Here is a 72,089-nt window from a genome sequence, read left to right as displayed (position 1 = left end):
TTTTTGTTGCACAAAATATTGTCACCATGACTTTCTGCAATTGGTGTGAGTCTATCACCACTCATACTTTCCTCCTTTGCAAGTCTTAAACCTCAGTTCTTCATGTCAAGCCTTGAAAAATAAGAGAAAGCCCTTAAAAGTCTCTAAAAATTTGGTTCTGCACTTTCTCTTAGCATTACCTACGGTCCTGCACCTACTGGTCATGCCCCCTGCGTACCTGACCGCTTTGTCTCTGTGTAATGGGTACGGACCCCTGTAAAGTAAAAAAGGTGCAAGTACATTCTTAAAAACTCACTTTGAGTCATTTCTGGAAGCCTCTAGAAGGAATCTTGAGGTGGCAAGTTCGCTCCTTTAAGGTTCACGAATCCCATACCTTAAGGCGCTAACCCCTTGATGTGAGGAGCTTATCCCTTTGAAGGAGAACTCTATCCCTTCATAGGTGGACCTGTAACCTCCTTCCTTTGCACTATAAAATGAAGCATTGGGCTGGTTACTGAGGAGGTTGAAAGCTGAATATTTTTGAGGTGAAATGTTGTTGGAATTTATTTTTCCTAATTGAGCTTGAGGGGAGAGATTACATATATTTTTGATCTCATTGGGAAGAGTGTGAGGCTTGTCAAAGTAGAGGAGATTCCTGTTTGGACCCTGGGAGGAGCTTGTACAACATCAAGGCACCAAAGGTTGTAAAATTCTTCTATTTTCAAAGTTAATACAATCAAGTTTATTTTTCTCAATAAGCTGTGTTTTATGGTTTATTTCATGGATTCGTTGATCACCATGATGAATATGATTTATTATATTAGCTATGCAGGTGTTATTTGATGTGCGCTTGTTTGTGATTGCAGGTTCTCAAAAGGAAACTCGTTCGGACGGTCGAAGCATGGCTGCCACAAACTAGCATTGGACTTAAGGTAGGGTCTAAAACACCTCTTAGTTTTTTATTAATAAATCGCAATATATTTAGAGAAAGGTAGATTTGCTTGTCCTGCTTGTCGCTAGATATCTATTGATACTAGGGAGATCAGTCTTGTCTGCAAGAACGATTTATCCGGCCGACAAATTGGCGACCCCACTGGGGACTGGAATTTGGTTTTTGCTTTTCCTTTTTCTTTGACTTGAGAAACTTTTTCTTGTTTCTGGTTTTTGCTTGATGTGTGTGGGATTGGGTAGTTTTTAGGATCTGGAATATATTTTGTTTTTTTTCGAAATTTTGAAGAGGACTACACTTTCTTTTACAAGACAGTGCGGACATCCCCGCACTGTTCCTTTAGTGCACAGAGTGGTACCGCATCTGGTTCTACTGGAAGCCTGCGGACCCTGTCAAAATTTTTGAAAAACCTAAATTGTTTTCGTCCAGTTAAGTTTAGTTTTTTATTTTTAGCTTTTAGTGTCTACCTAGATCTACATGTGTTCTGTCAAAAATTTCTTGTAAGTAAGTTCCATTGGCATTTTGGTTTTAGGTGATTTTCTAGAAGTTTTGCGTGCCTGGATTGATTTTCGCTTGGTCTTTGTAGTGACTCAGAGATTAGAAGCCTAAGAAACCTTAGATTACCCTGGTCTTTTTGGTCTTCTTGATGAGTCTGACTGATTTGTGAAATCTGCCCTTGCTGAGAAATAGATCTTGTTTTCTCTTTGCAAAGCTTTGAACGAACTTGCTTGTAAGTTTTGAATTTCATTTTTATAAAAGAAAACATAGCTGGGTGTTTTTTGATTAATTTGCTTTTTTGAATGAATTAATCCTTAGTTTATTGAATAACTACGTAAAACGTCCTCAAAATATTTGAAGCTTTTGTTTCCATTAGGTTTTTAGAAATTTTTAGATCTCAAGCATAGTTTTTTATAGTTTTGAGTGTTTTCTAGAAATTGTAGAATCTCTTTTGAAAGAAATTGTTTTCTGTAGTTTTTGAGTGTTGAAAAAGAAAGGGATTTTTTGTGAGCATAATTAGTAGTCTCGTTTTGAGTTTATTGAAAAAGACAAAAAATATTTTCTTTTCATTTATATGTTGAAGGAAAGATTTGTTTTTCAAAGAATTGCATTCTCAACTCTTTCTTTTAGCTAGAAATTCATTGAAGAAAAAGAATTGTTTATCATCTTAGGTGCATTTTTAGTGTTTTTGGAGTCGAGTCTTCACACCATAAAGTTTCATCTCCATTCCTATTGACTTAAGAAACAACCCATAAAAATAACGCTTAAATTAAAATTGATCTAGCAATCTTTTTATTTCTAGGGCTCTTATCACCAATATAGCTTAGGCTAGTATCTTGGAGTAGGGAGTAATTAACTCTCCAAGATAGTTAAAAAAAACAAGTAGCCATATCTTGCAGTAGGAAAAATTCCAATTGTTGCATGTATGCTCTGGGAAGCTCCTCTTAAAGGAGTCAAGAACGAGATCATATCTGAACCAGTGAGGTAATCAATCCTTCCTCATTGGGAATGATAGCACATAAACACGTATTAAAAACGGTAAACCTCAGATTGACCATTGTCGAGGAGCCTGGGGTCACTTGTTGGTAAACCTTGGATTATGTCAAGGAGACTTCAAGGGGATTGAGCTTTGTTACTTCGCCCTTGCGTGTGTATCGGATCATAGACTGTTCCCCAGGTATATTTGTTTCTGTTGGTAACCTTAGTGGCCATAATCTATAGGATTCTTTCCTAAGGTGACGGTGGAGGGAAGATCCCACTGTACCTGGAGCAGACGTCGACTAGACTCACTTGGACTCTCTGGGGGGTTCTCTTCACTCGAGATGGTTTTGTGAAGAAACTTGTGCCAGTCTGTTTCATTAAGCAGGTTGTCGGGGTAACTGTTCCAATCGCCCTTTCTGTATTGAATTCTACGACGTTGGATTTCATCACCAACTAGTGTTTTTGGTATGGAAAGTTACTGTTTGTGTGTGGTTTGAACTCTTAGATTTTTTAGGCATGTGATTCAATTATTTGGTTCTTTAGAGACTTTAGGTGGTTTTATTGAGATTTTCTTTGTTTGCGTGTGAAGTAATTAAAATATTTAATCGTGGCTAAATTACCGAGACAATCCTGTAGACTTCGAGGGCAACCTCCCGAGTATACACCAAGCCAGCTTGAAGGGCTACGAGCTCTTGTAAAACCTAGTGACAGTAGAGTTGGGTCACCGGAAGATAGAGAATCTTCTTTAATTGTTCATCCTAATTATCAAGTTCAAGCAACAGAGTATATTTCTGAACCAATTTCATTTTCCGAAGTTACTGGTAGTATTTCTTCTACTAGTGAATTAGTTGAAGAACCTGAAATTTCTGAGCCTGAAACTGAACCTGCTGCTACTCCATCCTCAGAATTTGCTTCTCCAGCTTCTAGTGGTCCTAGTTCACCCAGGGTAGGAAGGATAATTACCCAAAATATTCCTTCTGGACTCATTTCTATTGAAGAACTTGTTAGTCCAGAAGAAGATATAACTCTCCCTAAAAATCAACCAACTTTAGAACTTAGGGAGCGTGAATCAATTTTCTACAGTCCACCTAGGAGGGATGCTTAGTACGTCTCATTGACCAACTTTTTAGAAAATCTGGGTCTTAGTTTTTCACCACCTCGAATTCCTTTACATCCAACGCCTAGAGGTTATTATACTCCTTTGAATATGTCGAGACAGTCATCCATGTTTTCCCAATCACCGGAAACATTTTTATATGGCAGTCCTTCTATTCCTTCTAGGTATCAGTCACTCACTGGTACTTTTTCAGGAGCATCTCCTCAACCCATTGAACATGGGATATCAACTGGTAATAACGGAACTCAACCATTGAGCGTAGAAGAAATTATTATGACGTCTGGTACTATTCCAACTCTGCAACCTCAAGGTAGTCAGTTATCGCCTGGGGGGCAACCTTAGGGTACTCAATTACAGCCTGGGGGGCAACCTCAAGGTAATTAGTTACCGCCTGGGGGGCAACCTCAAGGACAGTACATACCTTCGGGACAGTACATACCTCAAGGTCAACCCCAGACTCAGTACATACCTCAAGGTCAACCCCAGTATCAATATATACCTCAAGGTCAACCCCAGTTTCAGTACGTGCCTCAAGGTTATCAACCTCAAGGTCAGTACTCAACCCAAGGTTTCCAACCACCTTCTGGTCAATCATTTGTACAAGGAGCTGGAAATGTACCTTTTAATTATCACCCCTATGCTCAACCCGGTTATGGTCCTGAATATGCTCAACCTTCTATGGGTCCATACCCCGGAATGAACATGGTGTGGGATCCATCTCAATCTCAACAGATTTTGCAACCTAATGTGCAGTTGTCATCTCAATTTGGACAACATTTGGTTTCTAGTTCAACCCAGCAACCTGTCCAGCCTACTGTTCAGACTTCTGCACCTAGTGTAGCTCATCAGTCTGGGCCTAGTTCGCCTCAAACTACGCCTCAAACGACTGTTGCAACTACTGCAGCTTCTATTCAATCTACCCCACCTACTTCTGTAGTATAGATAGCTCCGGTTTCTACTGTTCCTGCACCAACTCCTCAAGCATCTTTACCTCAGTCGGGACCTACAATTCAGACTTCGGTTCAGATGCTTGTAGGGAAACCTGGTCCAAGTACGGTTGTCACAAGTCAACCGCAATTCACTTATCAACCGTACCAGGGACAGTACCAATTCGGTCTTGCTGTGTAAAGCCCAGTTTACCAGTATCAACCATACCCTGGATATACTTATCAGCAACCTCAACAACCCCAGTTTGGTCTGGTTAATCCTGGTTTTTTGGGAGGATACAATATTCCAAATGCAATTCCAATTCCAAGTTATCCTGGATATCCTCCTCCTGGGGCTGGTCTTATGACCCAAGGTTTTCGTGACCCTAACCATCAGTTACCATTTATTGCAACTTTGGACTTGCCTGATTTGTCGCGCCTTACGAATGATCCGATTAATTATCTTCCGTTTTGGCCGCCAATGCCGAATAAGTTGCCTAGTGATATCCCAAAGTTTGAAGGTAAATAAGGAGAGGATCTGTCAAACCATGTGATGTCTTATCACCTCTAGTGTGCATCTAATTCCATTATTGATGATTCAATTCGCTTATGTCTTTTTCAACGCACTCTGATTGGTCTTGCAGCCAAGTGGTACATTGAGTTACCGCGAGCCTCTTTTTATAATTTTAGTCAGTTAGCCACTTCATTCTTAACTCATTTTTAGTTTCCTGTCAGATATGAAAATGGCACAAAATTATTAACTTCATTAAAAAAGTCAACGTCCACATATAGTTCAGATCATATTCACGAATGGCGACGTAGACGACGTTTAGTGAAAATTTTTATTCCGGATCAAATTTTAGCAGAATGGTTCGTTAAATCATTATTACCTAAAATCACTAAGGATGTAGCTAAGGCAGGAGTTGTTACTGAAGAGCAAGTAATTGCTCAAGCTCAGTACCTTGACCTCGTTTATATGCAGTCAGGTACTTTACACGAAAAAATCCCCGACCTTCCGAAACAAAATCAAATAACTGCAGCTCCTTCAGGGTCTCATGCCGCTGATGGTATGATTGGTTCAGTTAGCACCAAAAGCAAGAAGAAATCTTCAAAGAATTCTTCTCCTATTATAACTTTACCAGATTCCCCGACAGGAGACTCTTCCGCTGAAATTCCTGCCGATATTCATGTCGTAGAATCATCTACGGCCAAATCAAAATCCGGTGGTAAAAAGAAAGGGAAGAAGAAAAATAAACAAAACTCAAAAGAGAAATCAGATAAAACTGAATCTACTGACGAGAAATGTAAACCTCGCTATCCTTGTCTCATTTGTGATGAGGAGCATTTTACAAGAGATTGCCCACATCGAGCTAAGGTTGCGAAAATCGTCAAAGGTTCTCAAACGCCTATTGTCTTGAAGGATCCTTTTCCTAGTCAAGATAGTAAGATGATTGGTTCTTCCTCTAATGCCTCAGAAGAACCCATAATGATGATGTCTCATGTCAGGATTGCGATGCGATCGCAAGATTATGGTACTAAAAGTCCTATTTGTGGTAAGGAAGTAGAATCTTCTAATTCAAACCCATAAACTTCAACTCCTTCTGGTTCTGATCCACTACAGATCGAGAAACCTAACCCAGACTTAGTAATCAAACCGCCTGCTAAAGGTATACTTCGGAAGTCAACTTTCAATCCGCATGCAAGAGCTGCTCAGAATTATAACATTGTTGAAGACTTAGCTATTTCCTCTCCAGCAATGTCGGCTTTGGAAGTGCTGCAATCATGCCCAGCACAGCGTAAATTACTTTTTTCGGCTATAGGAGCTGTTGATATTCAGGATTCAAACTTATAATCTTCGATTTAGAGAATAGTACACCTCACCTACCTCGTCAAATGGCTTTCCAGATTCCAGTGTTAGTCAAAAATAGACCTTACTTTAGGATTGTAATTGAGGAGGGAGCTTCTACGTGTATTATGTCGATCCAGTGTTGGAGATCGCTTGGTTTTCCTACACTCAATCAATCCCCAACGATTCTAAAGGCTTTTGATGGCCGTGGGTTCCATCCTTTTGGCATTCTACAGGATTTACCTATAGGGGTTGAAGGCAAAACTGTTAATCTAGATGTGGAAGTGGTTGATGCCCCTCTAGATTACAACCTTCTTTTGGGTCACAGCTGGTCTTACGCTATGACTGCTGTTGTTTCATCGGTCTTTCGGCTTATCAAGTTTCCTCATAATGGAAAGATCGTAACCATAGACTAGCTGACTTATTTTTCATCCGACCCAACCTCTTCTGAAAGTATCCAACATGTCGGTAAAACAACTATCCCTTACAAGGATGTTGGGGTAGGATTGGTTAAAGATTCTGGTTTACTAGGAACTTTTTCCTTTCCTCCTCCTAACGTATCGCCTTCTACTGCAACTATTCATATGATTTCATCAAACACTATTGATTTTGATGATCCTTGGATCGTACCTTCCGAGTCTGAGGTGGATTCATTTGGTGATGCGATGCCTTTGAGTCCCTATGAAATTTCATATCAGGCTATACAGTCATTTTCTAACCCTTGTTCAACCAAAATTGATCTAATGAATGTGGTCCATGGAGAATCACTTTCAATATCAACCTCAGATTCAACAACTTTTTCCGAGCTTGTTCATACTGATGAGCAGATTCGTGAACTTTTGTCTGTTGATGATTTACCATGGGAAGATCTTCATCATCGATCTTTGTTTTTACCTGAGCTTGATCATTTTGAAAATGATTTTTCATCTATTTTTACTACTGATTATGTCAAAGAACCACAGAATCCATTGCAACATCCTGATTCTGAGTTAAATTTGGGAAATATTTCTCGAACGGTTCCTATTGACATTTCAGTTAAACCTGGAATTATTGAAAACATTCATATAGGTGCTTCTTGTACGGACAATGAACTCCAAACTTATAAAGCCCTATTTCAATAATTCCATGACGTGTTTGCCTGGTCATATGAAGAAATGCCAGGAATCGATCCAACAATTGTTGTTCATGAAATTAAAACTTACCCGAATGCTAAACCTGTTCGGAAATGTTTGCGTCAGATACATCCGTGAAAAGCTGCTTCTATTAAAGCAGAAGTTGAGAAATTACTTCGAGCAGGTTTCATTTATCCAATTCCCTTAACGGATTGGGTATCAAATATTTTTCCTGTTAACAAAAAGCAAGGAACGATAAGAATATGTATCGATTATAGGGATATTAATCGAGCTTGTCCTAAAGACAATTATCCAACCCCCTATATCGATCAAATCATTGATGATTGTGCCGGCAGTGAAATTTTCTCCTTTATGGATGGTTTTTCCGGTTACAATCAAATCAATATACTCCCTGCTGGTCAACCAAAAATGGCTTTCATTTGTCCATGGGGGAAATTTTCTTATTGCAAATTACCTTTTGGATTGAAGAACGCTGGAGCAACTTTTCAAAGAGCTATGTCTTACACGTTTCATGACATCAAGCACATTGTACAGCCTTATCTCGATGATTTACCTGCCCATTCATTACGTAAAGTCGATCATCTCACTCATTTTCGAGCAATCTTTATGAGATGTAGGCATTATCAAATTAGGCTGAATCCACACAAATGTGTTTTCTATATAGAAACGGGTCGTTTACTAGGATTTGTTGTTTCAAAAGCTGGCATTCGTGTCGATCCCTTGAAGGTTGAAGCTATTGTCAAATTGCCTCCTCCTTCGACTCTTCGCCAACTCCAAAGTTTGCAAGGGAAAGCAAACTTTTTACGTCGTTTCATTCCTAATTACGCCGAGATAACAAAGGTTTTTACCAGGTTGTTGAAACAGAATACTCCATTCTTTTGGGATGAGATAGCTGACAAATCTTTTGATGCACTTAAACACGCGTTGACCCATGCACGTTATTGCATCCTCCCAACTACAACCAGGATTACTTCTTGTACCTCGCCGATTCTCATTCCACAATTGGGATGGTTTTAGTTCAGGAAGTAGTGAACATGTGATCTACTATCTTAGTCAAACTTGAATCCGACTGAGCTTAAATATTCGCATGTGGAGAAATTGGCCTTGGCAGATGTTCAAGCTGTCCAAAGATTTCGTCATTACATCTTACTACGCAAAACTACAGTAATTTCTGACTGTAACCCTATGATCTATATTCTGACCAAACAATTACTAGGGGGCAAGTATTCCAAATGGATAGTTATCCTGCAGGAATTTGACTTGGAATTTGAAAAATCCAAGGCAAATAAATCTTTGGTTTTTGCGGAATTGATGTGTGATTTCTCGCGTGCTGATACTGAAACTGTGGCGAAAGAGCCCATTGCGGACAAATTCTTGTTTCTTATCAGTACTCTTGATCCATGGTATGGAGATATCATTGTTTATCTCCAAACCCAATCTTTTCGGCCTGAAATTTCACAATCTCAGTGACGGAAAACACGTTTCCAATCCCAACAATACAAAATCCTTGGAGATACACTCTATCGTCGTGGGGTAGATTCTGTTTTCCAACGTTGTTTAACTCATGAAGAAGCTGAAAAAGTCCTAAATGACTATCACTCTGGAGCATGTGGCGATCATATGTCTGGGTATGCCACAGCCCAAAAGATATTGTGAGCTGGTTATTTCTGACCGTCTTTATTTAAAGATTGTATCTATGCGGTCCGAAAATGCCACAATTGTCAAATTTTTGATCGTAAGATGCATGCTCCACCTGCTCCTCTCCTCCCTATAATTGCCGTTGGTCCTTTTGCAAAGTGGGGTATTGACTTTATTACATGTAACCCTCACTCGGCCGGGGGCCATGCGTATATCATCCTTGCGGTAGATTATTTTACTAAGTGGGCCGAGGCGATGCCTACATTTTCGGCAGACGGCAAAACTACTGCAATTTTCATTTTCAATCATATAATTACTAGATTCGGTGTTCCTCAAGCAATTATTATCGATCATGGGAGTCATTTTCAAAACATCATGATGACTGAACTAACAGATCAACTTGGCCTGCGTCACGATAGTTCTACTCCATATTACCCACAGGCTAATGGTTTGGTTGAAGCTATCAACAAAGTTCTAGTCATTATGATCCGACGAATCATTGGCATTCATAGGTCGAATTGGCATAACATGTTATTTTCAGCACTTTGGGCGTATCAAACCTTAGTAAAAACATCAACTGGTTTCACTCCTTTTCAACTGGTTTACGGTTTGGAAGCTGTGTTACCCATTGAATGTGAAATTCCGTCATTGCAAATAGCCATAAAATTACTCTCAGCCACTTCTGAAGAGGAGAAACATTTCTTGTACTTAGCTCAGCTAGATGAGAATCGATGTGATGTTGCATTAGCAATCGAAACTCATGCCAAACGAATTAAAGCTCAGTACGATCGAAATGTTACACCTCGTAATTTTTTGGAAGGACACCTAGTCTTACTATATGATCAAGCAAACGATAAGCTAGGGGCTGGAAAATTTATACCTATGTGGCATGGTCCTTATGTTGTTAAGCGAAAGCTGGCAAAAGGGGCCTATGAATTGGTATATTTTGACCGTGTCTCTTTGGGTAAACCCAGAGATGGTCTTTATCTGAAGAGATATTATGCTTAAATCTAGGTGTGGAGATTTTAGTTAGATTAGTTTATTTCTATCTGGTGTGTTTTAGATTAAAAAAGTGTGCCTAGTTTAGAGAGTGTTTTTATCATTATTCCTGCTTATCTTGATTTTACTCTTGATATTGTAGATGTCGACATCTCTTCAAACATACATTGGTTTCGTTGATGGTGCTTGTCGTAATACACAGAACATTTCTTCCATAGCTTGGGTTATCTATTCACCCTCTGAGGAGTTGGTATCTATGCATGGGGTAAGCCTCGGTCAAACAACGAACAACATTGCAGAGTATAGTGCAGTGATTGAGTTATTATCTGAATCCATCTCATTCAGGATTCAGAGTTTGATTGTTAGGTTAGATTCTGAACTCATTGTATTGCAGCTTAATAGAGTTTATGCCATTAGAAATCCAGTGTTATTAAGATTATTTTTGAGAGTTTGTCTCTTGGAACGTGAATTTTACTATATTGAATATCAGCATATTCCAAGATATTTAAATACATTAGCAGATGCAATTGCTTCTCGAATGTTAAATAGACATTTGAAATAATCGAATAGTAAATTTAAAAACATTCCATAACATGTTATACAAAATAGCCAGTAATAGTGATACACCATAGCATAGAAGTGTGTCAAATATACATCGTCTTCGATCATAGGTTGAAAAACAACTTATGATCGGAAAAAATGATAGTAAAAAAAGCAAAAATGTCGTATGAGTCTACAAAGGCAATCATCTTATCACTGGTGATGATCATGATAAGAAACCACTGCTCGGGCCACCCTACAAAGGAACCTCCTGAAAGGTCCTCGGACTCCAATCACATAGCGTTGTAACCTAAGTGGAATATCATCTATGCTAGTCTCTGGAATATCTGTTGTCAAATGCTCTAGATGATTTTCCAATTCGGTCAGGGTCTCTGTAGATTCGTCCCGTGAGGCCGGTACTGCTGTAGCTGGGTGTCTCCTCTCATAAGGCCAGAGAGTGGCTGGTCGCCGTGGACCCAATTCTTCATTTGCAACTTGTATTACCAGTTTTGGACGATTTAAAAAAAAAAAATTAGTTAAAACTTAGAAAATGTTGAGAATGATTTTACCTGAATCATCCCACTGCTCTCCTGGTGGAAGAGTCATGTCTGGGTCACCATGATAATCCATCCCAGCATATGGAAAATCCTGAATCACGAAAAGTTGGTTCTCCAACCAACGAAAATACTCAGGCGGAAATCGAACAACCTCTGAACCCTCCTCAGGATGACGGGCCATAACTGCAACCCAACGCATTAGCTTAGGTTCTCGGGGAAGTCCAACTCCAATGGAAAGCTGCTGTGGGACCAACATCGGAACCCTCTCTAGACCAAAGCTCACAACTAGGAAACCATATCCAAAGTTTTTTAGTTGTTTGTTCTTTGCTCTAGTTAGTTGGCCTTTTACATTCGCCAACACAGCTTCGCACCAGTTGAAGATGGTGCCTCGATAACAGTCTACTGCCATTCGCATTTGGGATCCGATAGCTACATGCAGTGCTGCGCTTCCGCAGAGTCTGGTGATAGTAAATGCAATCACTTTAAGTTCAGGATGGGAGATAGTTTTGATATCGATCCCTTTGTCCTTTGTTTGGTCATTACAAAACTCTAGTCGGAGACTATCGACAGACTGGCCACCTAGCCTAGTCCCAAATAGAGATAATCGTTCACCTCTCTTGGGCAAACCAGTCAGGAAATAAATGTCCTCTAGCTTGATTTCGAGCTAGTGGCCACCAATAATGAAACACTGGTCCTGTATATTCCACCTGTCTACCAGCCATTGCAAAAAGTCTACTTGGGCCCTCATGCCAGGTATGGCCCAGAATTTAAATAGCTCGCATGCTCTCAATGCATCCAATGAGGGTTGATGATTTATTGCGGCAAGGTCCACATCTTCGTGCTCCCGTTCCTGCCAAATGAGCATTTTGTATATCCTACATTGCAAAAACGGCGGATTAGAACATTTTAGTTCAAAAAATTTTGGGCGGAAATGGAAAAATTACAGTTTTAAAACCTATTTCGCGGGGTCTGCACCCGCCAGTTAGGGATAGTGCGTAGGTCCACACTCTTCCTAAGCAACAGGTGCGGGACTCTGGCTCTTTCCTTTGTAGAAAAAAGTCGGGGTCCGCAGGTTTCGCATGTTGCGCCTGCGGACCCCCGCGAGCGGTTTTTTAAACTAATTTTTCCCTAAAAAATCAAAATGGAAGCCTAAAAATGAAATGCAAATGGTTAAAATGCAAGATTAAAGGGATTTGGATTACCTGGAGCTAATGGTTTTTGATTCCAACGGATGGATTTTCTGCAATCTTCACAGGAAGTTTCTTACCCAAAAGCTCTCTCTTCTCACTCTGAAGTCAAACGGTAAAAATGAATTTACAAAAGCCCTTTTTATAAGCTTTTTTGAATAAATGAATTTTTAATTTGTTTATTTTTCACTTTAAAAAGGTAAATTTTTGATGCATTTTTATTTATTTTAAACAGGTATGAGTAATGTTTGAGTTTTTGTGCAGAATATTGGATTTTTCAGGGAAAATTGATCATTTTCAACAAAAAACATTGGAGTCCTCTTTAAGCTCTTTTCTGACTCATAAAATATGAAAAGATTATCGATTTTTTCTTTTTAAGCTCATTAAAACAGAATTAAAAGGACAGTCCACTTACAGCTCTTTTCTAACCCTATAAACATGAAAAGATTGCCGGGATTTTGTCGTTTCAAGTTCGATATTGGTTATAAAACGATGTGTCATTGATCGCTTTTTTACTTTTTCGGATCAGAGACACTAATTATGAAAAGTACTCCTTGATCGTAATGGTCAAGCGGTTCTCTCAAGTATTATTTTATACTTTTTCAGGCTTGGGAGAAACAAATTTACGAAAAAGGACAACCATGGAGTTTTCTTAAGTTTTTCTTCTGACTCCATAAAATTGAAAAACGCCGAGTTTCTCCTATACTAGACTCGTTAAAATTTAACAGTAAAGGACCTATTCAATTTTAAACAGGAACGAACCACTCCTTCTTAGGGTTCGAATTTTAAACTAAGTTGGACTCATCCGAAGGATGAGCTTATAACCAAGAAAATGTTATCCTCCTCAAGCTTGTCAAAAATAAAGAGGTACTTGCCAGAAATGGTGGGGGAAAAGAGAGAAAAATGAATCTGTTTGTTATACTTTGTGTTTTAGAAAGAATTTAACCACTCTTGAACACGACACTTTTTGTTCACCTGGGTTGGGAAATCCTTTGCCTAACAGTTAATCAAACCATATTGAAAGTCTTTAGCTGGTTTCTGGCTATTAGCTTTGGGTCAATTGTCACCAAACCATTTGCAATGTCGTTATGTGTTCAAGAGGTCAGTTCAAATAAACCATTCATTTGCAAAATATCTGTCATTCATTTTGACCATCCCTGAGTTAGTCCTTGCTACTATATTTCTTCAAAACTTGATCTATGATTTTGTGTTGTGGGCTTGCCTACGACGGATCAATTTCTATCGACTTCAGCTCATTATCTAGAAAGATGATCTAGAAATCGTCAGTACCTTGGAATCTACATGCCTCAATGGCAGGTTTCTCACCTTCGACGATAGGTTGCATCATTGACCTTCGATCAAAGGATTCTATGACATGTTCGACATCAGCTCATCTATTCACATTTCATAGATTGTACTGAGTACTTTGAGAGCCATTGACATTACTGGTGGTTTCTCTCACACTTGTTAAGAGTTCACATCATTGACTGGTAATTAAGTGGTTTCTACCATGTTCGACTTCGACACATTCATTCACATGGATAGAATCGTACTAGTTCGGGAAGCAGAAATCAAGATCCTGGATCTAGTTTCCACCATCTAGGCTACGAGGAATTTTGTTATTCATTATACAGTGGACTATTCATAAATAGATGGCTGCACCCATACTGTGTCTACATATGTCTATACTTGTGATGTATCACAAAATCATTCCTATATCAGAGCAGTTTAATTAGATTTCTAGTCAGTTTTGATCTGAGTCTGGGAATGCCTACCTCAGCGATGATATGTTCACATATATATATTTTGTATTGAATGTTTTTACAGGTTCCAACTAGGGTATCCACAGGATGATCCTTGAAATGATAAAGTACTTCACTCTTCTTAGATGACAAATGCTATCCTCATCTATTACAGACTTCGCACTTTAGGGGGCAATCTGTTGCACAAAATATTGTCACCATGACATTCTGCAATCGGTGTGAGTCTATCACCACTCATACTTTCCTCCTTTGCAAGTCTTAAACCTCAGTTCTTCATTTCAAGCCTTGAAAAATAGGAGAAAGCCCTTAAAAGTCTCTAAAACTCTGGTTCCGCACTTTCTCTTACCATTACCTATGGTCCTGCACCTACTGGTCATGTCCCCTACGTACCTGACTACTCTGTCTCTATGTAATGGGTGCGGACCCCTGTAAAAGTAAAAAAGGCGCAAGTACATTCTTAAAAACTCACTTTGAGTCATTTCTGGAAGCTTCTAGAAGGAATCTTGAGGTGGCAAGTTCGCTCCTTTAAGGTTCATGCATCCCATACCTTAAGGAGCTAACCCCTTGATGTGAGGAGCTTATCCCTTTGAAGTAGGACTCTATCCCTTCATAGGTGGACCTGTAACCTCCTTCCTTTTCACTATAAAATGAAGCATTGGGTTGGTTACTGAGGAGGTTGAAAGCTGAATATTTTTGAGGTGAAATGTTGTTGGAATTTAGTCTTCCTAATTGAGCTTGAGGGCATAGATTACATACCTTTTTGATCTCACTGGGAAGAGTGTGAGGCTTGTCAAAGTAGAGGAGATTCCTGTTTGGACCTTGGGAGGAGCTTGTACAACATCAAAGCACCAAAGGTTGTAAAATTCTTCTATTTTCAAAGTTAATACAATCAAGTTTATTTTTCTCAATAAGCTGTGTTTTATGGTTTATTTCATGGATTCCTTGATCACCATGATGAATATGATTTATTATATTAGCCATGCAGGTGTTATATGATGTGTGATTATTTTTGATTGCAGGTTCTCAAAAGGAAACTCGTTCGGATGGTCGAAGCGTGGCTGCCACAAACTAGCGTTGGACTTAAGGTAGGGTCTAAAACACCTCTTAGTTTTTTCTTAATAAATCGCAATATATTTAGAGAAAGGTAGATTTACTTGTCCTGCTTGTCCGTAGATATCTGTTGATACTAGGGAGATCGGTCTTGTCCGCAAGAATGATTTATCCAGCCGACACTTTGCCATTGAATCCTTTTGTTTGAGATTTATCAATTGGCTAAAGAAGGTGCTACTCTTTGTATCCTCATAATGTGCTATCATTTCTTCTGTGAAAATTGACCAAGTGACAAGTGCTTTACGAGAACAAAGCCCTTTATACCATAAAAATTGATTTGGTTCTAAATATAAAGATGCAATATGTACCTTTTGTAACAGTTGAACCTCATGTAGATCAAAATATTTCTCCATCTGTAGTATCCAATTTACCGGATCCTTGCCATCAAACTTCCTCATCTCGTTTTTTCTTGATTTTAGGATCTCGATCTTGAAATGACTATAACTCTGTAATTTTGGATATTTAAGTTCTGAAACTTCAGCTTGTAATATCCCTCTAAGTCCTATTTCTACCACTACAAGTCTGAGCGCAATTGGATTCTCGAAGAAATATTTATTTCCAATCTCTCGTGATGACCTAATTATAATCAATTTCAGTAGAGTGAAATTGTACGATGTGACACATGTCACTTTTTCAACCTTAGGTTCTGAAAATTATACCCAAACAAAATAAAGTCTGTCCTCTTTCTGTGACTTCTTACGAAATTTCAATCTGATGCTCAGAGAGAAAGTTATGATGATTTTCCCAAGGTCACCTGTTTAGGATGTAATTCAGGAGTCTGCTAAAACCCTAACTTCCTCAAATAATATATCTGAAAATATAGAGATCCAAGATTTTAAATTTAGATCTGAGGTTCAAATCGATTTATTTCAAATGGGTTTTTTTTTTTAGCTTCTTAAACTTCGTAGCGAAAACGTTATAGCGAAAATTCCACGATGACTTGTTTTAGATGAAATTCGGGAGGTTGCAAAAACCCTAACTTCCTCAGATCATATCTCCAAAAATATAGAGAGAAATGATCTAAAATTCGAACACGAGGTTCAAAGAGATTGCATATAAAATGGGTTTTTGTTTTAGCTTCGGAAACATCATAGAAAAAAAGTTATAGCTAAAATTCCACGATGACCTGTTTGGAGCAGCGAAACCCTAGAATCCAAAGCTCTGATACCAAATGTTGTGGAACCAACTCACAAAAAGATAGAAAAGATAGATCAATGCCTTAGAAATAAGCCTCTTCAAGGGGGAAACCTCCTTTACATTACACAAATGAACAACTCTTCGATGATACAAATGACAAGACCTCCTTTCTATATATAGGATTCTAAGGGGTCATAATATAATCACAGCCAACATAACAATAATAATGTAAGGGCACAATAATAACAATAGTGGACTTCTATGGGGCACAATAATAAAAATATGGGGACTACATGGGAACAATAATATAATAAGGGCGTTGTACTAATAACAATAAGGGGTTACACTAGTAGTATAGGGACCTAACATGATAACAAATTCCAGGTTTCCACAAATTCATCCATTATTTTTGGATTATCAAACTAAATTCTTTCCTTATATGGAAGAAGGAGACAATTTAGAAATTTCTACACCTTCACTTTTTCTTCATGGATATAATGGAAATACCTCAACATGTTTGTAAATTTGGCCACAAAATCATCCAATCCAATTTGGTCCAACTTCATATCATTAAATTCTTTTTCCTTGTCGTTATAATATCTTTTAGTTATGTATTTTTCCTTAAAATATCTTTTGGACTTCTTCCCAACTTATTGTTTTTTCTTCTATATTGTAAACTATTTTCGCTTCTTCCCATGATAGTGAAGCTTTTCCATGCAATTGGTAGAATGCTAGTGTAGCTGTCAGGTTGCTAGAATATTCATATAGTTGGAAATATTTGGTCATGTTTAGTAGTCAGGATTCTGCTACCTCTTCTTTTCACCATCAAATGTAGGTGGTCTATTCTTTTTGAACTCTTCTTGGAGTTTTGTTTTCTTTTTATTCCTTTGTTTATTCACTTTTGGATATGTTTTATGTACATGTTCCTCACTTTCAGGTTTTTCATTCTCACTTTAAGATTTATCATTCTCACCTTCAACATTACCATTTGCATTTTTCTACTCTAAGGGTTCTTCTCGACCCTCCTCTACCTTTGTATCTAGAGGTCTATGATTTGAATTTTTAGTCAAATCCTTAATGAGCTTCTCTTGCTCTACACTTTCCTTCAACAAATGCTCATTACTGGCCCTAATGCTGGCCAACTCTTGTTTCATGTCCTTTACCATTTCCAACAATTGGGTTGTTGGAGGTGAAGTTTCATCTCCTAACTACACCTAAATATGCTCTCCTTCACCAAGATATTGTTGGAAATACTGAGAGGGGGGGTGAATTAGTATTTCTTTTTTTCAGCTATTATTTTACCAGTTGAAACATTTATATTCAAAACACAAGATGAACAACAAGTATCAATGCTTTTATTAATATAATCTTTGCAATAAAATAGATACAATATATAAGCGGTTACAATCAATTTCCAAGCACCAACTTGGACTTTTGTGAGGCTCCAACCTCTGGAGCTCCAACTTTGTTTCGCCAAGGCAATAATCTTGGACTTAGGAGCACCAATCCCCAAGGACTTCAATCCTTTCCAGTTCCTGAGACACCAGTACCAAAGACACCTATCCTTCCTACTTCTGAGGCATCAACCCCAAGGACTCCAATCCTTCTTACTTCTGAGGCACCAGCCCCAAGGACTCCAATCCTTCTTTCTTTTGAGGTACCAGCCCCAAGGGTTTTGACCCAATCTTGTCAAGGCACGTTTGATAGTAATGTTCTTCTCTCAAAACTCTTCATTACTGAGTTCTATCTATTTACAGCTTCACTATAGTCTCCATGCTACAACATCAATGACAGCCAGTCTTCTCATGGAGTCTTTACAATTCTTCATATTGTCCACACAGAGTCTCCAATAGATGACCTCTGATAATGTCTCCACATAGCCTTAGTGAGTCTACTCATAGCTACACTAAGCTCTGCATAAGAACCAACTTTCTGTTCAAGCATCTGTTCTTACTGTCACAGTAAATGCTTCAGTATAACTGCTTCTCTGCTGACTACTTCTCCCTTCAAACAATGTTAGATAAAACTCTATTCATTACATCACAGAATTATTCTTCAGGCTGCATTGTATACCTGATTAATTCTTTCACAGGGTAACACGATTAGCTGAGAAGCTCACCCTTCAAATGCCTTCTGTCCTGTTGGTCCTTTGGCCCTTTTCTGTTTTGCTGGACGCTACTGCTGCCTCTGTTTCTTCCAACTGTTTCAACAATGTTCAACACTGCTTGTTCTCTATTTTTGTATCTTCATGATTCCTCTGACAATCGGTTTCCTCTTTCCGCTGCCTCTTCAACTTCCTTAACACTCGCTTCAACTTTCCTCTGCGCTGGCTTATCCTCTTCGGTGCTTTGGTTTCCTCTGCGCTGGCTTGTCCTCTTCAGCGCTTTGGTTTCCTCTGCGTTGGCTTGTCCTCTTCGTGCTCACCAACACTCCTGGGACACGTTGATTCAACAATGAGGACTGAATAATACACAGAGAGAACATGTTCCATGTAAAAAACTATAACATCGCTCCTTTTTTCACTAATCATAGACATTCACAGGACTTTACAGTTTAAAGGAGAGACTATACCAATCAGGGTAGACCCACATGCCACATCACAATCGCAATCGCAATCGGCTCTGTTCAGGCCTCCTGAACTATCGGAACCGTTATCATAAGCCTTTTGGCCTGAAAAACCCGGGCAACGCAAATACTGAAATACATAGGAAAATTTGAAAATCTGACCGAAACTCTAAAGGGCGGACTTCAAATTTATTACGCCCGCATTTATAACTTTATCATATCTACTACATATATCGCAATTGGTAGTCATAGCTTCCCGATGACCGATTCACCTACGGATGCGATATTATATTAAGCCAACTAGTAATGTTGCATCAGGTCCGCAACATTCATCGCAATCGACGCTTGCAGGAGGACAGCCCTTTGGGTATTGCGATATGCGATTATTGATACGGTGGATGCGATATGATATTAAATCATATTTCAATGTTTCAGCGGGTCTGCATGTATCGTAGTTTATATATATATATATATATATATATATATATCTATATCTATATCTATATATATCTATATCTATATCTATATCTATATATATATATATATATATATATATATATATATATATATATATATATATATATATATATATATATATATATATATATACAGATATCTATATATATATATATATATATATATATATATATATATATATATATTGCAAATTTTTATGTTTTACTGCGCCAAGGCTTAGAGCCTGAAAATATGAAATACACTAAAAACATGCTTCGGAACACTTTTGGCAGACTTCATTGTTTATGCACCCGAACTTATATGTTCCATCAGGTCCGCATATATATGTCGCTATTGGGGGTTTCGGGTAGTGGCACATAACTGAACCGCCGATTATCATATTGCTGATATATCTATATACCCCACCTCCGATAGTGTAGATGCCTATATATATGTGTTTGTGCCTATTTTAACTCTTACGCCTCTTCTTTAGCTTTGCTCCTTTAACTCTTCTGCATATATATGTATGTATTCCTCTCTTCTTTGGATCTTGGGCATATATTCCCCAATAGTGTATTCCTTGGCATACTTTTCCATACTTTGCTCCGATAGTGTATTTGCATGAATATACACTATATTACTCCTGATAGCTCCCGATAGGGTAAATGCATCCATATATGCTCTTTGATAGCTCTGTTTTGCTCTTTGCTCCTCCGATAGCTCTGTTTGCTCCTCTATTATGTTAACTCCTCTTTTTATGACTTCTTCCTCTCAATTCTTCTTGGGCATGTATTACATGTAATGCTGCTCCAATGTCTTCCTTTGGCTTTGCAATATGCAATGCTTCTCTGATATGGCTCCTCTTGCTCCAATGTCTTCCTTTGGCGTTGCAACGTCTTTCAATGACCTCCTCTTGATACCTTCATACCTTGATGGCTTCTGCCTTCCCCGATATGCCTCTCTTGTTCTGATATTCTGCAATACTCTTAAGCATAAGCGATAGCTTTGATATGCCTCCTTTTTTAATTCCTCCGTTAACAAACTCTTGCCCATGACTTGGCTATCCTGATGGCCTTGCTCCTATCTCTTCATGGATATGCTCTGCTTCCCCTTAGCTTCATATCATCATCCGGTATCTAGAATATTGCCATATTGACATCAATGACAACCTAGGTCAACAATCTCCCCCTTTGTAATTGATGGCAATACTCTTCTTCTCTCCCCCTTTGACATCAATGGCAAAGGAGTGCTCTGGGACTCCCCCTATCAAACTGCTTCTTTTCTTCATGAATGGTATATTTTCATGGGTCTGTGACTCCCCCTGTCATAGTGCTCTTCTTTTTACTCAAGATAGGAGGATTGATGATTTATCATCAATTAGCACATTATTCCCTCTTCATGTCTCAGAAGTACTTATCATGGCTTCAACAATGCTTAAAGATGTTGTACTTTAAAGCTTTCAATCAGATTGCAAATAGCCATACACCAAGTGTCCAAGTCCAGGTTTTTATGCTTCAATCCATGTTGTTATCTCCATAGTTAGAATTGAGAGGCCTTCATAGTCCAAATCAAGAGAAAAATTCCACTGAAATTTTCTTTCTTGCCATCTTTCTTCAGATCCGAGTTCCTTTGTGTTTCTGTGCTTCTCCTTAAGTCACTGCCATCCAGTATTCAGCATCATTGCATTTGGATGAAATGGTGAGAGTTTGTGCCTCGCCATTGTTGTATTTTCTAAGTGACCAGTATCAGCTTAAGTTATATTTGATTGCATGACACTCTCCTTTCTGTGAGTGTTAGGTAGCAGAGGTCCCGCGTAACAGTTTTGGGGCTGAGAGCCTCTAAGTAGGATAAAAATATTGTAAAACTCCAAAAAATGCGAAGTGAAAAATGTAAACGGTCGAGTCAAAGGGTTGTCCGCCCAAGAAATAATATAAAATAATAGGAAGTAAGTTGGTCTGTGGACCATAGGAAGATATAAATAGAGCGAAGCTCTATGGGTAGAAGGTAGCTTTGAGGTATGTAATCTTGGATCTGTTATGTAATGGGTTGTTGAGAAGAAATTTTGAAGTGTCTGTAAGTCCGAGTCGAGGGTGTTGGGTAGTATATAGAGGCTCTGCAGTTGTGTGCGTAGAGGCCTGGATGTATTAGTGAAGAAAGTGAATAAAGATAAGTTGCTTCTGAAATTCTGTGTTAAATCTGAACTGTCAGGGATCTGGTTAATGTATATTTAATATAACTATTTGATCTAGGCGCATATGCTCATGTTATGAATTTATGTGAATCTGTATCTATCTAAGAGCGCGAATTGGTTAGTTCTGTTAAATGTTTGCTTAAAGACCATGAAAGTAGGGTGAATCTATAAACAACGCATTAATAAGTATCAAGGAGTATTCTTGGATTGGATCTGCGCGAAGCAGAGTGGTGGAAGGCCACAGAACAGTGTGAAAAACCTCCAGACCACATCAAGACATCCCAAGGGTGCGGAAACCTAGTTCCAGCACCCTCCCCTGCTACCTCAGGTGAGACCTCAGTCCGCGCTCCGTGGGCTGTTGCCGAAAGGGCCGGTAGCTGCGGGATTTGTTTGGCTAAACAATTCTTCCGAACCTGGGTCAGGCCCATATAAGCCAACAAAAGGTTCCGTTGTCGGGACCAGGATCTACCTAAGGGGTGTTTGATGTGGAATGCAGGGATTCAATAGAGAAATAATTGAAGGATCGAAGGGACTAGGAGTAGTAGCAGTTCAAAGTACATTGACAAGGTTGACAATGACGAGTGTGATCTAGCTATCGGTATTCAAAGGAGCAGGAAGCAAAGATCCAGAACAATTTTGGTTCGTGTTAACATCAATATGGAATGCACATACAATTGCGGATGAGAATATAAAAAAGACTACCTTAGTTAGCGCACTGCAGGACCAAGCGCTGACATGGTATATAAAGTACTCAAGCGCTAACCTGAATGTGGGGACAATGGATATCTAGACCGAACTAAAGAAAGAGTTTAGTTGGCCGAAGTCAGAAACACATTCAGTCATTGGGTTCAAAGAGATAGCAATGCTCCCGGGTGAAACCCCGTGGGATCTAGATTAGAGGTTAAAAAGAACAATTCGCGAGGCTAACATGACATTAACGAATGCGCAACACTGCGCGTGGTTTATGGCATCATTGACACCACACCTGAGGACAGCGCTATCACAACAAAAGATCTCAACCCAAGTTGAAGCATTAGAAACCACGATGAGATTGCATGAAACCCCAATACAGGATCCGAGGTTGGGAGTTCAACAAATCCACGCACAGATATAAAACCTGTTTTTAGAGATGCAACAGTTAAAACAAGAACAGGCACCTCGCCCAGGAGCTCGGGAGGAAGTATGGTGTATAAAGTGTCGGAACCAGGGTCATGATAAAGATCATTATCCGGTTTTCGCAAACTATATGGTAGCGGGGGGGCCAACGCCATTGCGACTAGAGGCATAGGCAGGGCTGAGCATAGCGCCCACACTCTAGTGTTCGATATGTTAGCAAGGAGGAAAGAATGCCACGAAAAATTGTCATCTATTACAGAACATGAGACAACTGCCCCCCCCCCACCCCCCCTAGCGGCTATTTTGCAACTTTTGCAAATCGGTGGGCCACGAAGAACGAGACTACTGTAGTTATCAACTATTGATAGACCTGTCACCTGCCTATAGAATGTAGACTGAAGTGCGAGGTTAGGATCCGGTTGTGACGATAACGCGCGGTGGGTTCCACGGACGTGGATGAGGACGGAGTGGAATGGGGCCAGGAAGGGGTCACAGGCAGCTAATTTGTTATAACTGTGGAGGACCAGGACATTACGTGCGGGATTGTACCAACCCAACTAGAATATCATGCACATACTGTGAGCAATTCAATCATGAGCTAATAGATTGCCCCACATTGATAGCACAAATTCGTGAAAAAAGGGCACCGCAACCTACGACGACTCAGAACGTGTAGATGATGAGGTCCGAACCCCGCGACGAAGACCCCCAGGTAAACATGGTACTAAGAAGTGGCATGGCCACAAGAGAGGATAAAAGGAATTTAAGTAAGGAAGACGCAAGGGTTGGCAAGGAGACATATCTGGAAGCTAGGGAGAGCTTCGCGGAGGTCTCTACTCTAGGTAGCAGGGATCAACCTAAGCTGGATAGGGATCCCTTGATGATAACTACCTTTTTAGAGACATGTATAAAATTGCTTTGTGACAATAGGGCAGTTAAAGGATTACAAGAATGGATAAATAGATGTACAGGATGGAGTGAACCTCACATAGTTTGATAGTTGGAAAGACATGCGTCGCGGACTGGGAGGGAAATGCGACTAACAGCACAGATTGGTGATTATGAGATGGAGCAGGCCATTCTGGATCTAGGCTCAGATGCCAACGTACTACCTAAAAAGTTGGGAGTGCATGGGTAAACCTACACTACAATGGTCCCCTATCCAACTGCGGATGGCAAACCAGCAGAAGGTCCTACCCATGGGAAGGCTGCAAAGAATCATGGTAGATATTGACGGTGCAAGTACTTGGATGGACTTTGAAGTGATTGAAATCATGGATGAAAGTACACCTTATCCTGCATTGTTAGGAATACACTACGCCACCGACATGAATGGGGTTATTAATTTAAAGAAGCAAACAATGATATTTGAAACAAAGTCGCTCCGCGTAGTCATTCCGTTAGATCTGGCTGAAGAACTGCGCTATATTGAACCTGTGTGCAACAAAGAGAGCGATGACGAATCAGACGGTATCTACAGAATGGTTGCACAAAGGCAAGAATGGGTCAAGACAACAGAGGATAGAAGAATAACATGGGGCTATGCAGAGTCTTGCATCACCGATTCAGATGAAGAAGACGAGCGGTGGCGTAGTAGGTTGAACGAAGTGACTACGCTACACTGCAATATGGTGACTAAATCTCTGTATTGCGTAAAGGCCCAGGATCGTGAATTACCGACATATGATGGGCTGAAAATAATAGATGAATTCCTGACCAAATTTGAAATTGCAGTACCAGAGCACCAACGGTTTGATGCGTTGAGATGGGCATTGCGCACGATGCATGCGCGATGGTGGGGCACACATGAAGGGATTTTCGAATATTGGCGCAGTTGCAGGCGCATGATGAAGATCAGATTTGGGAAGCCAGAACTACACATAACGGAGAAATACAATGGACGCGATGACCTGCACATGCACCTTACCAGATGGATCAAAGCCTACGGAGAGGAACCTCAACCAAAATGGGTGCACTTATTTTATCATACCTTGGACATCATTCCCAGAAACTAGTATACTGAAGTAGAGCTCCGGCATGACACAAGCGATTGGGATATCTTACGCGAATGGTTTTTGTCAACATTCCTCTTTGAATATCAATGGATGGATCCCATGGACAACGTGTTACAGTTGGTAAAAGCCACCATTTTCAAGATGCCACTGGAACCAAAAGAAACTGTGTAGCCCGACTAGTCGCGACAGCTGAGCTAGGCTCTTGAATGCTGTAATGTCCAGATAGAAGAGGATGAGGACAATCCATGAAATTTTAATATTTCAGAATCAGAGGGGTGCGGTGAGGTGCGCAGACCCGAAATCGAAGATTCAGATATCACAGCGCCATTGAAAATGAGACAAGTCAATATCAGAATAGAAGAGGAGCCGAAGTATGCAATGCTTGGGGACTATTGGGATGACACCACAGTGGAGAAGGTCGTCGAATTGCTTTGTGAATATCAAGATTTATTCCCAACAAAAATCACAGAGCTAAAAGGGATCCTAGGAGACCTGGGAATGATGAAGATAACGTTGAAGCCAGACGCGAAACTAGTTAAGCAGTGACCCTACCGATTGAACCCAAAATATAAAGCAAAGGTCCACGAAGAACTGGACAAGATGCTAGCAGTAGGAATCATTGAACCAGTCGAGGAGTCTGACTGGGTAAGTCTGATGGTTGTGCAGGAGAAGAAACAGAAGGGTGAGATTCACATCTGCGTGGATCTCAGGAAGCTCAATGATGCCTGCGTTAACGATCCGTTTCCAACTCCATTTACAGATGAGGTACTAGAAAATGTGGGGGGGCAGGAAGCCTACTCCTTCACGGATGGGTTCTTAGGATACCACCAGATCAAGATCACACCAGAGGATAGGAGTAAAACAATGTTTGCCACCGAATGGGGTTGCTTTCAGTACACAGTGATGCCCTTTGGACTGAAGAACATGCCAATGATATTTTCACGAATAGTGGTAGCGACATTCAAGGAATTTATACACAAGTTCTTAGAGGTCTATCTTGATGACTAGACCATGTTCGGACTGGTTAAGAAACATGTAGCAAGCTTACGGTTAATGTTGGATACTTACCGTCGACACCAGATTGCGCTAAACCTAAAGAAGTGTACTTTCCTTGTCCCATTCGGGAACCTACTGGGCCATGTGGTCTATAAGCAAGGCTTGATGGTGGATCCAGCAAAGATCGTTGTCATACTCAATCTGCAAGTGCCACGAAGTGTCAAACAACTACGCGCCACACTGGGACACACGGGCTACTATCGGAAGTTCATCAAAAGCTACACCCAGATCATGGCTCCAATGGAATAGTTGCTGAAGAAGGATGCTACTTATTGCTGGAATGAGGAATGCAACAAAAGTCTGGAGACGCTTAAGGAAAATATGGCATCTGCCCCTATCTTGGTCTTTCTGAAATGGGACATCGAATTTCATGTGCATGTCGACGTGTCATGTATCGCATTGGGGGCAGTACTTACTCAACCAGGAGCGGAGGGAATTGACCATCCAATTGCATTCGCAAGTCACCGGTTATCAAAAGTTGAGAAGAATTACTCCACTACCGAGCGAGAGGGATTAGCAATGGTATACGCGCTTCAAAAATTCTACCACTATCTGCTCGGAGGCCACTTTAAGATGTATACCGATCACTCTGCGTTAAAATACCTAGTGAATAAGCCTGTGTTGGGGGGGCGCATTTGTAGATGGTTGTTGTTATTCCAGGAATATGACTTTGAGGTCATTGTAAAGCTAGGACGTCTAAACGCAGGCCCCGATCACCTGTCCTGAATTGAGACTGGCGAAGAGCCCACAAATTTAGAGGACGGACTCCCGGATGCACAACTATATGCGGTGCGCGTCACGGATGGCCATTTTGAGGATATAATCCATTTCTTAACTATAGGAACCACACTGTAGGGATATTCTATTCAGCAGAAGAAGGAATTGGTGATACGCGCAGCAGACTTCACCGTGATTGCAGGACACCTCTACAAAATGGGCAACGACGAAATATTACGTAGGTATGTCTCGGAGTTCGAGCGAGGACAGATCCTGGCCAAAGCACATGGGGGGGTTGCTAGCGGACATTATGTGGGTCGCGCCACAGCCCAAAAGATCCTTTGTGTAGGATTATGGTGGCCCACTCTGCATCAAGATTCGAAAGCATACTGTCAAGCCTACGAGATATGTCAACAGACAGGGAAACCATTGCGGAGAGATGAAATGCCGCTCCAGCCACAGATGATGCTACAGCCATTTGAAAAGTGGGCTATCGACTTCGTCAGACCTATTGAGATGCAAGGGAAGATGGGCGTGCGCTACATCGTCATCGTGACAGAATATTTGACTCGATGGGCAGAGGCATATCCGCTTAAGGACTGCATGGCTACGACAACTGTGAAGTTTTTGTTCGAGAATGTACTAACAAGGTTGGATGTCCCAAAATTCTCATGAGCCATTGGGGAACATATTTTTGAATGAAATGATCAGCATACTCACTGAGGAATTCCAGATATATCACCAATAGAGTACGCCATACCACCCGCAAGCAAATGGGACCGTTGAGGCATTCAAAAAAATTCTTGGAGACTGCGTTAACCAAGGTCTGTAATGCACAATGAAATGACTGGGACTTGTGCATCCCTGCTGTGCTATGGGCATACCGAACCACGTGCAAAACGTTGATGGGCCAGACACCTTTTCGGTTAGTCTATGGAAAGGAGGCCATTATGCCTATGGAATATATTGTGCCTAGTTTGTGGATCGCGGCCATAAAAGGTATGGCAGATCATGAGGCTTTGGAGGAACGGCTCGCGCAGCTCAAGGAACTGGAGGAGGAACGGTTTTTGGTTGGATTCCATCAGCAAGTACAAAAACAATGAGAGAAAGCATCGCATGATCGCCATATCAAGGTGCGCATCTTCAAGGAAAATGATTTGGTATTACTATATGACAACAAGTTTGAAAAATTCCCTAGTAGACTCCGAATGCATTGGTTGGGACCCTATTTCGTCAAGGAATTTACCGATGGGGGCGCGGTTCATCTTGCCAAACTCAATGGAGACCCCTTCCTGGGAAGAGTGAATGGCAGTTGCCTGAAGCTCTACACAGGTGGGCCAACCACCTGACTAACCGCTTGAGGGATAGTCTCACTGCTCCAACCAGTTGAAAGAGAGCGTAGGACGATAAAGCAGTCTAGAGGAAAGAGGCGCAATTGCCAGGATACACGTAAATTTGGCCAATCACAAAGGTCGCAGTTGCGCAGAAAGGAGTGCGTGGATGCGTTGCTAAGAAAAGAGGTGACCGTTACTGTCACTATTCATGACAAGATGTCTGCATTATGGCAAAAGGGAGAAGGCAGCGGGAAATTAAGAGAAGGGGTACGAGCCAAATATGGAACGAGCTGCCACAGATTTAACATGAGGACACTAGAACAGGTGGGAGCTAGTGAATTTGAAATTCGAACTGCTTATAAATCATAGAGGGGCATCCACCGGGCGACCTACACTTCTGGAAAACACAAGCTGGTTACCAAGATGGAACTTTTCATTATCTCTGCAAAAGGAGTAAGCCTGAGGGTGGTGATTTGGCCGATGGAAAGGTAGGGCTCTCTGAGGAACATGGTGTTGACAACTGCGGGTGCCACATAGAGTTCAACATCAACAATAGGGGATGTACCGGAAAATGGGAGACACGAAGCAGAATTGGTCTGGATGCCACCACCTCGACCAGGGGAAGGCTGATGTAATACAATAGAAATGCGAAAGGATGGAAAGATGGCGACCACTGGTAGCAATGCAGTTAATATCTCGCCCCTGATAAACCCTGAGGATTGGGATCGCGTGGACAACAGGGAAGGTCTTGCAAAATTGCAACAGAAGCTGCAGTAGACAATACAAAGAGCCGATACGAAGGTCGGAAGGGGCTGTAGTGGTACAAGGAGGTCCCATATGTGACTCCCCTGCTAGAGCTAAAATCCTATGAGGGGGTGTTCTGTGTTAACCGAGCAGAGCAGAATGAGCATTATCAGTCGCAAGAAGTGGTAGAAACAACGAAGCAGGAGCCAGATGAAGTGTTGGAGGAGACAATGAAGGAGCAACAGGACGACGACTATCACTCAAAGGAAGGTGAACTGCGAAGCCAAGGCAGTGCGTCTCGCCGCACCAACGAGTGACTCGGAACAAGTCCCGATGATTGTGTTGGGGGACTCTTCGGTAGCGGAGGTCCCACGTAACAGTTTTGGGGATGACAGTCTCTAAGTAGGATAAAAATATTGTAAAACTCCAAAAAATACGGAGTGCGAAATGTAAACGGTCGATTCAAAGGGTTGTCCGCCCAAGAAATAATATAAAATAATAGGAAGTAAGTCAGTCCGTGAACCATAGGAAGATATAAATAGAGCAAGGCTCTATGGGTAGAAATTAGCTTTGAGGTATGTAATCTTGGATTTGTTATGTAATGGGTTGTTGAGAAGAATTTTTGAAGCGTTTGTAAGTCCGAGTTGAGGGTGTTGGGTAGTAGATAAAGGCTCTGCAGCTGTGTGCATAGAGGCCTGGAAGAGTCCGCAGCTGTGTGCACGGACCTCTGTAGCTGAGTGCGCAGGACGGATCTGGATGTATTAGTGAAGAAAGTGAATAAAGATAAGTTGCTTCTGAAATTCTGTGTTAAATCTGAACTGTCGCGGATCTGGTTAATGTATATTTAATATAACTATTTGATCTATGCGCGAATGCTATGTTATGAATTTATGTGAATATGTATCTATCTAAGAGCACGAACTGGTTAGTTCTATTAAATGTTTGCTTAAAGACCATGAAAGTAGGGTGAATCTATAAACAACGCATTAATGAGTATCAAGGAGTATTTTGGGATTGGATCTCCACGAAGCAGAGTGGTGTAAGGCTATGAAATGGTGTGCAAAAGCTCTAGACCACATCAAGACATCCCAAGGGTGCGGAAACCTGGTTCCAGCACCCTCCCCTGCTACCTCGGGTGAAACCTCAGTCCACGCTTCACGGGCTATTGCCGAAAGGGCTGAGTAGCTGCGGGATTTATTTGGCTAAACAATTCTTCCGAACCTGGGTCAGGCCCATATAAGCCAACAATGAGCCATCTTTTCCTTGTGTTCTTGTACATATCTCAACAAGTTATTTCCCTAGCAGATTTAGATATCCAATCTATGACTGTCTTTTAAATTCATTTTGCTGATTTGCATCTTCTTGCAATGCTTCAATTTTGTTATATGCTACCATCTGCTCTTACTTCAAGCTCCATTCTAGATGTATCTGTTTGTTTGAAGATTGCCTCTATTAGTGTCCATAATTTATCTGTTCTCACATTGAATCCCTGAGTCAAGACATTTAGCATCTGTAATGTCAACACCATAGTTATTTTCCCTATTTCTCTAGCATTAGATGACTTTCTCTGTTACTCCAAATACTACTTAGTGATTGAGTGGAAAGCATCTTTAACAACAGTCCAAAGAATTGTTACAGGATCATGTTCTTCAATGGAGTACCCCTGAGAAATGATCTTTATCAAGGAATGACTGTTAATATAGCTCAACAAGGATTTCATAGGGGCCCTTTCACTAATAGCTTCTACAATAATGATAAAGAATCACAGGCTCCCCCTAACTGTATGCATCATCTCTTTTGGCAGAGTCTTCCCATCAAATGCTTTGATTGTCAAAATTCAGGCCAGTGACATATGCTGTTGGCTAGAGAGTTCAAGGGACTTTCAGATTGTATTTGCTTCCTTCTCCATACTTGTGTAACTTTCTTCTTCTTCATGGTTCTAGCTTGTGTAAGAGCCGAAGTTAAGTTACAATCATGTGCCATATGACCAATGTTATGACACTTGAAGCATTCTACGTTGTTCATGAATAAAAATTCATGATTTCTTCTTGCAAAATTATTCCTTGGAGATTATTGGGGACCATAATATCTATCTCTATGAGATGGTTGGGGACCATAGCATCTATCTTTATGATATGATTTACAGTATTTTGCCATGTGACCAAAGTCTGTACAAGAATAACAATAACCAAAAAATGAACTTTGGTACCTGGGAGATGGAGATTTCCTTGATGTAGTTATGAAGCCTTTCTGCCTTGAGATCCTTTGATGATAACCATTGCCTCTCGTATCTTTGACATCATCTACATTTCTTCTTGGAGCAATATTTCTTCTATTGTAGCCTTGACTTTTCTCCTTGCCTTTGCTGGAATTGGGAGCATCACCATTTCTTTCTGGCTTCTTCACATCCCTTTTGTTTGAAGCATTTTCATTCTTGTTTGAGGATTCACCTGCATACCCGAGACCTGATTTATCAAATGGACATCTGTGATAGCTGAGCATGTCATCCAAGGCCTGAGAGCTCTTCAAGATTTTGTTCATCCCTTCAATATTTTTTCTGAGGAAGACAATCTCTTCTTCCAATCTTTCACACTCATTATTCTTCTTAGCAAGTTGTTTCTCAGTTTCTTCCTTGATACGAGTAGCTTCATCTGCTTCTATTTTAAGGGAGATGATATCTGACTTCATTTTGAAGATTTCTTCATCCTTTGATTCTTGTAGTTGTGATTTGAGAGAGGAGACCTCTACCTTGTACTGACCAATCTCTTCATAAAGTTTGTTCAAGATCTTGTGCCTTTGTTCAAGTTGACTTGACAAGGTATCTTCCATTTCTTTGCTTTATCAAATTGATTTGTCATGGATATGACTTCTTTATGATGCTTTCTTTTGCTTTGATGAAATTTCTTCTTAAGCTTAACAAGCTCTTCATCCCTTTCTTGTACTTGAAGCTTGACAAGGTCAGCTGTATCTCTTGTTTGATCTTGGTCACCAGCTAGTGCTATCTTCTTAAGTTCCTTATTTTCCTTTTTCAAATTGTTAATATCTTCCATGGCAGCCATAAGTTGAGCGAGGAGATCTTTTACAAAAAAAAATTCATTCTCTTCATCTTCTAGGACTGCTTTAGCCTTGAAATCATCATTCTCATTTTCAACTTCTATGATGGGTTCTGGATTTCCTTCTTGATTTCCATCATCTTCTTGACTGATGGTCATGGTCAATGCTCCTTTTGAGTGAAGGTCATGAAGTTTGTCCCATATACCCTTTGCTGATGAATATTTTCCTAGATTGTTCTTTATAGAATTAGGTAGCCCATTCAAGATTGCCTTTATTACTTTTGAATTGTAGTCCTTGAATTCTCTATCCATCCTACTATCATCAATCATTGATTTCCAGATTTCAATGCCTTGAGTCTGTAAGAAATTCCTCATTCTTTCTTCCTATATATTAAAGTTCCCATTGAACCTTGGAGCCTCCTCAAATTGATTGTCTTCTATCTTAGTAGTAGAGGGAGACACATCCTTGGGAGGATTGGAGACTTTCTTTCTTGACTTCGCCATTTGTGTTCTGAAGATCAACCTTTAAGCTATTAGGCTTTGAATGAAGGTATTGGCTCTGATACCAATTGTTGGAAATATTGAGAGGGGGGTGAATCAATATTTCTTTTTTTCAACTATTATTTTACCAGTTGAAACATTTATATTTAGAACATAAGATGAACAACAAGTATCAATGCTTTTATTAATATAATCTTTGGAATAAATAAGATACAATATATAAGTGGTTGCAATCAGTTTCCAAGCACCAACTTGGACTTTTGTGATGCTCCAACCTTCAGAGCTCCAACTCTGTTTCGCCAAGGCAACAATCTTGGACGTAGGAGCACCAACCCCCAAGGACTTCAATCCTTTCCAGTTCCTGAGACACCTATCCCAAAGACACCTATCCTTCCTACTTTTGAGGCATCAACCCCAAGGACTCCAATCCTTCTTACTTCTGAGGCACCAGCCCCAAGGACTCCAATCCTTCTTGCTTCTGAGGCACCAACCTGAAGGGTTCTGACCCAATCTTGTCAAGGCATGTTTGATAGTAATGTTCTGCTCTTAGAACTCTTCATTACTGAGTTCTATCTATTTACAGCTTCACTGTAGTCTCCATGCTACAACATCAATGACAGCCAGTCTTCTCATGAAGGAGTCTTTACAATTCTTCATACTGTCCACACAGAGTCTCCAATAGATGACCTCTGATAATGTCTCCACACAGCTTTAGTGAGTCTACTCATAGTTGCACTAAGCTCTGCATAAGAACCAACTTTTTGTTCAAGAATCTGTTCTTACTATCACAGTAAATGCTTCAGTATAACTGCTTCTTTGCTGACTACTTCTCCCTTCAAACAATGTTAGATAAAACTCTATTCGTTACATCACAGAATTATTCTTTAAGCTGCATTGTATACCTAATTAATTCTTTCACAAGGTAACACGATTCGCTGAGAAGCTCACCCTTCGAATGCCTTTTGTCCTGTTGGTCCTTCGGCCATTTTCTGTTCTGTTGGACCCTACTGTTGCCTCTGTTTCCTCCAACTGTTTCAACAACGTTAAACACCGCTTGTTCTCTATTTTTGTATCTTCCTGATGCCTCTGATAGTCGGTTTCCTCTTTCTGCTGCCTCTTCAGCTTCCTCTTCGGCTTCCTCAATGCTCGCTTCATATTTCCTCTACGCTGGATTGTCCTCTTTGGTGCTTTGGTTTCCTCTACACTAGCTTGTCCTCTTCATGCTCACCAACACTCCTAGGACACGTTGATTCAATGGAAAGGACCGCATAATACACAGAGATAACATGTTCAATGTCAAAAACTCTAACAACACTCCTTTTTTCACTAATCATAGACATACACAGGACTTTATAGTTTAACAGAGAGACTATACCAATTAGGGCAGACCCACATGTCACGTCACAATCGCAATCGCAATCGGCTCTGTTCAGGCCTCCAGAACTATCAAAACCGTTATCATAAGCCTTTTGGCCTAAAAAACCCCGGGCAATGAAAATACTGAAATACACAGGAAAATTATGAAAATCCGACCGAAACTCTAAAGGGCGGACTTCAAATTAATTACGCCCACATTTATAACTTTATCGAGTCCGCTACATATATCATAATCGGCAGTTGCAACTTCCCGATGGCCGATGGCTAATTCACCAGCGGATGTGATATTATATTAAGCCAACTAGTAATGTTGCATCAGGTCTGCAACATTCATCCCAATCGGCGCTTGCAGGAGGACAGCCCTTTGGGTATTGAGATATGAAATTACCGATATGGTGGATGCGATATGATATTAAATCATATTTCAATGTTTCAGCAGGTCTGCATGTATCGCAGTTATACGACATTTATATATATTACAAATTTGCATGTTTTATTGTGCCAAGGCTTAGAGCCTACAAATATGAAATACACTAAAAACATGCTTCGGAACACTTTTGGCGGACTTCAATGTTTATGCACCCAAACTTATATGTTCTGTCAGGTCCACACATATATGTCGCTGTTAGGGGTTTCGAGTAGTGGCACATAACCGAACCGCCGATTATCATATCGCCGATATATCTATATACCCCGCCTCCGATAGTGTAGATGCCTATATATATGTGTTTGCGCCTTTTTTAACTCTTCTACCTCTTCTTTATCTCTGCTCCTTTAACTCTTTCGCATATATATGAATGTATTCCGCTTTGCTTTGGCTCTTTGGCATATATTCCCCGATAGTGTATTCCTTGGCATACTTTGCCATACTTTGCTCCAATAGTGTATTTGCATGCATATACACTATATTACTCCCGATAGCTCCCGATAGTGTAAATGCATCCATATATGCTCTCTGATAGCTTTGTTTTGCTCTTTGCTTCTTAGATAGCTCTGTTTTCTCCTCTGTTATGTCAAATCCTCTTTTTGATGACTTCTTCCTCTCGGTTCTTCTTGGGCATGTATTACATGCAATGCTGCTCCAATGTCTTCCTTTGGCTTTGCAATATGCAATTCTTCTTCAATGTGGCTCCTCTTGCTCCAATGTCTTCCTTTGGCGTTGCAATGTCTTTCAATGACCTCCTCTTGATACCTTCATACCTTGATGGCTTCTGCCTTTCCGATATGCCTCTCTTGCTCTGATATTTTCCAATACTCTTAAGCATAAGTGATAGCTTTGATATGCCTCCTTTGTTAACTCCTCCATTAACATACTCTTGCTCATGACTTGGCTATCCTGATGGCCTTGCTCCTATCTCTTCATGGATCTACTCTACTTCCCCTTGGCTTCATATCATCGTCTAGTATCTAGAATATTTCCATATTGACATCAATGACAACCTAGGTCAACATATATTTGGTAGAAGGTTATGCCATTACTGTACTCTTTTCTTCTTACTTTCGTGTAGCACCAAAACAATAAATTATTAGTTTTTAGAAACAAAACAATCATTGTATTAATTTTAAGTTGAGGTTTGGTCATTAGGCCTCAATATTTGAACCTACAACTTTGATATCACATGTAATGTACCTCAATTGCAGACTATTTTTTTTTTTTTGCTGGCACGATTATAGTTCCACAATATTACTTCATCATCATGAAACATATCTTTATGATATGATTTGAACATTGACCACATTTCTCCTTTGAATTCACAAATACAATTATTATACTTAGCCCCTTTAAAATGAACTCCGAGTCTATGATGAGCACTTAGAGTTCCACTGCTTTTATCCTATGCATATTTAATCCATGTCTATGATTTGAGTTTGAGAAATATTAACATATAATTCCCCTAAGACTACTATGGGTACTTTTTACTCACCATACTTCCTAACTCTACATGCTTGCTTACAAATAAGGTTTGCCATGTTTCTTTGTGCCTTCCACATTTTATAGGAAGTAGGATTTATTTATATATATATTATATATTAAAGGGATCTTCTCCCCTTAATCCTATTTGAAGGATATATTTGTGCGCACCCTAATTCAACTTATGGTGGAAGTGACTACTTATAAATAGGTTAAATATTTGTATTGAACATTATACACATGGAATTCATATATGTATGATCGCATGGAGCCTAAGGTCTTTGGATCTCGACACCCATGTGACTTTTACCACTTAACATTTTAACCATGAGCCAACTCACTTGATTAACATGTCATTCACATTATATGGCGATGATTACTTGAGGAAATCCAACGGTCATGGTTAATTGATGGCCATACAACTAGGGTTGCCTACCCTTTTCTCTATTAATTTTCATTTGTTGCTATTTTTCGCCACCTCTAGGGTTTTTCTTTGTGGAGAACTAGATGAGGTTTTGAACCTCAACCTTTTCTCCTATACAGGCGTTCTTTCCAATTACTAGACAATTGTGGCCTTTTGTAGTTTCCATTTGTTCAAGGGTGGTTCATGGTTTCTTCCTCCACATGACTGAATGCAATGAGAACCAGAGGTAAGATGCATGCCAATCATCTCTATTTTGTAAGGGTTTAATTTACGATTTTCTTGACCACTATTGTATCGTTATAACTTGTTCCAATGTTTTTCCCTTGCAGGCTATGAGAGGGTTAACAATATCTACACCAATGTAAGCCCTTTTCACAGTTTCTATGTATTTTTCTTAGTGAATGCCTCTATATCTTGATGGAATTCGAGGGTTTTACATGGGCATTTTCTCCTTTTGTATTTCCATCAAGCGTTATCCCTCAAACAATGTCAGAATATTGCAATTTAAATGATTTTATTCCTTCTATCTATGGACAGGGTTATGATTCTCACTCTTATTGTCTTTGTAATCAGGTTCTAGAGAGGAAAATGGACAAATTTCCTTCTTGTGGTTCACCATGAATATTCCAAGCTACTCTTCTTTTCTGCTCTATACATTTTGTTTACTTTTACTATATCTTCTTAGGGAGATAATTCCCTTTCTGCGTAATACAGATTTCCCTTCTCTGTAACATGGTTTCAAATTCAAACCCTTCCAAGATTTTTTTTAGAAGTTTATTTTGATTTTTATATTGGTAGCTTCTCTTAGCGTCTGACCAAAATTTGGGTCATTTCCTTTAATATTGTTATTATGGTTTTAACCCCTCGCCAAGGTTTCCAAGCTTACCATGATATTTCATTCTCATGGTTTTAACATTTACGAGATATTAATATATAACTTCTCCTTTTTTTGTTTGATATATTTTATTTTCTTATCCTTATTGAGAAAATATAATGTAGAAATGTTATAAATTGCAGATGGTCTAGGGGGATTCCCTGGAAGCCTTCCTTCTCAGGTATAAACAACTCAAATCACTCTTTTTTTATTTATATGGTATCACCAGTGTACTCTTTGAGTTCTTTTGGTTCATTTATGAACATGTTTGGTTTATTTTGGTGTAGGTATAGGATACTTGCACCCTACCTCTTTTTCATTGAAAATAATTTTCCATATTGGTCGCACGAGGCTTGAATCCTGACAACTTTGATATATAGGTTGGATCTGACGCGTTTGGTCGAGTTTCTCCTTTAACTCTATGACTATTATCCCCTTTTGTGAAATTGACATTTTCTAGTGTTTAAGCCACTATCGCCATGCCTGACATAGCTCAAGTATTTCAATATTAAGATTTTCCTAAATGGACCATCATGGTCCTAAACTAACTACCAAGTGGGTTAATAAGCCCTTGCTTTTTGTACTGAATTGTTACATACGTTTTGTAATTGAAAATTATTTTTCTTTGCATTCTCAAAATCTTGATCATACTATTAGTTCTTACCTTCCTTTGTTATAATTGTTCCTTTGTTTGGTCAACCAACCAAAATGGAACTTGAAAATAGTATTCGTAGAATTCTCAATCTATAGTTGAAATATGTAATAATAGAAATAACTATTTGTATGATTATTTTAAATGGATAAATGATTGTTATATATTATATTATTGGTTACATTATGTGTAGTTATAATAACATCAATACTCGGTCACATAACTCGTATTTCTCCTATATCTTTTCTTGTTACTATTATTTTCACTGTCGTTAAGGATGCGGGGGTAAACCCTTATAAAAATTAGTCATTACTGTAACTTGTTTGAACTTTATGACCATAACTATGTTATGCTACCAGAATAAATATTTTTCTTTCTTTTCTCACGGCGAATGGATAGCCAAATCATTTAAGTAGTCTACTCTTTTGAATAGCCAAATGGTTCAAATCCGAACCAGATATGAACATCCATTGGATATATTGTCACAAGATTTTACATAGCCGCGGATTTCATTCTCCCAGCATAAACAATACCCATTTTGGCACTCTATTTTACAGTGAAGATTCCTGTTTATTTTACAGTGAAGATTCCTGTTTGACCATAACATAGGTAATGTCATTAAAGTATAGGATATTACAGGGAGCTATCCCTCAATCCCATTTGTATGCAACTGTTAATAAATTTAAACACATTCTTTTTTCTATTCCATGTTTCCCTACTCAATTATTGAATAGTAGTTTGCATCTAGCTATAATTAGATCTGATATTGCATTTAACTATTATCACTAGGCGCGCCTGAAGCTCTTACCATGTTTTATTCCATTTTTCCATTTTTTAATTGTTTCTATTAATTCATCATTATATAAACTTAATCTAATTGGAATTACATTCCAATTTATTTTCAATAGATCAATGCCTCACCCTTTTCTTTCAGGTCTCTGTATTAGAACATTTCAATACAATTCAATTCTTCAATTAACATGACTGCCTTGCTTAATTCCAGTGCCAACCCCTACTCTACTCGTTACCAAACCATTGCAATGCATCAATATAATATATAAATTTTTGGATGTTTTCTATAATATAATTCCTCCATTCAACAGCTAATCAAACATACATATATACATAAATTTGTATATCGTTAACCTCTTACTTAAGATGAAAAATATTTTTTATTTTTCTTTTAGTTGGAGAATATATCTATAAATCACCATAATGCATAAATAGAAGATCTTACATAAACTTATAGATATTAAATACCACAAAAAAATTATTTGACTAGTATAACATGCTGGGAAAACTATGGGAGAGGGCACATTCCTCCCAAACAATGAGTTGCCACCAACAACTCCCCTTGAGCTCAGAATTTTCCCCTTCAAGAATAACAACCTCTTTTTTATTCCTTAGTGGTATTTTTATAATTTCTTCCTAGTAGATTTTTCCTATCAACGTCCTACTTTTAGGGTCTGCACCCCTTTAATTACCTGGGATTTTCTTTTTTAACTAAAAAAGGCATTTCCTTTTCCCTTTAAAGCATTCCTTTTCTCCCGCTATGTTTTTCTCATGCTTTTCACCCAACTTAGCATTTCTCTCCAGCTAAATTTTAATTTCCACTTAACATAATATTTCTCTCCCATTATGCAATTCTTGAAATGATAGTTTTCTCCTAGTATTTTTAGGAGAATATTTGGGAAGGTCCACCATGTGGACTTAACCAATTAACAACTTTTTAGAATAGCAATAAGTCTCTATTACTCATGTTCTCTTTCCCATAGTTTTCCAAAATAAAAATAAAAACATTTATTCATACTATAAAATTTAATTACATAATCAATCAATTCAAATCCCGACCTCCATAGCCATTAAGTTCAAACAATAATCACAATAGTCTAATAATACTCATGTCTTTAAAAAGAAAAGCATAGGGGTATCACACGGCCAACGTGGCATCCTCTCATATTGTGGTGGTCAGAATAGGAACCTCAACTTATGGGTGGCATAACTTTTGCATACAGAATCCATTTGAAAACTGATAAGGACAATGAATATGATGATGGAGATTAACAGGCAAGTAGTGACGCTGAAACAAGGGCTGAAGATAACACTCATTTGTGCTTTCTTTCTTACTTGTCTAATGGGTTGAGATAGATGTGTACCTAGGTGAGGAAGGCATGTGCGTACTTGATGGCTTGGTTAGGTTATCCCACATCATCACATCCCACCCCTCTACACCTCTGCAACAACCCACCTCCGCCACAAAGGATGAATGGTGTAAAAAGTTTTATTAAATGAATACTATATAATTTAGGGGATTTTGAAATGGCCTTGATTCACTTTGGATATTGAGAGTTAGCGTATTATGATATAGAAGGAAGTTGAGTTTTCCATGTGTGACCGACAGTTCGTGCATGGGATTTTCCTACTTTCATAATATAAACATTACTTTGGAGATTGCTCTTAGTCTTTCTTGCATCATATGAATGTAGAATGATGCTAGGGGATCTCAAGGAAGGGACAATTTTTGGACCTCAAAAACTTTAAGAAATGCCCCAGTCTACCTCTCAAAGGCTTAAAACCTCAATTTGCCAAGTTAGGACCAATCATAATTAACTAAAGTATCTTATTTTTTGTTTTCTTTCCTTTTATTTAATATCTAGAGTAATTGACCACTAGGATGGGTTCACACACACGTGACATAGGGTCAATTCCAAACACTACGACTATAATCTCTAGGTAAACCCATACGTGTCCCCACGCATTGTCCATATGGTTAATTAGGGGGGGTTTGACCTTGGAACCTCAAACTTCACAAAGACTTCATAACATGACAATCATGAATCGAATTTCTCTAATGGGGGCTAACTAAATTATAACTTTTTATTATTATTATTATTATTATTATTATAACAAGAATTATGAGTTAAATATATAGACATTTAAAAAAACATGTAATAAGAAATTTATAGTAGGTGACAATAAACCATAAGAGTTAAATACCGCAAATAAAAACCAAATGGAAGGACATGACATTTTTTAATTAAATTGAAAAGCAAAAAGAGCATAATTGCATTTAAGATAAATTTCAACCCTCTATCCCTAACTACTAAAAATATTTTGTGGATTTTCCATGGAGGTTAAATCCCAACCATCCACCTAATAATTATTGATAACTAAGTCATTTATTTTGAAATAGACACCCCTATCCATTGGAAAATGACATCCATTGGAATCAATAATAGGATGCATAAAATAACTTACCTCATGATACACATCTCACATCGCCAAGATTAAAAAAAATCATAAAAATTACTCAATTATAATTTTATTTTAAATGATTATTATCATTATAAAAATAATTAATATATAAGTTATACTTATTTACTTTTTAAAAACATTAAAAAAGAAAATCATAGGAAAACAACAATAAACAAGAGTTCAATGTCATAAACAAAAACCAATAGTAACTGAATCTCACACTTTTTTATTAAATTGAAAAGTAAAGAGAGTATAACTACCTTAGTAACTTTAAGATAAATCTCAACCGTCTATCCCTCACTACTACATGACATATTTTTTATTAAATTGAAAAACAAAAAGAGTGCAACTACCATATTACGTTTAAGATAAATCTCAACTCTCTATTCCAGAGTATAATTAAAAATATTCCATGGAGGTTAAATCCCTACCATCCACCTATCAATTATAGATAGTTAAATTAAAATTACGGAATCCCCATTTTAAAATAAACATGCCTATTGGAGTAAACAAGTTAAACAAAGATGAATTAGCCAAATAGCGGAGTACATAAATTAAATGACTAGTAAAAGTCCATAGACATTAATTTATATTAGGCATATAAAAATATATATAAAGATTAACTAATAATAACTTTATTATATATATATATATATATAACAAGAAAAACATTGTAAGAGTTCAATGCCATAAATAAAAACTCAATGGAAATTAAGTCAATCTATAATAAACATATAAAAAATATAAATATTAACTAATAATGATTTTTATTTTAAAATAGTAATGTTGTTAATTATAAAAATAATTAATATATGGGAGACCGGACTCGGAGCTAGGGTTTCGTTTCGTTACGTGTGTGCGCAGATTGTTGCAGATATGGCTGTGGACAACCATATGATTACAATTCTGAGCATCGATGGAGGAGGCGTCCGTGGGATCATTCCAGCAACGATCCTGGAGTCCCTCGAGAGAGAGCTGCAAAAACTTGACGGCAAAGATAAGAGAATCGCTGATTATTTCGATGTCATCGCTGGAACTAGCACTGGAGGATTGATAACTGCTATGTTAGCGGCTCCAGACGACGGCACAGAGCCGCGCCCGCTGTTTACTGCAGAGGAGATTACAAAGTTTTATTTCGATAAATGCCCTCTTATTTTTCCACCACCGCCCGGAGTCTTTCGACATGGCGTGGGGGATACAGACCTTATCCGATCAGATCTGCAAGCCTACCTTGTTTCGGTTGCGCTTAAAGACAACGAGGAAACGCCCAGGTTGGGAATGGCCACTCAAATAAAGGCTGAACAGAACGACGCGCCCCCCAGTCAGCCAGATCCAGCAAAGCTAGGGTTCCACAAGAGCGATCCACTTCGCAGGGACGCAGATCTGGCTCAGCAAGGGCTCCACAAGACCGATCTAATCCACACAGATGCAGATCTGATTCAGATTTTCATCAAATTGATTGAGGGCAAACACTACTGCATGCGGCTCAGCAAGGAAATGAGCATCCATGAGCTAAAAAAGGAAATACAGGGTCGCCATGGAACCCCAGCACGACTACAAAACCTCATATACTCAGGGTACAGTATGCAGGACAACAAAACCCTCCAGCACTATGGCATCGCCAACGACTCAACCATTATCCTAACTCTCCGACTGCGTGGCGGAAGCTCTGGAACCAGCTCTAAAAACACAGGTTCCTTTCGGGATGCAGTAAAAGGAAAGGAAAAAATGAAAAATAAAGCAGCACCACCATCAGAGTTGCCAGGACCCTACATTGTTGAACAAAAGCCAGAATCACCAACTCTACAAGTATCTATGCTAGAGGTAACTAGCCTACACACTGATTTATCTAATACTGCAGTTATTTGTAGATTCAACGGCTTCTGGCCTAAATCAGATGCCCTGCATCAATGGATCTTCTCAACATGGACACCTAACTGTGAAATTTATCTATGCCCCAAGGGGTTTTTCATAGTTAGATTTGATACAAAACAGGAAAGAGACAGCATTATCAATCAGGGGCCTTGGTTCTGGGGCAGTGCTGGCCTCTTCACCACCCCCTGGTTCTCGGATTTCGATGCTAATACAATGATAGTCTCAACAATGCCTGTATGGGTAAGGCTACATGGGCTCCCACTACACTTCTGGCATCAAAAAGTATTAATCGCCATTGGGAATTCTCTAGGGAAATTCCTAAAAACGGATGAAGACAGAGCTATTAGGGGAATATTTACATTTGCCAGAATATGTGTAGAAGTGGACTTGAGTCAGGGGCTACCTGACCACATCACGCTGAACTTCAATAATACTCAATGGATACAGCAGCTTGACTACGAGAACACAGCGTTCCGGTGCAGGAGCTGCATGCAGACAGGGCACCTTCAATATGACTGCCCATTTGCTCGAAAGGACCCCAGGAAAACTAAGAAACAACAAAAAAAACCCAAAGGCTGGCAGCACACCGACCCATTGGAAGAAGAGGACATAAATGTGGAGCCCACAGAGAACCAGACGGAACCAGAGTCTCAAATGGGACAGAAACAAACACAGGAAGTGATTAACCCATCTACTCATACGGGGCCGATCATTTCAGATCTGCATCAAGAGTTACAAATGGAAGTAAGTGGCATCAAGCGAACCCATGGCTCAGAGGGCTCGGAATCAGACAAAGAACTACAATTGATCCCAATGGAAAACCAGCTAGCTATTATCACACCCACAGCTGACTCTGGAGGTTGGCGTCGGGTGGAGAAGAAGAAGGGAAGAAAAGTTTAGGCTTGCCACAGCTGACTCTGGAGGTTGGCGTCGGGTGGAGAAGAAGAAGGGAAGAAAAGTTTAGGCTTGCTGGAACATATTATTTTTCTGTTTTTCTATCTATGTTGGTTCCTGTCAATACAGGAATAGTCATCTGCTATTTAGTGTTATTTTCTCTGTTTGCTGCCTGTCATTACAGGATCAGCCATCTGCATATGCCTATGGCATCTACAAAATGTAATTTTATCAATATGAATAAAATTACGACTTTTTTCTTACGGGAAAAAAAATAATAAAAAATAATATATTATTTACATATTTATATATATATATATATATATATATATATATATATATATATATATATATATATATATATATATAAAAGAAAAGCATAATAAGAGTTTAATACCATAAATAAAAACCAAATGAAAATTAATTAAATTAAGAAACAAAAAGATCATAACTACATTTAGATAAATTTGAACCCTATTCATTTAATTTAATTATCAATAATTATTAGGTGTAAAATAGTGATTTAACCTCATATTTATTCAAAAACTGAAATTTATTTTGAAGGTAGTTATGCTTATTATGGATTGATGCTATATATATATAGCAAACGAGGAAACTAAAGTTTGGATTAGCTTTACTATGACGGGCTATGGGTGTCATTTTCAGGGTGCAGAGGGAGTTAAGGACTCCTCTTAACCACTTGGTCTACCCTTGACTTTTATTTTTATGTGATTTAACTGTGTACATGACAAAACATTAAAACATCTCATACTGGTCTACCCTCGAACTTTTATTTTTATGTAATCTTACTAACTTATATTTACATGACATGACATTACAACATCCCATACTAGGCTACCTATAGTCTATTTATTATAGGTTTTGAAGTTGTTTTTGGTGGAATTTTGCCCAAAATCTCATAGGAATTTGTTGAAGTCTTTGAATTGTGAACTCTCCAAAATCCATTAGCTACAAGAATTTTTCACTATATTGAATCCATAAATACAATAAAAAATATACTTTAAATAACAAAATATATGTAGTGAAAAATACATTTTGAATAATAAAAAATTAAAATTTAACCTTAGTGGGCAGTATATTGACCAAAAACCTAAAACATATACTATTATTTATACTATTCAAAGAGTTAATTTCCTTTCAATGTCAATCTCTTATTTAAGAGAAAAGGAAAAAAATTAAAACTTATATGTAAAAAGTTCCTTCAATAAATAATTATTAACGTGATAATAGTTTTAGTCTCCATCTATTAAGATTTGAAAAGAGTTTTTCCATTGTACCATTAGACTAATATACATGAAGCTCCGACTCGATGTATATTTTCAAAATAGACATTGATTTTTAATAGGCCTACAACCATATACATACTTTTAGATAGTTGAAAACTAGTGTTAAAATATATGCACAAGGAATACAAAAGTATTTATATAGAAACAAATAAAGACTTCGAAAAACAACTCTAGGCTAGAAAGCCCAGATAAAATATTAGAATTTTACATAACCAAGCTACAGTCATACAAACAAACAATCTTCTTTTAACAAAAAGGAAAAATAAATTGGCACCAAAGTTTTATGGACCATGTTAGATCAACAAAAAGATCAACGAATTTGCATATAGGTTAATTTTTCCGGATAAAAGTAGTGTCCACAAACACAAAATAATTCTTCTTCCTTGACATCTTGAAACTTTTTAAAGAACACATCCTTAAATTTTCTCCAACTGATAGCAAGTGTCGTCTTCTTCCACCACATATACCAATTATATGCTTTGCCTTCCATTTTCATAGAAGCATGCTTAATCTTTTTATCATCATTGTCAATATCGTAAATCTCAAAATATTATTTTGTTTTATTGAGCCACACAACACTGCTTTTTTCATTACCGTTGAACTTGGGTAGCTCAATTTTTGCTCTTCGTTGATACGTCGCTAACAGTGGAGTGAAAAAAGAGTATTGATTAGTAAATGGATTTTAGAGCTGCTTCTTTTGAAATTTTGCGTTACTATTTTCTTGATGGTGTGTGGATGATGTTTTTGGAGACTCAATTTTTCCATGAGGATCTGCTGAATTTGTTGATTCTGGTGAATTGTGTTGTTGATTACCTTCATCATTCTAGAAGATTTGATTGGGTGTAATATTCATCTTGTCACAAATAGAGGTAAGTATCAACATTGTCTGATTATGGTCCCTTTTGGATTCCATATGGTTATGCTCGAGCTGTCTTTCTATTCAATTTGTCTTGTCCTGGAGCTTCTTAATATCGTCGGAATGTCCGATAACCTTTTTCTCGAGATCGACTAATTTTTGGTTAAAATTATCAGAATGACTAGTAATCCTATTCTCAAGATCAACCAATTTTTGCTGAAATCAGCCATTGTCATCGACGACATTGAACGGGTATGAAGTGGAGTATACTTATCCGGCTTAATCTTTTTCCTTATATATTATTTAATTCTAATATAGTTATATAGTTGATAGTAATATGAACTATAGTTAGGCCGATAGGCCTTCCTTTGAGTGAGACTTTCGTCGTCCTTTTCATTCTAAAGCTGGCACCTGGCGTCCACATTAAGCGTACATACAGTGGGCAAATCGGGCAAATTGTTAATGTGTCGTGCAATTCCTGTTTAGTCTCAGCAATATCCTAGAACTTCCCGCAAAACCTCAACGGAACACTGTTATTCCAATGCCTTTGTCCATAACGATGGCGGTCTCGAATCTTCACCCGCTACATGAAGCCGACAGAAATATCTGCAAATTTGTTACAGATTCCTGTAATCCGTGAACAAAACGTTTCAAATTACTGAGAAGGTAGTTTAGAGTTAGCAGCGATGGGGGTTTCAAGACACCACCTTCTTTTATTTCTCACAATATGACAGAGTAGGTGAAATGCCTGGACTGGAGTGATTTTTATTTAATAATTGGACGAGGAACAGGCACTTGGTATCATGGAAGGCCAGAGGGGGGCAGCGTTGAGGAACTAACATCCGCTAATTTGTTCGTATTCTGCGCAGCTAGGGCTTTATCCTCCGACTTCTAGCGGTCTTCGACGCGGTTTTATATTTATTACTTAATATTTTTAATTTCTGGTTATGCAGTCAATAGCCGAAGTCAGGGTTTGATTCATCCGCGTGATCCTTTTAACGGAGGCCAGGGTTTGATTCGTCCACGTGATCTTCATAAATACCGCGCTTTTGAAAGAGAAAATGAGTTTTGGTGCTGTTGTTATCTTCATCGGTGTCCTTGAAGGACAAGGAAGAAGCTTGCGGTGACGGGAGCGACCGTGGACAAGAATTGGGGGAGCAGGTGCTCGGCTTTCCTTGCACATATATGCTGCCCCAAATTGTTATCATTATCAGTATTATTATCTTCTCCCAACAGCGACAGAATGACGGATATATCCTCGGCTCTGTTCTTTCCAGAAATCCGTCGTTGTTTGGTAGGGTTTGGCGGAGTTCCTAAGTTGATGCTTGGATTTTCCCTCTGGGGTTACTTCTGTATATTTTGATGATTAAGGGTGTTGACCCTTCCACGAACTCTGTATTTTTTTGCTACTGAGTCCGTCTAAACTCTGGCGGTTGCTGGAAATGAATGGAATCCCTCCAGTTTGATTCACTGTCGTCAAACCTTAAATTCTTCTTCTGCTATAGTCTTTTGAAATTATTTTTTCTTTCTTTTAAATAAATCTATGGAAACATAGGTTGCTTAAATTTTTACTCGCACCGGATGTCTCTGCGTCTGAAGATTAACCTATCTTCTAAATTTGAGTTAAATGCCCTCTTCCTTTTGCTTGTAGGGCAACTGCAAGTTTGCTACAGTCAATCCCAATATAAATTTGTGATCATATCCATTGTTGCAGGCAACTACAAGCTTCTGCAATATACTAGTGCACTGCAGAATGATTATTACATTAAGGGCACCGGTTTTGTTACTGGTAAGCTCAGTATTGTTAAGTGTTTATTCACTACAATACAACAGCTGGGCCTGTGGAAGGCAAGCTTAATGTGCATTTGGTCCAGCATACTCACGACGACGTGGGGTGGCTTAAGACCGTTGATCAGTACTACGTAGGCTCCAATGACAGTCTTCAGGTCTTATTAATTCCTCTACTCAAATATCAAGCCTTATTCTACATTAATCAGTTTGTTATAATGCATCTGAATGAAATGTATTTACCATAGACTCTGAATCATATCTGCAGCCGGCGCAACCTACCTGTGTGAGGAACATATTGGATTCTTTGGTCTACTCATTGCAAGAAGATCCGAACCATAAATTCGTTTATGTAGAACAAGTATGTTTTCTTACCAAATAAATCATCAACGTCCTTATGAATAATGGAGAGTATATATGTATACTGAAATGATTTATAACTGAGTTTACAGTACCCAGTCTCTTCAAGTTGATATATCTGACCTGTAGTGCTTTGAATTCAAACGAGGGAAAATTGAACAGCTAAAACTTCTCTCAAGCTGAATGGACCAATTGTTTCTCTTGGTTTTCAGAAGAAAAATATGCCAATCAATCTTATCACGTTTCACCCACTACTACTTGTCAAATCATTCATTTGATCCCCAAAAAAAAATCCTTTTCCTATGTGAAGGAGAGAAAAAGACACCCCTGTACTAAGCGGCAATCCAGACCCAAAATGTTTTGGCAAGTTTGCAAATCCACATAACATGCCTAACCGTTATGCATCTCCCAGCAAACTACACAACGTGCATTTGTAAGGTCAGTGCTATATAGTCTATCTTTTGCTGCTGAACCCATACGAAGATTGAACCACCCAAACATTCTAATCTCAAAATAGTTGGATGGCTAGATACCTTGAGGCTTGAGGCCTCCTCATCCACCTTGTTTCGGTATCCTGAATGTTCCATTCTTGTCAAGGTGATCTGCAATGGGATAAATTGGCCAACACCCCCATGTTCGTCCGGAGATTGAATGTTATTAGAAATATTTAGGCCGATAGGCCTTTCTTTGAAAGAGACTTTCGTCGTCCTTTTCTCTCCACGGTTGACACGTGTCATTCACATTCAGCGGCAAACAATTTTCGTATTAAGCTTCTTTTTAATATTTTTCAGCGGGCATTCAGCGTCTCCTTCAATTACTTGTCGTGGTCTCAACCGAGAATCTTTGCAGCCGCACGAGTTCTATTGCCGAGATCTCGCAAAACCTCAACGCAACACTGTTATGCCAACGCCTTTCTCCATAATGATGGCGGTCTCGAATCTTCACCCACTACATGAAGCCGGCAGAAATATCCCCAAATTTGTTACAAATTCCTGTAATCCCTGAACAAAACGTTACAAATTACTGAGAAGGCAGTTTAAAGTTAGCAGCGATTCTCCAAGTGCCTTCAATGGCGTCCACTGTGACAGAGAAGGGCACGTTGTGAGATTAGAATTTGAATGGCTCTGAGTCTGTGACCCTTTGGCCCAATAGTTCATAAATCAAACTGCAGTCCTATGGGAAAATGTGGTCTTGGTATCCGATGCACAATCTTCCAGAACTGTGTTACAGTTAGCGAGCATGTAGGAGCTGATGATAGGCATTGTTTAGAAACGTTTGACAGTTCTGTGTTCCTTTTGAGCTTATGGTTTGATCTATAATATTATTTATGTGTTGTCAGGAACATCAATTGGAGTGTCATATGATTCAAAGGACAGTACCCTGCCATCTCCTAAGAAGCTTGTAGAACTGCTGATGAAACATGATCTACTCCATGTTAGGCTCTTGGTTGCCAATCCCATTGTTTTGGAAGCTTTATCTGGGACAGGGATTGAGGTGGCTGTGAGTATGAAGTATGAGCAAACGAAGGACATTGGAAAATCGAAGTCACGAGCAGCATTATGGCTGAAGAAAAACGTCATGGGTTTCATGCCTGATACCCTCATAACCAGTATCATTGTTAACCATCAAGGGATATCAGAAGAAGCAGTATCGACATTGGTATCTACTATGAAAGCCATTTATTTTGCTCTTGTGGATGCAAATCTAGATAAGCGTATCAAGGTCACAACCACACTTTCATCCACTTTGATTCAAGATGCATCTAGTGTGCCTCCATCCTCTTCCACCAAGGATTTGAGGTGGGTTCTTCACCCTCTGCTGGCGTTTGTCTCAAAGATAGGTTCTTTTCTGATACTGAACACTGACTTTAACAGAGATTTTGCACATAGTGAAGAAGACCTCATTAACTCTGTAGTCGTTGCTGCCAGAAATGCTATGGCATTTCTTCACTATCCTGATATTCCCATAGTTATTAATGATCAAGGTCTGCTTTCCAAAACAATGAAGACCTTTTTAATAACCAAAAATCTCAGGGATCAAGTTCTTGCGCAAAGCATGAATAGGGCTCGGATATGGACAATAATAGTGAAAATGAGTTCTTTGGACGTTTCTATGCTGAAGGAGTTGAGAAGAGAAGGGGAAGAACTGTTTCACTCAAACTCTAGGGAGCTTTTGGACAATAAAGCTAACTCTACCAGGAACAAGACAAGTGAGTTGGGATCTCAGCTTGATACTTTTCCAACTACACCTATTACAACAACTCCTCCAACTCCGATCACGACCACACCCACAACACCAATAGGAATAACTCCTCCTCCAACAACAATCACACCAACAACCCCTACCACCCCAACAGTTACCCCTTACACCCCTCCCTCAACATCTACCACAACAACACCGACAACCAGCTCAAGCCAAAGTTGGTGTGTAGCAAAGCCTGGTACCCCTGATTCAAGCTTGCAGGTTGCTCTGGACTATGCTTGCGGGCTTGGAGGTGCAGACTGTACAACAATTCAACAAAGTGGCACGTGCTATAACCCAGATACTGTTTTTTTTCATGCTTGCTATGCTTTTGACAGCTACTACAAGAAGAATGGCATGGCCCCTGGTACTTGTGACTTTGCTGGCAATGCAATTGTGACTACTCAAGATCCAAGTAAGCTATATGCCCTTATGCGAAGTTTGTTTTTTGCCCCCTGTTTTTCTTTTCATTGAATTTCTCAGTTTATATGGATTCCTATGGTCCTGTGGTGACGATAAACGTTTTATCCACTTTTACATAGTTTGTTGTCTGCTTGTTTTGTTTCACTGCGTCAACTTCTTGGATACCTTCCGCTGAGTCTCATCTTTACATTGTGTTAGATGATAGTTGAGTTGCATGCTTATGATTCATCTACCCACTTCCATGCCTGGTTGAGCTCATCTGAATGCAAAGACATCCTCCGCTGATATACATTTTCCCATTGTAGGTTCCACCATGATAAGTAAGTGACATGATTATAGACCCATTTCCTGCCTGTTGTCTGCCTTGAAACTGCATGCAACCTTCAAATGTAAACACTCGTTATGGATAACTTGTATTGTTCAGGATATTTCCTTTTGGTTTAATGATGGAACTGTGTGATGTATTAAGAGAGAGTTATATTTGTAGGCAATCTGCTCTTCTGCATACAACATAACTTTCATTTATGCCTGGATATATTGCATATTACTTTTTTTCTTTATTGATTTTGTTATGAGAAGCTAAGGGTATGCATACTAAGTTTCCTTTATACCCACTCTGTCTTCTGCAAATTTTACTGTTCCAGTTTATATGAATATAAAAGACGTTTTTGTTTTTTGTGCACCGTTTTGGTTCTGCTAGATTCAAGATATTTGACTGTGATTAATATGCTTGACATTATACATTTTCGAAAATCTTCCCTTCATGGGTTAACATGATATACAAATTGAGGCTTGAAATTGTGTGAGACTGGAGAATGCATTGCACTCATGCAAATCTTCCTTTACGGATTTTGTGATGACAGGTACTGGGACATGCACATTTCCACAAAGGTATATACTAAGGAACCACATTCCTCCTCCTATCTTTTGTTCATTTTTCTGTTCTACAATAAGTACTTTTTCAAGTTTTCATACAGAATTGAGAATCAAGATTTACTGGATTTTTGATATATTTTATGTTATATCTCAGCTTATAGTTTTGTAGCATTCTGATTTTTCCAAATTACTTGCAGCAGTAGCAGTTCATCACTTCTTAATACAAGCATACCTGCATCTGGTGGCTTGGGTGGTACTAGTATTCCACCAACATCGGGCAATAATGGTGATGCAACATCCATATTCTTCTGTGTTCCTGTTTTCTTTGCTTTGTTTTCTTTGATTGTATCTATGATGGTCGCAAAACAGCTTTAGATGATATCGATCTCTATTGGGTGAATCGAGGAGAAACATCAAGATGTTTTAGTTGGAATAGCTAGTGTAGACAGAGAGCTAGGGGATGTACAGGAAAAACTCTCCAGAGTTCGATCCCATTTGTCCCAACATTTTTTTTGATGTAATGGGGGGAACGCTAGGAGAGACTTTGAAAATGGGTACACCAGTGCAGTTCAGGTAATTCTTTCACTTTGTAGGAAAGAGAGGTTAAATATAGTTGGTATGCAGGTTTCACTGGGACAAATTGGTGCCACATTTTTTAGTTCACTATCAAGTAAAAGCTTTACAAGAGCAAACAATTGTCCATTTTCTGCAGCGTCCTGATTTCATGCTATACTCCATAGTTTTCGGAATTAAGAATTTAATTAACAAACTTTGGCAGCAGAATAGCTCTGCAGTTGTCCTACCTCAGGAGTGTCTGAGGTGTGAGCACTATGTGGCAACAACTACTTATTTCAGTTGCATCTTCCTGTGTGTTGGAACATTGTTGGTAGAAGCAAAAATGCTAGCAGCAGCCAGTTCTGAAGACCTAAATGCCTGTATCAATTAAAATCCAATAAATGATATAGTGTAGTAGATTTCTTCTAGGAGCTTCTTGGTATTCAAGCAAACAAAGTATATCATTATCACTGTTATTAAAATCCATCTTGTATTCAAAGCCATGCTCATCTTCTGGGGTCTGGATGTTGTTGTTTGGATGAATCAATCATCAAACAGTGTAATTGACAACTATGGAGATGTGGGCCTTGATAATAAAATTGTTTTAAAAGAATGGTATCTCATTCTCATCTTCTTGCTAACCTTCATTCAAATATTTATTTTAGCTGTCTTTTGCATTTTCCTGTGCGTTATCGATGGGGATGTATTTTTCACCGGAACCAACAGCTATATCTAAATACCCAATTGCCTGGTCATATGTTGTTAACACAACATATTGGTAATAGTGCAGTAGTTTTTTCTTAATAGATATTGGCATTTAAGCAAATAGTGCAGTAGTTTTTTCTTAATAGATATTGGCATTTAAGCAAAGAGTGTGAACTGGACACCATTTAGAAGCAGGCATGCATGCAATGGAGTGTTAATATGTAAATTGTGTGTGCAGGGGAGTGCCATTAAATTTCTGTTATGAACTCGTTGCAGTGGGAGATATTTTTATTAGAAAAATTGCAGCCTTGTTGGACAGTTCTTGCTTTATTGTTTCATTGCTTATACATGGATATTCAGCTCATACAAAAGGTTGTATCGATCTGGTTGGTATTGAGAGTACTTGGTTTCAGGTTGTATCGATCTGGTTGGTTTTCAGAGTACTGGGTCTCAGGCCTTTTGCAGTTTGGTTTGCCTTTCATAATTTTTATGATGTAGAACTTTCATTCTGTATCACGTAGAACTATCACTCTGCAAGTACAGTTTTACTATTAGCTTTGTAAATATTTTTCCTTAGCAATAGCTTATGGCTTGGACAAGAAGGGTGGAGAGGAAAATATTGTTGTTTTTGATCTTGGCGGTGGCACGTTTGATGTCAGTGTTCTGACTATTGGCAACAAAGCTTTTGAGGTTTTTGCTACAAACGGTGATACCTATCTTGGAGGTACTCTGTCTGAACTCTGTCTGGCAGTTTTACATTATGAATTTGAATACGTGCACAGTTTTACATTATGAATTTGAATACGTGCATGGTGGTTATGATTGACTTTTTTGGTTGGCTTTCTAGCTTTGAACTTACCAGGATGTACACTAATATGCAGGTGAGGACTTTGACCAAAGGATAATGGAATATTTCATCAAATTGATCAAGAAAAAGCACGGACAGGATATTAGTAAGGATAGCAGAAATGAAATAAGACATTCAATGTGTTCCTTGAAATATAGATATAAACAAAACATCTAAAGAAAAGTAATTGCACAATGATCCAGTCCAAGAAAACAAATTTTTCCACAAACCAATTAACTCTTCTAGAAAAATTCAAAAATTCCAATTAAATAATCCTATCGGCCTCTCCTTGTACCTTTTGGGACAATTGCTAGTTATATACTAACCACGAGATGCGAATAAACATGCCCCATCACGTGATTGAAATTTGGTTTGAATGCACGAGGACTAGAGGTAGATGAGATGCGGTGAAGTGGACAGTTATCGGAAATGGAGGCAAGATACCAGAAGTCTGTTTTGATGGTCAACGAAAAGTATGGCAGAGATATCTCGTAACAGGTTTAGCAGAAGACGCAGGCACGATGAGGGACACGATCGAGGAGAGAGTGAACACAATGCGGAAAAGATTTGTGAGACAAACGGTTGTGTGGACGACAACAGAACTCAAAAAATATGGAGCGAAAGTGAAGAGAGGTCTGGACAGGGAGGAACACAGTGAAACGAGGAGGTAGCGATCAATAGGGACAACAACCGGAGAAAACTGTGATCTGTGCAACACTAAACCGAGTCATACTAGATGAAATAGATAAACTCAACGATTCAATGAAAACATATTTTATTATGAATAAATAAATAGATGATGATACAATTTGTGGGAGAACTTAGCTTTATACTACCTTAGATGCTTCTTGGTAAAAGATCATGCCCTTTGCCTAATAAACTATTAATAACAATTAACTAATTTTTTATATAACAATTTTATCTTTAACAAAAAAATCATTAAAATTGTAAATTTGACTCATAGTAAATTCTAAAAATAGCAACGAGAACGAAAAATGATTTTAATATAATATTTTTTTCCCTTTTATCCTACCCTAGTACTCACAGTTCAACCAAACTTACTTTAGCCCTGCCTTGGCTATCTAATAGGCTCACTGTGTTCGACTAAACCTGAATGTTCCGTCTAATAGACTCACCATGTTCGACTAAACTTCAGGAGTACTCATTATTTGACACTATGAATATCTAGGCTGTCAAGGCAAAGAATGTAATGGAGAGAGTCTGTTAGGTTTTTTTTCTTTAGAATCTGACAGTATAGTTTAATTATGTACTATCTATTTAATTTTATGTTTTAGTATTCATTTTGGAATTTGATTATATAATTTTTTAAAATAAGATTATGATTTTTTTAATTTAATTTTTAATATATAAATAAATTTAATAAAAAAAACAGTCAAATATTTTTAATTAAAATTTATCAAATTTATTAATCCAACAATTTGACTAAGGAAAAACCAAGTTCCAAATCATTATTCTAACAATTTTCTACTAACTTTCTAACCCAATTAATAAAAAATTAAATCACTAAAAATCCAAAACATAAAACATTAACGTTCCAACTTATTATTCTAACAATTTTCTACTAAATTTCTAACCCAATTAATAAAAAATTGAATCACTGAAAATCCAAAACATAAAAAATTAGACCACTGTTGCTATGGCAGCTTAAGGATATTGCAATCATTGCAATTAACGTTCTGACGAGGCTGGTTATCTTGATGGTACAGATTATTGAGGATAAACTGAATTAACTCTGAAATCTATCATAATTTTGTCAATGGAAATAGGTCCATTTACGTATGAAAATGAATTGTTTTAGTGAGATATTTTGGAATTTTTCCAGGTGGGTTTTTCTGGTTTAATTTCTCTAAAATCTAGTACGAGTTTATTGAAATCATGAACTTAATGGGTAACCTATGCACAATAGAAGTGCTCTAGGTTTTTTCAAGGTATTGAATCCATATATACATAAATAACACAAATCAAAAATTCACCTCAATTTTTTCCATCGGATTCCAGCACATGGAAGTCTAAAATTAGCCAAAAAAAAAACAATTCTCATAGGAAAAAACTCCTATTTTAAGAAATGGATATGATTAAAAGAAAAACTACTCAAGAATCCACTGCAATTAAAGTTGTGGTGAGGTTTGTTATTTTGATTGTACAAATTGTTGATTGTCGACGCTGAACTGAATTAATTTTGAAATCTGCCATGATTCTGTCACAGGAAACCAAAAAATCCTATCTTGGGAAATGTATCTGATCCAATATTAAAAAAAAAAACGAACGCACAAACCCAAAAAATAGGAGTTGTTTATAATGCGACTTTTTGGAGATTCCGGTGACGGAATCCGGCGGAAGAAATTGAGGTTAAATGTTGATTTGTTGCAGTTAAAATGGTTTTTTAACTGCATATTTGGATTCAGCACCCTGAAAAACCCCTGGGACGCTTTGATTGTGCAGAAACTAGCTATCAAACTTGTGATTCCATAAATTGCTGCCGGATTTTGACCGGAAAAACCCACCGGAAAAGCTTCCAAAAAGTCGCATTACAGACAATTGCCAAAAAATATGATATAGATCTGTGATCCCCTATTATGAGAAGAATCCGATACAGGTATGGGGTGCCCTAAGGCAAGTCCAATAAAATATGTAAAATACCATTTTCTACCCAAAACTGCACTCCTGCAGAACCACTGCAATTTCAAATTTCTAGAAATTAAATGGATTCGAGATTCCCCTATTCTAAGCAGTATCAGATGCAGGTGCAGGGTGCCCTAAGGCAAATCCAATAACTTTGTAAAATACAATTCTCGACCCAAATCTACAATTCTGCAGAACCACTGCAATTTCAATTTTCTAGAACCTAAGTGGACTATCATTTGTAGAAATGCAGCGTGCAATGCCAAACGTGATGGGCTGACATTGTTCGCTTTACGTAGTGACACAGAAATCATCTGCCCAGCATAAACACCATTGAATTTGGATAGAAGTTGGATAAGCACTAAACCGTTTTCACCCATAGATTATAAAGCCCATGACTATTTTTTTTAAATTCCATGATTGAAGTAGTTCAAATTTGGTGTTGCCTCAATTCTATCATAAAAAGAAAATGCAGTTTATTGCCTTTAAAGTTCTGCATAACCATGTTAATAGCCCCAAAAATCTCAATGGATTAACCTATTCAAATAATAACAATATTAGCATTGATTAACTAATTTATCAATGCTTATTTATTCTTTAAGATTAAATACAGTCATTGATCAAACATGAACTATTACTTCAAAATGGGTACTCCAGCCCAAAATTCCAAAAAAAACATGAAAACATCATTTATTTTATTTATTTATTTATTTTTTTTTTTTTTTTCGCATTTTTTTTTAAATAACAGTAAAAAACATTAAAAGGCATTTTGTTTGGTGCAAAAAACACCTTGAAATCGAAAAGCGTTGATGCCGGAATAACGGTGTTCGTTGTTTTTTATTTTTTTTGAAAGGTACATTTTCAACACTTTTTAGTAATGATGTTAAAAAAAATATCGTGACTTTGAAAAACTTTGAATTTCCAGTGATTTTCAAGCATGACATTAATGATAAAATATCATGTCTTTGATAACCCTTAAAATTCCAATGATTTTTAAACATGACATTAAATTTAAAATATCACTTCTTTTAAAACTCTTAAAATTCCAACAATTTTCAAGTATGGTGCTAAGAAAAAATATTTATAATTGTTTTCAGCCATAACATTAAAGATAAAATATCACAACTTAGAAAAACATTAAAATCTTGACAATTTTTCAACTATGGAATTAAAACCAAATATTATGACTACAAAACAATCTTGAATTCTCAAAATATTTCAAACATGACATTATGGAAAAGTTTTATGACTAAAAAAACTTAAAAAATGAACATGTGAATGAAAGAGTTATTATACCAAGAGATTTTTTAAAAATGCTAAATGTATAACGATTTTGAAATCTTAGCCTAAGACAACTTAGTACATTGCAAAAAAAAAAAATTAAAAATCAACTATCGAATTGACACACAGTGTAGGTGAGTTCAACTAATTGTAATGAAAACTTAAAGACCAACCATGAAATTAACACATTGTGGGGCAGACTCTATTCATTATAACGAAAAGTTTAAAATCAACTATCAAATTGCACATAATGGGATCAGGTTGCTAGAGAAGCATCGATATGGACCCTACAAAAATATATATATGAAAGATACATAAGAAAACAAAATTCGAATATTGAAAAAAAACAATAAAACAAAATACAAAATACAAAAGAAAAAAAATTCAAATATTGAAAATAAAAAATAGAAAATAATATAAAACATAAAAAAACATGATAAAAAAATTAAATATAAATTTTTTATAGAAATGCAAAAATTCAAATATTGAAGAAAAACAAAAAAATACAAAAGAAAACAAAAATTCACATATTGAAAAAAAATAAAAATAAAAAATAATAACAAGTAATAAAAGATAAAAAAAACATGACAAAAAAAATCAAATATAAAAAATATATAGTAATGACAAAAAAATGTAAAAAAAAATAACCACACCATGTAAACAAAAAAAAAAAAAAAAAGTAAAATAAAATAAAAACCAATTAAAAAAACAAATTAAAAATAAAATACAATATTAAAAAAAATAAAACTAAAAAAAAAAAAGATTAAACTTCCCTGCCCAACTCGAGGCCCAACTGGCCAGGGGTGGCAAATGAACGATTCATGACAAAAAATAAATTAAATTTCATAATAATAATAAATAAATAAAATGTAAAAAAAAATTCATAGTTAACTTGTAAAAATAAAAATATAAAAAAAAGCAAAAAATTAAAAATATATATATAATTTAACTTAAAAAAATAAATAATATATATATATATATATATATATATATATATATATATATATATAGGTTAAAAAAATAAAAAATAAAAACATCATTTAAAAAAATATTAAATAATTACCAAAAAAACAAAAATCAAAACAATTAAAAAAAATTAAAAATATTCTATATTATAAAATTTAAAATATATATAAAAAAATATTTAAATTTAAAAATTAAACAAAAAAGAAATTCAAAACAAATAAAAATAAAAATAAAAATAAAAAATATTAAAAAAACAATTAAAAATAAAAAACAATTTAAAAAAACAAACAAAACAATTTAAACAAAAAATAAAACATTAACACATCGCAGCCATACCTACCTCCCTTCGCCTCCCCCCGACCTCGCACCCCTCCATCCTCCTCCACTGCCCACCGCACTACTCCTCTCTCCCTCACCCCCCGTCCTCCCCACCCCCGGCTCTCCCCTCTCCCTCCCTCTTGTTCCCTTGACCCCGCACCCCTAACTCCCCCCTCCATCCTCCACGCTCGCCCCACCTCTCTCGCCCTTTCCACCCCCCATCCCCACCGCGGCCTTCCCGCCCACCTCCACCCCCTCCCTCACTCCCCTCCCCTCCCCTCCCCGCCCAGGCCCCCAGCCAGCGGCTAAGAGGCTGCAGGCCGATTTCACGGAGGGGGGTGAGGGGGCCAATTTCATGTTTTTCCTTTATTTTTATTTTTTATGTTTTATTACTAACATGTCTTATGTTTTATTTTTTTTTATTTTTTTTATTTTTTTTATGCTTTATGTTTTATGTTTTTTTTTACATTTTTATAAGTTTTCTGTTTTGTTTTTTTTTTGTTTTTTATATATATTTTTTGTATTTGATTTTTTCGATCATTTTTTTTTTTTTTTAACATGAAAATCACCAACATTTAAAAAAAATTATCCACACTTAATTCATTAAAAATTTTAAAGTGTAAAAATTAAGCCCTTTAAACAAAAAGGGTTGATGTTCATCAGCATTTTTCAAAATCAAGATGAAAATCATTAACAAAAAAAAATGTTCACACTCGATACATACAAAAATTTAAAGTGTCAAAAATAAGTCCTCTAAAAAAATGTGTTGATATTACATCAACACTTTTCAAAATTAAAAAAATGTGTTGATGCTACATCAACACTTTTCAAAATCAGCATGAAAATCACTAACATCAAAAAAAATGTTCATACTCGATACATAAGAAAATTTAAAGTGCCAAAAATATGTTAAAAAAAAAGTGTATTCTGGCATCACTACTTTTCAAAATCGGGTGATTTTTTGTTACCTCAGAAAAACAGGTACCAGTTCATTTTCTCGTTTGATCGGTAACTATGTTATTAATTGATTTTCCACCATGTTCTGAAGATGGACCACATTAGTTGGTTTGAAACATCGATCAAATCATATCAATATGATTAATCCGAAAAACTTATATAAAAAATATCAAAATCATTTCAACACAATAAACATATATTGGTCAAATATATCAAGTGTCCATAATTTCCAATGCAATATAGTGACATTACAATGTGGTAGTAATGCAATCATTGAAACATGAAAACAAGTTATTAGAATCCACGAGTGAGTATTCAAATTGGAAAATGAATGTAAGAGAATTGATAAAATACAACAACAAAAACTTGGCAAACACAGAGACAACCACATAATCATCTTCAATGTAGTATAATAGTTTACCCAATTCAACTTAGTCTACTCCACAATGGCCTCACTATGATAATCAATTCTAAAATGATAGTTGGAAGACCGCAATTCCAAGTATAAGAATGAAGATGATTGCAACATGTAAACATTGTGCATTGAAGAGTAGATGCTAATACCTGAGATCTTCGAGCATATATCTCTCATATTGAACCATGAAAGATGAGCACACAAGCTCATAACTATTAAGGGGAATCCTCATCTGTGCACAATGGCTTGGAATAAATGATATTTTGGGGACTCCAAGGGCATTATTCACTAGGGTTAATGGGCATAATCATTTTCACCCACTTTTGCTATCTAATTGGATGAGTTTCACCAAATTTTCTACAAGCACATTTACAGGAAACAGAACCACATTGCCAACATGTTATCCAAAAGAGGTGTTGCCAAAGATCCAGGTGTCCTATATATTTTGTTGCTTTTGAATAGGATATTTTGTCAAATGTAGGTAGTATTAACATTATGTAGGTGTACTTGTTCGAACAAGATATTTTATCAAATGTAAATAGTATTAACATTATGTCGGTGTATCTGTTTTCTAGGTTCATTAAGGGGAATTAGTTATCAGCAAGCTTCATTTTTGTGATGATATAGATTATGAGAAAAAGATGATAGACATGTCGTTTATTGAGTAGAATATTTCTGAGTTACCCATAGTTATATTTTGGTTGGGAGAAACAGGAAAAAAACACAAAATACTGTGAAACAAGAAGATGTTATTGTAGTTTGATAATAAAAAAATGTGGATCAAGGATCTTGATCAAGAAGTTCCATGTAATATGTACTTTCTTTTTATGCAGTTTTCTTTTGAGAAAAAAACCATCTAAATATAGCCTCATAGCGAAATATGCAACAACTGGAAGGTGATTAAACAATATGATGGGAAGATTGTCTCCAAAACAATGGCTAAGAATGACATTTTTAAAGGCCATTTTCAGTGGTAGACTTTCTTAAAAAAGAAACAAACCATTGATTAGAACTAAATTTCATCTTATAAAATTAAAAGACAAACTTATGACACATTATGAGATTGAAAAGATAGCTACAAATCAATTACAAATTGATCGTTGTTGGTATTAAAGCTAACTATTGGAAATAAAATGTTTTAACAAAGCATAAAACTAACAAAAAATGCAACAAAATATACTATAACAATGATTTACACATTATGAGGACAACTAATGATAAAACATAAAATTGCTTATTGCAGTAAGTTATCTTGTGACCTCTTCACTTTGAAGCAAAATTATCTAAATATTATCTCTACTCTTCTAAGATGAGACTGCGGTTAAAACTTCAAAAATTGGTCTATTTCTTTGGAGCCATCCATAGGTTTCCCGTTCTTTACCTCCATCCTTTCATAATCTTAAACAATTTTTGATCAACCTCTTCATGGTAGGGTTCCTAGTCAATGCACAGATGCTCTTTTTGTACATTGTTTTTTAAGTTAAAGTCGCAATTTGACCCCACTTAACATATTTAAGTAAAAGGTTCTTTCCCTCCATGCTGTCCTTAGTTTCTAAATATTTTGCAGTTAGCAACATAAGAATAGTTTACAGCCTTCCATCTCCAGAATGGTCAGCTAGGCTTAAAAAAAAGTACATTGTTCAAAGTTCCATTAGAAATATGCTTGAAAGTTTGCTTTGTCAGTATTGAATAAGATGGCAATTAGTGAGTTTTGAGAGGATTTGTTTTGGTGTGTTGTGAGGAGGTGGTGGCACTTAGTGAGTTTTGAGAGGATTTGTTTTGGTGTGTTTTGAGGAGGTGGTGGCACTTAGTGAGTTTTGGGAAGATTTTTTTGGTATGTCTTGAGGAGGTGGTGGGGAACCAATGAACTTCTCAACATATCAATATCAATTTAGTAGGAGCATCCTAAATCTTTTACATTCCTTTCCCATCTCCTTATTTCCAAGATTCAATAGATGCACCCTACATTCTAAGCCTTGCATCCTTTTGGGAAGGTTTTCTTAGTATGTCTTGAGGAGGTGGTTGGGAACCAATGAACTTCTCAACATAAGGCTTGCATCTCTTTGGGAGGATTTTTTTGGTATGTTTTGAGGAGGTGGTGGGTAATCAATGAACTTCTCAACATATCAACATATCAATTCAGTAGGAGCATCCCTAAGTCTTTACATTCCTTTCCTTCTCCTCATTTCAAAGATTCAATAGATGCACCCTACATTCTAAGGGAATATTGCATATTATATGTTTTAATATATTGAAATAGAATTTAAAAATCTACCAAAATCTTTTAATAAAATTATTCAATATTAAAAATGTTAGAATAATAATCACTCTCATTCATATTTCAGCTTAGTACATGTTATTAATAATGTTGATTGTTCCTTAGTCGGCTAGCTGCAGGAGTCGGCAAGGTTTAGGTAAACAATAATGGTAAAGATTTAGGTAAACAATAATGATAGTTTCTACGCAGACATGTCTGTCTGTATAAATTGTCATAGGTTGAATGCAACGAATATGCTCATTTGATGAGTCTTTATATTTCTGTTATGGTATCAGAGCTCAGGTGAGCTGCTGGGAGAGGCCTGCTTGTTCATTTGAAAGTGTGCTAAGTTGACTTGTAAATATGACAACGTGTATAAATTGTCATAGGTTGAATGCAATGAATAAACTCATTTGATGAGTCTTCATATTTCTGTCATGGAATATGAATAAACTCATTTGATGAGTCTTCATATTTCTGTCATGGTATTAGAGCTCACGTGAGTTGTTGGGAGAGGCCACCCTGTTTATTTGAAAGCATGGTAAGGTGACTTGCAAATGTGCCATAATGAAGGAGCATTCTGCAAGGAGTCGTGTGCTATTAGTGATGAAGGAGCATTCTGCCAGGAGTCGTGTGCTATTAGTGTTGTTTTTGCAAGGAGCCACACTATCATGAAGTGTTGATGAGACTGTGGCCTGCATTAAAATCCACATCAGTCCCTGTGTTGGCTATCTGCGTCGAGTGAAGCAACATTGAGCTTGTAAGTGAATTGCGTGTGGTTTCATTGCCACTGTCATTTGAAGAAGCTACTACAAAATTTCTAAGTACTGATATAGTGCCATAATCAAAGCCTCCAACAATTGGAGGAGGCGGTGAATCTAAGGGTTTGGCCATTCCGGGTTGGAGGTCGAAGGCCCTGTGGAGCTGCAAATTTAAGAGTGTGAAATATTGGTGAGATCAAGCTGTTCAACGCCTCGAAAACTGCCAATAAGCACCGCAGAAATTGACAAGATCTAATCGGCCCTAGATAATTTGTTCTGCGGGATTGGGCTGACAAACAAAACTTTACTATCCAAGGTACGACTCGATAAAATTGGTGAATTGGTGAGGACTATTTGAATCGGTGAGGTGCAGTCTTGTTGATCGTCTCACTTTGAGGCCAAGGATGTAAGGGGCTATGGTGAGGTCGTGTGCTAAGTGCCAATTGTGTGAAGCCATTGATCTGGCTATAACTTCAAGTTGCCTTACATCATGGTGTGTGTCAATTATCCACAATAGAGGATCAACTGTGGTCCTGCAAACACTGGTGTCCGCGGTGGTGTGCTACCTGCTAAGGAGTTGCCTTATGTGAAGAAGTGAAGTGTGGAGGAGATTTACGGTAAGTTGAACCTATTACATTTGAAGTTGAGTTTGTCATGCATTTGGCGCTACTGGGAGAATTGTGGAGTGCTAAAGCTAAAGGGTTGTGGATGCCGCTGAGTGCTTAGCTAGTTGAGGGGTTTATGGAGGTTAATATTGCATGGAGAGGGTCTATCGAGCCACCTGGAGGAGGAGAATGAAGTTGTTGGAGTTTGATTAGATATTCAAAGTGCATTTGTTGTAGAAAACAAGTGAATCTTACATTGCAACAATGAGTCGACAAAGCAAACTTAAATAGTCTCATAGAGAATTGAAACATGTGAGGAGAAAGAATGAAAGGGCAAGAAGAATATGAAATGTTTCAGCCAAAAGTAGAACTAAATCAAATGGAATAATTTGAAAATACTGATGCAATACTAAACTATTAATGCTAGTTTTGCCAATTTTCTAAGGTAAACGTTTTAAACTTTGGGCAATTAAAATGGAGGGACTATTTGGTTCAATGGATTTATGGAAATTTGTTCAAGAAACTTCTATAAATCCTCATGATAAGAGTAGAGGTGCAGTAGCATTGCTTCTCATTATATCAACTCTAGATGAAAACATTTTGTATGAATTCGATGAAATATGTGATGCAAAAATGTTTTGGGATATTAGTGAAATGAAGTTTAGCATGAAGTGGAGTGAGAAAACTCAATTTGATGAAGGTGTTGTTAAAAATGGTGATTTTGTTGAAAGCATCATAACTAAGATCAAGACTGATGGTATGTCTGTAGTTGACAATAGAGTAGCATGTGATATTGAAGAAACTCCCTGTGATGCAGAGGCATATGAAGTCAAATTTGATGAGAATTATGAAGAGTGGTTCAATGGGATGCATGAAAAACATCTTATTGATGAGTTGTTGTTTGGTGAGAAGATATGCCTACCTCCATACACAAATCAAATGCAAGACAACATGTTTTGCAACAAAGTTGATTAAAGAGGTTGAAAAAGTTGATAAACTCCACCACTTGATAAACTCCACCACTATCTTATCACAAGAAAGGTGAAGATGAAATTGCACCAACAAATGAATAAGCATGGACCCTTTAACAAGAAGGAAAAAATGAAATGTTTTGTCGTAAGCCTTCATAGTCATGAATTAACAATTCACAACCTTCATAGTCATGAATTAGCACATTTAATTCAATGCGCACTTGCAAAGTGCAAAAGAGAAAAAATTAAGAAGTCTGAAACAAATTGCTTTCCAGTTAATACTTGGTTTGATGAGGAATGCAAAAAGGCAAGGAGAATGTGGAAAGAGTGAAACAAGGATAACATAAAGCTCAAATCTTACAAGTAGTTATTAAGCAAGAAAAAGGTCGATTTCATGGTTTCAAGGAGGGAAGAACTAATCTTCCTTGGGAAAAATAATCCCAAATTATTTTGGAAGGAACTCCAATGGAAACATATACAAATTGGAAATAATATTACAACTTCTAAATGGTTTGACTATGCAAGACAATGCTATGAGAAGATTCCCAAGGGTGACCCTCCCCCCTTGGTCAACACTGATACTGAAATCTTCATGTTACAAGAGGTAGAGATGGGTATCAAGAAGTTGGGTGTTGGAAAAGAAAAAGACATAGCTGAACTCCAAGAAGAATATCTAAAGTGGGGCTCAAAGATTCTTGCACCTCACATTACAAAAAGCTTCAACAACATCATACAACAAGGGCTCCCCACAGATTGGACAACTAGTCTGGCAATACCTCTTTTCAAGAGTGGTGACATCAATAATCCCTTCAATTATAGGACCATCATGATAAACCCTTTGTTTGCAAAGCTATTTGGAAGCATGCTAGAAAACAAAATTAGCAAGTGGGCAGAGGAAAGAGATAAGCGTGCTAAAGGGCAAGTAGGTTTTAGACCTAAACATTCCATAATTGATTATTGTATAACTTTAAGGCACATCATTGAAAAAGTTTGGGAGAAAAAGGAAGAAGTCTTTTGTTGCTTTGTTGATTTTAGAAAGTGTTTGACTCGGTTCATAGGGATAAGCTTTGGCATGGAATGGAGGAACTTGGGGTTCCTAAATATTTGAGAGCAGCTGTGCATAGGCTGTATGAAGAGGTGAAAGTCAAAATTAGAACTTCAACAGGCAATATTGAAAGTTTTATAAGCGATATCGGGGTCAATCAAGGTTGCCCACTATCTCCTACCCTTTTTGGTTTATATATCAATAAGCTTGAGGAGTGGTTAAATTCGCAAGGGGGTGATGGTATCTATTTGGGAAAGTTTGTTATAAGGCTTTTTTTGTATGAAGATGACCTTATTCTGATTGCTAAATCGACTCTTGGTTTGCAAGAGCACTTACTATCCCTTGAGCATTTTTGTAGAAGTGTGGGGATGCAAGTCAATATCAGCAAAATGAAAGTAGCGGTCTTCTCTAAGAAAAGAAAACATAACCAACATAAGTTCTACTTTGAAGGAAACATTTTGGAAGAAGTTGCAGATTACAAATACCTCAGAATTGACTTCAACAAAAATCTAAGCTAGAATGGTTGTAGAAAGAAAAGAACTTTGGGGAGTTGGAAAGCATTTTATGCTTTTCAAAATAGGTGTAAAGAGGCAGAGTTATGGGACTGGAAAATGACTCAAACTCTTTTTGGGCTTCCAGTGATTCCGATGATTCTCTATGGTTGTGAACTATGGGCTAGAAGTACATCCGACATGCAGTGGAGACAAATTGAGAAAATTCAGAAGCGTTTGATTATAAACAAATTTAAGATTATAAGTGTAGTTCCTTACGATATCTTGTTAAGTGAAACAGGGACTGCTCCTATTGAAGCAATTGCTATGGTGCGAGTCATAAGGTATGTAAAAAAAATGAGCAAATGGAAGAGGGTAGATGGCCTAAGGTTGTCTTTAATGATAGATTGTGCAAGAGCAAAAAAATTTGGATGCAACAAAATAACAAATGGTTTAATAAATGGGGTATTTGCTTGAACGCGTGTCCCATAAACAACAAAGAGATAAAAGCTTTTGTTATGGAAAAGTTCCACAAGCGTACTTGAGATAAGGAGCTAGGAAGAAAGAAAAATTACTATATTGAAGTGTTTAATCCCACTCATAGTCATCAACCAAAAGCATACATAGAGGCCAATATCTCTTGGAGAGCCAAAATTCTTATTGCTCAGTTAAGGACTAATTCTCATCAACTCCGTTGTGAAATAGGGCACTGGAAAAGGCCAAAGGAAGTGTGGGAGGAAAGGGTATGCATTTTTTGTTCTTCCATAAAAGTGGAAACAGAAAAACATTTCATTTTAGAATGTGAGGCCTTCAAAGACAACAGGGAAAGTTATGTAGATATGCTGGCAGCTAGCTCTTGGGATAATCTATTTAGCGAGGGGTTTGTCGAGAAGCTGGGAGCATTTATTTTGAAGCTTCACAGAAAAAGGGCCAAATACATCAAGCAAATGAAGAAGCAATCTGTCCCATAGGCTATCTTTAGCCTCGTGGACGTTAAAATAATTTCTTTCTTTCCTAGCTAAGACTTAGACCACCACACAAGTTAAAGTATAAGTCGTGATTAAGAGGAGGTGTTAGAATAATAATCACTCTTGTTCATATTTCAGTTTAGTAAATGTTATTAATGATACTAACAAAATTTAGATAAACAATAATGATAGTTAATGATTCGTTGTAATTTTTACTGTTGTCTTCCTGTATAAATTGTCATAAATTGAATGCAATGAATAAGCTCATTTGATGAGCCTTCATATTTGTGTAAAAAAATTCATTTATATCATTTTCTTTCTTTTTTATATAACCAAAACTAACTACTTAATTTAAATAAACTAATTAAAAATATAACTATAAAACAGTAATATTCTCTTAACAACATATTCATCAACCATGGATTACACTAAAAACATATATTTTTCATATATATTTCTATTCAATGACAATAATTCCTTCTATTGCTTTTCAAAAAAGTTTAAAGCTTTCTTTAAGTCTCATCATAAGAAATAAACATATTCGACCGTTAAAAGATAAAATCAAAATTACCTGAGCAAGTGTGGATGGTTTGTTAACAATATTCAATAGCTTCTTAATGCCTCCTATTATCTGTGACACAAGAAAGTGTCATGCGGAATTTAGAACCAAGGAAATTACATATTTATGGAAAATGATTTAGATAAACACAAATCTTATAACTCAAATAACATGGAAATCCATTTTATATCAGCGAATTTCTTTTAAAATAAAATAAAATAAAATAAAATTTATCTAGGTCAATTGAGAATTTCTCATATTTTTCTAAAACATATGTTAAAATCAAAACAATGTATTTTTAATTAAATAAATATTAAAATCAATATGGTAAATCAAAATTAAATCAGCATAATTATAAATCCACATAAAGATGGAGATCTACCTGAATTTGACTTAAGCCATTGGGAAAACCGAAAAAATGAAGTTTGCAAATAAAACAAAAACATGGGGATCCCAAGGTTTGTCTTTACAATATGGGAGGGATGAAAATGGTTCTGTGGAATTGAATAATATCATCTGGATTTTAATAATTTTTAATTTGGGATCCATGCATTTTGTTTTCTTGAGTTTTTGGAGATTTAAATAATGTTGTTTAGATTTTAATAATTTTTAAATTATTATATATGTATTATTATTTATTTTTTAAATAGTGAGAGAATTTATTATAACTTAATTGTTTTACAAGAATTTTTTAGTGTTTATTTTTGCAATGTGATAAGTTTGAAATTTATTTTGATAGTATTCTGATGTAATTTGTGGTAAACACATTATTTTATATATATATATATATATATATAATTTATTAAATTTTTTTTTTTTCTAAGCAACACTAACTACTATGTATTAATATTTACAGCTGAAAATTACATGCGATATGTCTTGCTGCTCATGTGGCTCCATGGCAGCTGTAGCATAGCCCCCCAACCCATTACATTTCTGAGAAGCACACCTGAAGGTACCTAGATTGCGCCTTACAACCGCCAGCAAAAAGACAAAAGGCAACTCTGTGAAGCCCACGCAGGGGCAGAGATTGTCACATAGAACCAGGGCTTGTGGAGATAGCCCAAACCAAACAAAACTCCATTCCATAACGGAAGAGTGACCCAGAAACAGCAGAAGATACATATGACCGAGACCCAACATATAACAGAAAAAAGCAAACTAGAACGACTAAAGACAGCAGGAGAGAGAACCGACCACGATTCCACAGGAGAGAGAACCGACCACGATCCCACACGCGTCCAGGCTGCATGCATGAGAGCCACCTGGGCTTAGCCCTCTTGCTCATCACCCTCTGGCTCGTCCTCCCCTGGTTTGGCTTCCCGAATCCACGCCCAGCCATGTCCTTCTGGTAGGCCGTCCATGAAGGCCGGCAGATCAGGTTCTTTCTCCCGCAATTCCGCCTCCCGTGAGCTTGAGGCCTCCCCCAAAGGCCTTTTACCTTTATCCACGAGCCGACATTCTTCCTCCATAGCCAGAGGCAGTTTTCCCTCTCGCGCCGGGTGAAGTCTCTCTTCAATGTCCGAGGGATTCTCCATTGCAGGTGGCCGAGGCAGGCCGGCTTCATTTTCGTCCGTGATTCTGGTAAACAATACTGAAATATGAGCATTGATGCCCAAATTTTCTCTGGGATTGCGCAGTGAGAAGATGACAGAGCCGAATGCAGGTAGAGATTGCTCTCCAATGCTGGACCCTCCCACTTCCACATATTGACTCGGCTGCACCTGAGGTGCTCCTCCTCGTCGGTGACAATAAACACAGCAGCAATGGTGGTGTAGGTCGGCTGCAGGCCCTCGAGCGGATCTGGCTCTCCCTGAGCCTCTACCCCGGCGACATGGCATTCGTTCACGGACCATTCTTCCAAATTCCGCTTCCTCAGACGAAGCTTCCACCCAATTCGGCTCACTGTGACAAACAAATGACTGTAGGCATGAACCAGGGAGGACCAGCAGTCGGCCAGCCTCCCCCAATTCCACAATGACTCCAGAAATCTCAGGTTGCAGAGCAGGAACACCATCGCAGTGGGCTTCATCTGCATCCCAATCGACAAATTTAACAACCTCTTCATTCTTCCGGAATGTCCCCGCATTGAATGCGGCCATCCTCCTCCTCTGTGGTACCTGCACCTTCATTAAGGCTCGAGTGCTGCGTTGCTGGTCGATGGGAGGTGGCGGCGAGGAGCCTTAATGCCCTCCGTCCGTCGCATGTCCTGTCGACCGTGGCAAGTGGCCTTACCAGGTCTTGCATGGTGGCACCCGCATCCGGGGTATAATTTATTAAAATTTGAATTACATGGAATTTTTATATTTTATTATTGTTTTAATATATAAAAATTATATATTAAAATTTGAATTACATGCAAATTTTATATTTTATTATTTTTTTAATATATAAAAATATAATATTATTATATAATAATGATTTTTTAATTAATTTATATTTTATAAATATTATAATAATGTGTTGCTCAGTTTTTTTTTTACCTGAAAAATTGTAATTTTCATTGATATTGAAAATTACATGTTGTAGATGCTAGTAGCATATGTTGTAAAAGTGGTCAAAGCCACTACCTGTGTTGTTCTATCCAAAAATGAATCTATCCCAAGCATGGGAGACTGTTTAAATAATTACATATGATATGTTCTGGAAATATATAGACATGAAATGTACAATAACAAAAATTAAATACATAAAAAAAGCTCCATATATGACATAAAATCAGGGCCTGTTGGCCCCATTTTGCTACACGTCCTCATATGGCCGATGGTAGTAGTTGTAGCATTCCTGATCAAACTGTTCCCTAATCAACCAGATCCCCCATGGCTGGTGCGAGGCTTCTTTGGATAGCTGATCAGAAATTTGGTTGCGCTCCCTGTATATATGATGACAAGAGATATAGTCAAAATGAGTCCTCAACATCAATGTGTCATCCAAAATATGCCGGAGTGTGTGAGTGTGACATGCAGATTGATGATTAAACCAATTTATGATAATCTGTGAGTCACCAAAAATCTGTAAACGACGACATCCTTTCTCAAGTGCAAAAAATAATAAATGACGGAGAGTAATGAGTTCAGCAAAGTTGTTTGTCCCATCCCCCAGACCCATCTGGATCTTATAGTAGTGGTTGTTAGTGATATGTAGAAGGATGCCCCCACCACAACCATGATGTTGTGCTGAGCCATCAAAGTATGCCCATGGAGTATTACGGTCAATAGTCTCAGCAGTGATGGTGCACACAGTGGGAACACGATCATCCACAAGGATGCAATGATAAATAGAGATAAGATGTGTAGTAACATGCATCCATCAGGGGGTGGTGTCAATGAAAATGATCTTGTTCCTTTGTAACCAAATACACCAGCATATCAAAATGGGTAGGTTTCTAATCCTATGTGATTGTGCAGTAGTCCACTACAGATGCTCGGTCTCCAAGATGTCCACCCCGTGCCATCTAGTTTGAAGTTGTAGAAGTGCAGTTACTTCAAGCCAGATAGAAATAGTAAAAGGGCAAGTAAGAAAAATATGGTCAATAGATTCTATATCCTGTTTGCAAAGAACACACCAGGATGGTCCATGATAGGATCACTTTTGAAGATTATCCCCAGTAGGAACCTTATTCCAGAGAATGCACCACATGAATAATTTGGCTTTGGGTGGTGTCTTCAATTTCCAGAGAACATTCCACCACCAATCTGGGACCGGTGGTTTGTGATCCGAAAATATATGAATATAACCAAACTTTGGGGAGTATTTTCCGTAAGGAGAGTGTGCCCATATAAGCTCATCATCCCCATCGGAAATCCGGACATGGGATTCCATAAGTGAGTTTATATGAATGCTAGATGGGAGGGATGCCCAAAATGCCAGAATATTTCCAGGTCTATTTGAAGATATTAGTGTTGCCTTGATCAGCAATATGGGTCAGTCGAGTGAAGCCTGCAATTGAGAGATAGTGTATCAGATCCTCGGGAAGTTGATGTGCGTTCCCACAACCAGTCCATGGGTCCAACCCAATGTGAACCAGATTGCCATTGCCAATATTCCAAGTTAATCCATCCGTGATATATACAATCGAGTTCAGGACCTCCCTCCAAACTGTTGAAATATTTGTTATGTTCCAGGATGGAAGTCGGATCCAGTCTAAGGGTGGAGAGGGGAGATATACTTTTGAGTGACCACCTCAGCCCAAAGATTCTTGGAGGTGAAGACATTCCAACCCAGTTTGGCTACCAAGGCATTGGAAAATATATCTAAATTTTACATTCCCCACCCTCCCCATTTTTTTGGAAGAGCTATTTTATCCCATCTAGCCGAAGCAAATATGCGCCCTTCATGATTGCCCTTCCAAATGAATCTACAACACAACTGTTGTATTCTTCTAAGGATACCTTTCGATATCCAAGCAAATGATAGCCAATATACCTTAGTAGCTTCCAGAACAAATTTGATGATGACAAGTCTGCTTGCCCCGAAGAGCCATCTATGGTGCCAAATATTCAATCGCCTTTTGATTTTAGCCA

General features: G+C 37.7%; 1 protein-coding gene across 1 annotated transcript; it reads left to right on the top strand.

The window, feature by feature from the left end:
* The first annotated feature begins 41,478 nt into the window (after nt 1–41,478).
* LOC149170255 (uncharacterized) lies at nt 41,479–52,227 on the top strand. The gene is made up of 7 exons (XM_089425489.1): nt 41,479–42,426; nt 46,488–46,505; nt 46,639–46,828; nt 47,249–47,323; nt 48,983–50,338; nt 51,210–51,237; nt 51,420–52,227. The coding sequence occupies exons 1-7, from the start codon at nt 41,479–41,481 to the stop codon at nt 51,595–51,597; spliced, it is 2,793 nt and encodes a 930-aa protein (XP_089281615.1). The 3' UTR covers nt 51,598–52,227.
* Nucleotides 52,228–72,089: the final 19,862 nt, after the last annotated feature.

Source organism: Pinus tabuliformis, chromosome 4_2 (assembly GCF_031772625.1).
Source record: "Pinus tabuliformis cultivar Carrire ecotype Pingquan chromosome 4_2, CPIR1, whole genome shotgun sequence".
Taxonomy (NCBI): domain Eukaryota; kingdom Viridiplantae; phylum Streptophyta; class Pinopsida; order Pinales; family Pinaceae; genus Pinus; species Pinus tabuliformis.
The sequence above is the reverse complement of the archived record's forward strand: the minus strand, read 5'-3'. Positions and strand labels throughout refer to the sequence as shown.

Excerpts from the sequence above, each read along its gene's own strand:
- LOC149170255 (XM_089425489.1), top strand. The coding sequence starts at position 41,479 with ATGGCTGTGGACAACCATATGATTACAATTCTGAGCATCGATGGAGGA. Across the intron at positions 47,324-48,982 it reads GGGCACCGGTTTTGTTACTG|CTTATGGTTTGATCTATAAT; the intron begins GTAAGCTCAGTA and ends GTTCCTTTTGAG. Across the intron at positions 50,339-51,209 it reads TGTGACTACTCAAGATCCAA|GTACTGGGACATGCACATTT; the intron begins GTAAGCTATATG and ends TTGTGATGACAG.